The sequence below is a fragment of the Nicotiana tomentosiformis genome, chromosome 2 (assembly GCF_000390325.3).
Source record: "Nicotiana tomentosiformis chromosome 2, ASM39032v3, whole genome shotgun sequence".
Taxonomy (NCBI): Eukaryota; Viridiplantae; Streptophyta; class Magnoliopsida; order Solanales; family Solanaceae; genus Nicotiana; species Nicotiana tomentosiformis.
Window position 1 is genome coordinate 130,729,678 of NC_090813.1, and position 72,089 is coordinate 130,801,766.

Consider the following 72,089-nt stretch of genomic DNA (forward strand, 5'->3'; position numbering starts at 1 on the left):
TAAAGTCAATCAACGTGCTACATGTGAAATATGTAAGCAAAACTTTGCACACACCAAAGTGGTGGGACGGGGGGTTTAACTAGGCACTTAGGTAGGGAGCACAAAGCTTTATGGATACAAGCTAAAATAGAAGCCCGACTAATAGCGGATCCTAGCACCGGTACTGGCACTCGGATCTGGCGGGGGTTCTAACTTTTTACAATAATAACTTGACCATGCTTCTGGTACTATTTTGCAACAACAACTTGACTATCCTACTGTTACACAAATATTATGGTATATTTGTGTAATTTCTGTTGTATTTGGTAAGTATAAAACTAATCCAATTTATGCACCGACCATTAATAAAATGATTATAAAATTTAAAAAGTATTTTTTTCCTATTCCCCAAATTTATTTAATTTCTAATATACTTAACCCATCTTTAAAATTAAGAGGTGCAAAGGGACTTGTTCGTAAAATTTATGAGAATTTAGCAATTCAAGAAAATGAACAACCATCTCTCGAAGACTACCAAGCTAACATATATTCTTATGTTTGATCAATATTTGATAAATATAAATCTATGGAAACAACAGGTGGTGAAACTGCTCCTTCTACTTTCTAAGCCTAGACTAGAAGTTCTATGGGAAGATGTGGATGATATAACAGGTTTTGATTCCTCTATTGATGATGAACTTGATTCTTATCTTAATCAAGGATTGGAAAGTATTAAAGATGAAAAAGGCAACGAGCAACTTTTGGCATATTGGAGGGAGCGTGGCAAGACTTTTTCAACACTTTCAATAATGGCCTGAGATATCCTTGCTATTCAAGCATCATCAGTAGCATCAGAGAGTGCTTTTAGCTCAGCAAGATTTCAAATCGGAGATCATAGACATTCATTAGCGGAGGACAGCCTAGAGATTTCTATATTATCCATAGAATGGATTAATTCAGAAAGAAGAAATCTTGGTTTTGAAAAATTAACCACTAGGGAAGAAGAAGAATACAATGAGATACTTAGCACTGGGAGAGATGACGACATGGAACTCATGGAACATCAATCAACATTGCCAATTCCAAAACAATGTCCGAGAGAAATTATATATAAGTTACAACGAAGTTATATAGGAGCTTACAAATATTAGAATAATAATTTATAATTAGCTACTAAGAGGCCTAGTCAAACAGAACCCTTCCTAGAAGGTGGCTACGTAGATTAGGTGCTCTTCAAAATAATTATATTTGTATGTGAGATTTAAAAATTATATTAATAAATTAAAAGACTCTAAGCGTTGAATTGCTTTTATGAATTGTCTTACACTCTTACTTAGTTACTTAATGGCTTGAAATTATATTAAATAAATTATAACTCTATTATAAATTTATAATTACTAGAATATTTTATTACAAGTCTTTTGTTTTAATATTTTATAGTTCTTTACTTAGTTTTCTAATTTCCGTTTAAATTTTAAGTTTATTAAATAAGTCAAAAAATTAGTCGTTGCAAACTTTATAAACTTAGTCATTGTCAAAAAAATAGTCGTTGACAAACTTAATACTTAAATATATTTTTTTAAAACGGCACTTAAGGCTCGCGAACCCGTCTCGTCCCATCCTGTCCCATCCCGTTTGTTAGAGGGACGGGATGGGCCTACCGTTTCGTCCCGTCCCATCCCGTCCATCCAGTTTGTTAGCGGGACGGGATGGGCCTACCGTTTCGTCACGTTTGTCTCGCCCCAGCTAAATATTATCCTGTCCCGTTCCGCTGGACATCCATACAATGGAGTGGTGCCAAGGATGTTGTGATCGGTGATGATGGTGTTATACGGCTCCAAGGCCGGATTTGTGGTCCAAATGTCGACGGGTTGAGAGATTTGATCCTTGAGGAGGCGCAAAGTTCACACTATTCTATTCACCCAGGTGCCATGAAGATGTACTGTGACTTGAAACATCACTACTGGTGGTGGAGAATGAAGAAAGACAGTGTTGCTTATGTATCGTGGTGCTTGAATTGTCAACAAGTGAAGTATGAACGTCAAAAATCGAGTGGACTGACTCAGAGATATGAGATACCAGAGTGGAAGTGGGAGTGCATCAATATAGATTTTGTTGTAGGATTACCACGAACCTTGAAAAAATATGATGCATTTTGGGTTATTGTGGACCGATGGACTAAGTTCGCGCACTTCATTCCTGTGACAACTACCTATTCTTCATAGAGGTTAGCTCAGATTTACATCCAGGAGATTATCTGCCTGCACGACTTTCCTATTTCTATCATTTCTGATTGAGGCACGAAGTTCTAATCGCATTTTTAAGAGCCGTGCAGTGTGAGCTGGGCACGCGGGTTGCATTGAGCACAACATTTCATCCTCAGACGGACGGACAATCTGAGCGCACCATTCTGATCTTGCCTACAGACCTGTATTGACTCCTAGCCTATCAGGAGTACATCCGATTTTCCATGTTTCCATGCTTAGGAATTCCCATTAGGATAACTCGCATGTTTTGGATTTCAGTATGGTTCAACTTGATGAGAATTTAGCCTACGAGGAAGATTCGGTGGCTATTCTAGCCCGGCAGGTTCATAAGTTGAGGTCTAAGAGTTTTTCTTCTGTGAAAGTGTAATAGAGAGGTCAACCGATCGAGGCAGCTATATGGGAGTTCGAGTCTGATATACAGAGTAGATACCCACACTTTTTTACCACTCCAGGTACTTTTCTATGTCCGTTCGAGGACGAACAGTTTTTTTAGAGGTGGAGAATGTGACAACATGATAGGTCGTTTTGAGTACTAGCCTTTATTTCTTTGTTTCGAGATCTCTAATAGCTCTATTTAATGTTTCTCGATTTTCGTGCACAGTCCGTGTCTCTTTCCGAAGCATTTTACGTAAAAAATTAAAGAAAATATTATTTTTGGCTTTAAAAATAATTTAAGTTGACTACAGTCAACATTTTATGTAAATAACACCGGATCAGTATTTTGACAATCCCAATGGGTATGTATCGTGATTATGGATGCCCAGAATTAAATTCGGAGGTCCCTAGGTTTGGAAATTTCCTAGGTTTGACCGTAGGTTGGCTTTAGAGTTACCGGGTTTGTATTTTAGTTCCAGGACTTGGTATAGGTCCGTTTTTCTATTTGAAACTTTTCTGCATAATTTACAGCAAATTGGAGTTGGTTTGATAGGATTTAGACACTTGGTTGTGATTTTAGAGATTCTTGAGTTTTCTTTAAAATTTCATGCATTTTGATGTCTGATTCGTAGTTAGAGATGTTATTTTGGTGTTTTGATCATGCGAGCGAGTTTGTATGATGTTATTACACTTGTGTTCATGTTTGGTTTGGAACCCGAGGGGCTCGAGTGAGTTTACAATAGGCTACAGACCATTTCAGACTTAAGAGATTGCTGGTTTCAGCAGCTTCTGGTGTGATGTGCTTCGCGATCGCGAAGCTACTCTCGCGATCGCGAAGGGGAAATTTGGGCTGGGACGGAATTGTTCTTCGCGAATACGGGGATGGGGTCACGAACACGAAGTAGTGGATGTGCTTATCGTTCGCAAACGCGAAGCTTTGTGAGGACCTAGGGGAAGGCTGGACTATTACTCTTCGCGAACGCGATCGTTGGCTCGCGAACGCGAAGACATGGGGGGATAAGCCTCCGCAAACGTGAAGGGTACCTCACAATCGTGATGGCCATTTGGTGAGTGATTCCTCGTGAACGTGTCAGGTGCTTCGCCAACGCGAAGAACACCTGGCGCCCAGGTATTAAAGCATCTGAAAATCGAGATTTTCACCATTTTCAAGTTTGATCTCGGCCAAGAGGCAATTTTGAAGAGATATTTCATCCCAACTTCATTGGTTAGTAAATTTTAACTTGTTTTATTATATTTTCATAAACATCCATTGATTTTAACCTTTAATCTAGAATTTTTCATGGTAGAAATTAGGGATTTGGGTAGAAATTGGAGATTTTATAAAATTGAGATTTAGACCTCGAATTGAGGTCGGATTTCAAAATAAAATACATAACCGCACTCGGGGGTAAATGAGTAATTGTGTTTTGGCCCGAATATCAAGTTTGACCAAGCGAGCCCTGGTTTGACTTTTTCCAACATCATTAATAAATGAATATTTTTTACTCGTGGGTGGTTTCTAAAGCCTAATTTGAATTGTTTGAATTATTTGAACTATAATTGGCTAGATTTGATTGGTTTGGAGGCTAATTCTAGAGGAAAAGCCACGGTTGAGCATTGATTTAGTTGCGGAGTAAGGTAAGTGTCGTGGTTAACTTTGACTTGATGGATTATGACTTGTTGGTCTATTTGCTACGTGTATTATGTGTGTGGGATGATGTATATGTGAGGTGACGAGTACATATGCATTGTCATTGGGTTAAATCATGCAGGTGGAAATTATTTCTTTGTACTAGGTTATTTCATTGACTATGTTTTCCATGCTTAGGTTAGATTATTACTTCTTTAATTATTCGCCTCGTATTTATTGTTTATTTTAAAGATGTTGGGAATTTTAAAAGTTGAGTTAGTTATCATGGCACTATAATTGAAGTGAAATTGCTTCCTGCCTTGCATTGCTAACTCGTATTTGTATTGTTGCTTGGTGAGAAAGAGTTAAAAAATACGAATGGTGTTGTCGTGCCTTATTTGCATTCATTATCATCTATTGAGAGGTTGTGAGGATTAAAGCATGAATGGTGATGCCGTGCATATGATTGCTTATCATCATTCTTCATATTATGTGAGGTTGAGAGTAAAAGCACGAAGGGTGATGCCGTGCCATTTTCTTTCATGATATTACATGGTGAGGACAAAGTAAAAGTACGAAAGGTGATGCCGTGCCATTATTGATTTCATTGCTTTAGTTGCTTTTGGTTGATTATTTAATTGGTTGCGTTACTATTATTTTCCAGAGAAAGGTTAGTTGGTGGTTTTCTACTTGCCGTTCTTATCGTCCCCTTTCTACATGTCCCCTCCTAGTTAATATTTTAATTATCCTACTTTTTTTATTACTTTATGTATATATATATATCTGTACAGGATTTTATGTAGTGTCTTGTCAAAGTCTCATTACTACCTCGTCGAGGTTAGGCTCGACACTTACAGAGTATATTGGATCGATTGTACTCATGCTACATTTTGCACTTCTTATGCAGATACTGGTGTTGATTCCAACGACGTCTAGTGGTGTCTGCTCGAATTCAGCCACATTTGGAGACTTGAAGTATAGCTGCACGGCTTCCGCAGCCCTAGAGTCTCCTTCTTTCTCCATTTTACTGTTTATCTAGTCTCAAATAGTTGTACTTTATTTCAAACCATATATGTAGTATTCTAGTTGCTCAAGTACTTGTGACTTCGAATTTCTGGGAGTAGTTAGCATCGCGTTACTTCTATTAACACTGTGTTAAAATTCTAAGTTTATTTATCGTTAAATATCATTGCTCTGTGTTAATTGTTAAAAAATGGAGAATTATTTTAATAAAGTCGGCTTGCCTAGCAAGTAGATGTTAGGCGCCATCACGATCTCGAGGTTGAAAATTCCGGGTCGTGACACTGGGAGACTAGACAACACTGAACATGAAACATTTAGATTGTTGCTAGAATTATTCTCAATGTCATTCCATTAAGAAGTTTTGAAGCTTTGAATTTGATATTCAGATTTTGTGATTTGTTTGGATTGGGTATTCTTGCAAATGATTGAAAATATCCTTTGGAATTTATATCTCAATTTTGAGGGAGATTAGTCGAGTATAGAGTTAGTTTTAGGTGAAATTTCATATTGAAACTCGGAAAAGAAGAAGGTGCACGAATTGTACGATAATTGTATCATTATTGTATTTGAGTTGTATCTAATACATCAATATCTAAAACTTAATTGTATCATACTTGTACACAACTGTACCTAACTTGTATCTGGTACATTAATGCCCAAAATAATACCCGATACAATACTAATAAATTAATATACAATTATCATATATTTGTGATACAAACTGTGAAATTGGTCTCAAACTCACAACTGCTCGTAATAATATACGATGAATATATAATTATCATACATTTGTAATACAATTCATGTAACAATTATGATACAAATACAATTATAATACAACCGCGATGCATTTCTAAAATATTATGATACAATTATGATCTTCATCTTCTTCAAGTTTCAATCATAACTATAAACTAAAAATCTAATATAACACTTTATTATAATTGTATTAGTATTGTATCAAGTATTGTTTTGGTTATTGATATATCATCTACAAGTCACATAAAATTTTGATACAATCGTGATACAATTCTGAAATAAATCTGATACAATTATCATATAATTCAGATTTTTTACCTATCAGTGAAGAGAGCAGCTGCAAATCGAAGTTCAAATCCATAAGATTTTAGTGAAGAGATAGCAATTTGGGAAGATTTCTATAATTAAAAAGAAAACCATATAAATCAATAATACAGAGAAGGATGGGGTTGGGCGAGTTATATAAGAAGAAGGATCAAAAAGAAAGAGAGATTTTAGGTGATTAGTAAGAAAGAGAAAGATTGGGCTTGAAATTCTTTGGAAAAGGAAAAGAATCGGAAATGTAGGAGGGGTTATTTGAAATGGGGGGCGGGTATCGTGGATAATAACCGATAATGGCTAAAATTTAAGGGATTTTTAATTTTTTTCTTCTTTTTTATGATTTTGTACATAAATTGTAAATATAGATATACAATATATTAAGAAGGAACCTAAATAAAGGAGGTAAATAGGTTTCTATTATAATATATCTAAGTAAATTTCCCAATTTTGTTTTTTGGTGGAATAATCTTTTTTTTCATCATTAGAACAAAGTACAATGAGGAAAAAATACTCTATCATCTAGCTATATAAAGAAAGTCCTGTACTTACTCAGGTATGTCCAAGTAAGTCTATTTGTTATCTTATTTCTATACAAGTATTTGTCTTGCCTATCTCCTATCTATCTATATACTTCTTCCAGCCATCTCCTATCCTTGTCCCTTTTTTCCGCTTGCTGATTATCTCCACCACTCAAACTCTACATTCTTCTTTGATTTGATCACATACTCTATGTGGTCTAGGAACTGAAATCTGCTATAGTGCTTCATTCCTCCCCTTCCATATGTGATAATTCATTGATGCTAATACTCCATATGAGAACTCCCTGCTCAATTTACCTCCTATATTCCTGGCTACTCTTTTTCAGAGGTGCTATTCTTCAAAGTTCGTGATCCTTATCTTTAGCCATTAGAGTACTTCAGTGATGCATAACTTGGAGAAGTGACACTCATAGAATAAATGTTCAATAGATTCTGGTGCATTTCCACATAGTACACATAGGCCATCCCTGCTGATTCCTCTGAGAGCTAGCCTATCCTTTGTGAGAAGCTTCTTATGCATAGTCAACCAGCAAATGAAGCAGTATTTTGAAATGTTTTGTTTGTTCCAGACCCATCTTCCCCATTGGCATGTGTCGAGGTTCCCCTTCAACTAGGGGTAACCTTTTTGGATTGTATATTTCCCTGTTTGTGATTACCATCCTCCATGAGTATAACCCCCTGCAAATTTATCTCTTGTGTGGCATATTTTCTTCCAATACCAACTGTTGTCTTGTGGTACATTGTATTGCCATCAATCTATATTTTTAAGGTAGATGTGGTTGATCCATTTGACCCACAAAGATTCAATCTTTTAAGTTATGTCCCATATATACTTCCCTATGGCTGCCTCATTCCATACCACACAATCCTTTATCCTAATCCCCTCTTGTTTTGGTCGACAAACGAGGTCCCAGGCCACTAGTGGTACCCTGTTTGTTTTCACCTTACCAACCCAGAGATAATTGCGACAAATTGCTGTAATACTTTTGAGTACTGCTTTGGGGAGTACGAAAATCGATGCCCAATATGTGTGGATATGCGTCAACGCTGCATCGATCATTTGCACTCTCCCAGCATAGGTTAAGTTCTTTGAACCCAACTCCTTATTCTGGTAGTTAATTTTTCCACTAGCACTTGACAGTCCATTTTTGATAGTTTCTTAGATGATATTGGAACACCTAAGTACTTGAATGGGAGTCTGCCTCTGCTGTATCCCGTTACTTCACACAAATCCTCTATCTCATATGCCACCATATTCACAGCAAATATGTTAGACTTTCCTGCATTGGTTGTTAGCCCCCGAAGAGCTGAAAAATGACTGAAGACCTCTCAACATCAGCATCACAGAGTGGAACTCTCCTTTACAAAAAAGGAGCACATCATCTGCAAAACATAAATGATTAAGCTGTAAACTTTTACATTTGGTATGATAACCAAATCTCTCATGTAGTGCCACTAGCTTCATTATTCTGGTGAAATATTCCATATATATTACAAACAGTAGAGGGGATATGGGGTCCCCTTGTCTCAGGCCTCTCTTTCTTTTTATGCTCCAATATAACCCTCTATTTATAGCCACAGTATACTGAGGAGTTGATATGCATTCCATAATCCACCTTATGAACTTCATAGGAAAATTGAGTGCATGTAACATCTCTTCCACAAAACCCCATTCTATAGAGTCATAGGCCTTCTTAAGGTCTATTTTAATCAAGTAGCTCTTGGTTGCTACTTTCCTATTTTATAACCTAACTAGGTCTTGTCAAATCAATATGTTCTGCATGATTATTCTTCTAGCTACAAAGGCACTCTGATTTTCAGAAATTATATCTGGCAGGATGATTTTAAGCCTATTACAAAGTATTTTGTATATCGACTTATACACTGTGTTGCAGCAAGAAATGGGTCTATAGTCCCCAACTACTTCTGCATGGCTGCACTTAGGAATTACTGTGATTACTGTGTTGTTTATTACCTTTAGCATCTTCCATGATGTGAAGAATTCTAGTACTTCCTCTTTAAGGTCTTTACTGATTATATTCCAGCTATCTTTAAAGAATTTACTACCATATCCATCAGGACTTGGAGCTTTTTCTCCCTCGATTTGCCACAATGCTTGCTTTACCTCCTTCTCAGTGAATTCTTCAATTAACATGTTCCTCTGTCACTATTGTGCCTTTTCTCACCAGATTGCTGCATATATGTGTTCTATCTTCTTTAGTAGACCCTAGTAGCTCTGTATAAAAGTCCACAAATGCCCCTGCTATCCCCTCCATGTTAGTAACCATATTGCCTTTAGAGTCCTTTATTGAGAGAATTTTGTTGGCATTCCGTTAAGCCTTCATATACATGTGAAAGTATCTGTTGTTCTGATCCCCTTGTTTCAACCACTTTACTTTACTTTTTTGTCTTAAGAACTGGTCACTTGCTTTCTTTAATCTACTATACTTATTTGCCAATTCCTTCTCCTTATCAATGAGATTATAATTGATGGGATTTTGTTGAATCTGCTTTTGACACTCCTCTAGTTCTTCCTTAACTTGTTCTACTTTCAATTCGATGTCACTAAATTTATTTATGTTCAGGTGTTTGAGAACTCTCTTCAGCCTATTCAGTTTCCCCACTAGTTTATACATTTTGGTTCCTCTGATTTTAATAATCCATCTATCCCCCACTTTATTTTTAAATTCAGGATCCATACTCCATATGTTGAAGTACTTGAATGGCCTATTGATCCTCTGGTTTTCATTCTCCCAATTAATCATAGCTGGGCTGTGGTCAAACAAGCCCTCAGTCATATAGTTAACTATAGAAGTTGGCAGTTGTGATAACCAACCCATGTTTACCAATATTCTGTCTATTTTTCTAAGTACTCTATCTACTCCACTTTGCTTGTTGTTCCAGGTATAATAGGCACCAGCTGATTTCAGCTCTTGGAAGTAGCATACATCATAGCATTGCCTGGAATCTCTTATTTCAGCCACTGTCACTGGACTGCCTACCCTGTCTTCCTTGTGCAGGACACTATTGAAATCACCCTTCACAGCCCATGGACCTCGAGTGTGGTTGTAGATGTCCATTATCTCCTTCCATAGGTTCCTTCTAAGTGCCATATCATTGTAAGCATATACCATTGTTACATGGAATTTCTTCCCATTTCCTTTATGTCTGACCTCACTATGTATTAGTTGATCAGTGGTTCTTAGTATGCATACATCAAATATCATTGGCTTCCACAATAATTATATTCTTCCCCTCAGGTGTTGTGCCAGATTAGTTGTAAACGACCATCCATCACACAGATTAAGAGAAGCTCTATAAGCTTTGTCTCTCTTAATCTTAGTTTCGAGGAGACCAAACAAGCCAGCACCACTATTATGCATAAACATATGAATATCTCTCTGTTTATCTTGCTTGTTGAGTCCCCTCACATTCCAAAAACCTATCTTATCCATTAGGTAGGGGATTACGCCCCCCTCCCCCCCAACCCCTCACATGTCCTGGTCCAGCCACACCTAATTATCCCTTAGGGTAGGAAGTACTAGTTTTACCTTGTCTTGGATCCTCTACATTCACACCTTTGTCAAGTGCAACAAATGCATTCCTTGTAGGGATTGCATTGTCTTCATTTTGTTGTTTCCTTGTCACCTAGTAACTGGATATGTTTTCTCTCCTTTTGTTCCCCTTTGCTTGGCTAGGTTCCTCTACTGCTTGTTTCTCCTTCTCAATTTGTTTCCCTCTCATTTCTGCTTCTTCCTTGTGAAGCTTCCTACAATCTTGCAGCTCATGTCCAAAATTCTTACATTTTGGACACAATGTAGGCTTCCATTCATAGTACACCTCTTTCTTCACTATTTTTGCCAATTCATTTTTGAAAACAAACTTTTAAAAATACTTCTGAAAAGACCTTTATTCGTGGTTGTCAGCGTGGGTTGCTCAAGGCCCAAGCAGGCAAAAGCTTCTTAAGGGCCCTATTTCAGGCCCCCAAAGTTGTTAACACTAGTTTCTTTTAGCAAGATATTAATACTAGATAGTATATGGTTTTAAGTTGTTTTTTTTTGTTGACAATATTGAAGTTTGTAAAGAAAAAAAATAACCAATAATTGTAAGAACAATAAAGAAGTTGTGAGTGAAAAGGGCAGATTAAAAGGAGACATGAGCATAATGCGCCTTATGTGTTAGAAAATACTATATGATGTGCTGGCATACCACATTTCATTTTATAAATCATGTCTTCCAAATTTTTCTCTGTGCTTATGCTCTCTGTTTTTTTAAACTGCTTTGCATGCATCTATATATTCTATCAAACAAAAAGGCATTGCGTAATTTTAATTGCACGTTGTTTTTCATTCTTTCGCAGGCTTTCAAAAATACAAGTAAGTAAATAGAAGGATTGAAATTGATATATTTTGATATCCATGATCAAATTATTAATTAACTCCCGGAATCATGTTTTATTGTTTTAACTTTCTATTTCTTTCTTTTTATCTAAAATTGTTTGTTTTTGTAATTTTAATTTCTTAGGTACATATTACTACTATTGTTGTTTCTTATGTCTACAATTTAAATACTTTTTTTCAGCTAGAAATAATTAGATTGCTCAAAGCTTGGGGGGGGGCATGTGCAGGGGCGGAGCCACAATACGTGTTACGGGTTCGGCCGAACCCAATAACTTTGGTCCAAATCCTATATTTGCCATAAGAAATCTATTGAATATGTACAAATTCTTAATTTAGCACCCAGTAACTTAAAAGAACTAGAATTTCGAACCCAATAACTTTAAATTCTGGCTCCGCCTCTGGTTGAAACATTAAAATACAATCTAAAAGGATATTTGATAGATCAATTACTAAATATTTAAAAGATTATAGATCAAGATATATGGGAGTGTTCTTTAAAAGAACAAATTCTCAGTTACTATTAATAGCTAAAAACTGAAGTTCAAAGTGAAACATAATATAAATGAAAATGAATTTGATAACTCTTTAGGTCACCAATTTTATTAAGCACCGTCTAATCGTCGGAGCTTCCTTTCCTCTGAAAGCAATTTAGCAAATCGAATAAGAGCTTGTTCATTGGTGCCTTCCCCATGAACTGCTTCAAAGCGGCCCGTGTCCAAGTTGACCCTTGACACTGGCTTCTTCAGTAGATCTTTACCAACCTGCACTAGCGTCTGCATATTTTTCATGGTCGAAATATCTGTTGATGCTGCCTCTCCGGTCAAAGTATCGTTCTGTACAAATTTATTATGTCATTATCATGAAACCGTATATATATGTGTGTGTGTGTTAATTAGATGATTAATGCTTAATACTTCAAGCTGATATCAAACCTGAATTCTGAGGTAGTTCTTCTCGTTGTGAAGGGACTGAAACATGGTTGAAACATGTATATCTACAACATCTGTACTTGCATCACTGAAAATATCTAGCAATGGACTGGCACCATTGTTGTACATCCAACCAAGTACGCCCCATCTTGAAGCCGAGCGGGCATTATACTTTTCTTTATTCGTGCCTGTACCCGTGCCTAGTGACAGAACCAACATTTTCTTGCAGTCCGCGGTTTTCATATCCTCATATTCCATTTTTCTCGTCTTAATTTCTCTTGAAACGTGAGTAATTGCCATTAGAGTCTGCCAATAGATTTAAAGAAAAGTGTTACTCAAATATCTGAATTCATAAAAAGATCTTATCTATTCCGTTACTTTTCAAAAAAAAAATACAACATTCTAAATTTGAAAATAATTTAACTTTAACCACACGAACATTATGACATATATCATAATAAAAAAAAGAAAAAATCTTTAGTTCTATATTGAATTTCGTATCCGGTCAAAGTATGTCATATATGAAATGGCTACTTACTGGATTATTTGCAGCTACACCTCCATCAATAAGATCAAATGTACGTATTTTACCTTCAGCATCCTTGGTCTCAAAATAATACGGAGGGAAATAGGTGGGTGCTGCAGAGGTACCAAGACAGACGTCCGATAGTAGAGCATCCTTAGACACAGTTGTTCTTGCCTGCAGTTCAGTGTACACAAATATGATATCAGCCATCATTTTTGTCAAGTAGAAGATAGAGTTGCAGTCGTAGTAAGACACAAATTAACTTTATTGGGTGAAGAGGACTGTACATACGTCAGAAGTTGTGAAGATGATGGGTTGGAGGCGCTTGATATCAAAAGTTGGGATAACTGTGTGAGTTAACGTTTGCTTCATCGTAAGATTGCCTAATTTCGACCTAACCAATGATCTCAGGTACCTGCCATCGTACTTTGGCCCCCCAAATATATTAAAGATCTTCTTCACATCGTTGCGGCTATATCAAATATAAATTTTTGCCATCAGTAAAGCGTTCACTGAGACACATCAATCTTCAATTTAATGAGTTAGAACTGAAACCCAGTGTTTTCAACATGAAATATATATATATATGAAAATTTACTAAAATATCGACAAATATTAAATTCAATGTGAATTTACAATTATAAAAGTACAATGAATAAGAACCTTAAGGCTGGTTGAACCCATCAATCTGAAATGCTCGACTCGCCTATCAGTGTTCAACAATTAAACTATGAAAATTAAGAAACACTAGCTAGATATATATTGTCAATTGTTCTAACCTGCTAGCAGGAAAGATTTTAGGGCCGTGCTCAAAGTAGAAACTGGTAATGTCATTTGCTGCATATAAAGGGCGATTATCCTTGTTTGGAGCTGTGAGCATTGAGGTCACTAGTCCACCTGTACTTGTTCCAGCTACCACATCGAAATAGTCTGCAATTCTTGCATTAGGTCCATCAAGTTCCTATCACATATAGCGTTTTGAGCTAGGATCATTGCATGCGCGCAATATATGAACAGTTTCGAATGTAACTATTTATGGTACTGGTTCATTTATTTTTGACGCGAAATATAAATTTAGGTGTCAAAACTCACTAAAATTGACCCATAACTCAAAAATATAGAACTTTAATACTAAATCCACCTTGTGTATGAATACCTAGTTATATACTCCGTAGATAAAGTAATTGATCTATGAGTGCTTACCTGAAGTTTAGATTCAAGGAAAGCAAGAATAGTGCCAGGAATAATGCCTCTGATGCCACCTCCATCTATGCTTAAAACGGTCACCCTCGTCTTTCCTTTTGTAGCAGCAGATGCTATAGGAGTTTCCAAGACTAGAAAGGTCACAACCAGAGCTAGTGCAGCTACAAAAGTCTTAATCATATTGTATCAAATGCTACCTTAATTTAGACCTTAATGTTTCTGATAGTTGAAAGAGTAGTGGGGCAAGAAATTAAAGCAACTATAATCGGCTTGGCATCACCTATGTATAGTTGATGGCATATTTATAACTGGATTTAAGTTTTATGCACAAGATTTACACGTACAGTTAAGTCACTTAATTCCATGTGTCAATTTTTTAATAAAATTAATTGATAATCCAGAATAAATTAATAGTAAATAACATTTTATAACCAGATTAAATTACATTGTTAATGGTATAAAAAATTATATAGCAGCAGATATAATTTTAATCCAATTATTAACTAGCATTTCCTCTGTTCGTTGTACACTTTTTCGTGACTTAAAAAAGAGTATCAACTCTTTTTCGGATTTCGAATGGTAAAGAATTTAAATTCTTTTTCTTTACGTTCGAGGTAATTCACATGTGATTTGATCCCCTTTTTCCGTCGTCGTTGACTCTACAAATTTAAATATGCATGTATTCCGTCAAGGCGCCACATGACAAAAATTTTCTTTCTTTCTTTGTAGAGCCTGATCCCATTTTGTGGGGAATTTATAAGTGATTTTGAGGTGTAATTGAAGCTTTTATTTATTTATATCAGTCCTTAATTGGCCTCGATCACTTCTTTAGCAATTCCTATGATTAAAATTTTACGACTCCTAATCGCCAAGCAAACGATTTAAATGGACAGTATTGGACTTACCCTACTTTAAGGAGGTCAATAAAGAATATAAATAATTTATCTCCCAATCACGTTTGCAAGAATTATTAATGTGGTAATATTATCTTTCCTCCGGGAAAAAGAGACCGTGCTGCACATTGAAGAACACGATTGCTGTTGTTTACTGAAACAAAGTACAACTTGGTGAAAAAAGTATTCTCAATCTTTCTTGAAAACTAGGTTATTTTTTAAAATACATTCGTTTCTTAGACGTGCAAAAAAAAAAAAAAAACAATTAACACCAAAAGGAAGGTAATGGGATGAATGAGATATGATCACTGCACTCTTAATCGGTGTTCAGGTTCGAACCCCTTATGTCACGACCCAAAATCTATAAAGGTCGTGATGGAGCCGGACATCACTGTTACGCAAACCAATAATGAATACTTAAATGAGTTTTTATTTTTGTTACTTTTGAAATCATATTTCCTTCAATTTAAATCGTAAAAGATGAAGCTTACAAAATAAATAATAATATCTTTAAAAATTTCAATACAGCACAACTCATAATCATCCCAAAACCCGGTGTCACAAGTGTATGAGCATCAACTAGGAAGACAAAATAAAATACAATAGCTGTCCGGGATACAAGTTTGGACAGAAAAGAAAATACAATACTCTGAGGGAGACTCAGTTGGCTGCGGATCGTCGTAAAGAATGCAGCTCACCTAAGTCTCTGCCATAATCGCGCCTCTGCGCCGAGAAGGCCGCTAAACATATGTGTACCTGCACAAAAATGTGCAGCAAATGTAGCATGAGTACGTAAATCAACGCGTAGCCAGTAAGTATCCCGCCTAACCCCGAAGAAGTAGTAACGGAAGTCGACTTCGATACTTACTAGTGGTCCAATAATATCAGGTACAGTAAAGAAGTGAATAAATATGAGACAAAGTAAATATATGAAACAAACAAGTATAAAATACGTGTTACAATTTTCCTCTTTACAATTTACTCAAGATCTCAACTGGCAAGTTCCCTCCGTAATCGGAGCATACACACACATAGATATATATATATATATATATATATATATATATATATATATATATATATATATATATATATATTGGATTTTATCAAAGAGGTTCTTGCCAATCAAATCAGGGAAAAACCCTCAGATACACTGGCTTCTTGCCAAATATTACGCACGATTCCATAAGGATATATATATATATATATATATATATATATATATATATATATATATATATATATATATATATATAGAAGTGACGAGGCGTACGACCCGATCCAAGATAAAAGTAAACTGTACACTGCCGAGGCGAATGGCCCGCTTCCATGAGAGTGGTAAATAAATCCTGCCGAGGCGAACGCCCAGATCCCATAAGAGTGGTAGAAAAAAATACCCCGCTCGCAAATCATACGTGCGACGCGGTCAAATATAAATTTAAGGAAGCTCCTCGCTCGCAGATCATACTTGCGACGCGGTCAAATATAAATTTAACATTAAGATGATATCTCTTTCTTGATTCTTTTCAAAATAAGGGAAATTCAGCTTGTAGTTTTTTAAGAAAATTACCCCGCTCGCGAAATATACATGCGACACGGTTACACATAGATTTCTTAAGCTATTACAACATTACTCAATCATTTTCGAAATTACGAAGTTCAAATGAAACCTTTTAAATCTTAAGTTCTTCAATTTCAACTCCTTTCAAAACATTTAATAAGCAAACTCAATCTCGCTCCCTCTCAAGGTAGACAATAAGCGTAATCCACAACAATATCAACAAGGTTTGATGTGAGCCTAAAACTACCCGGACATAGGCATAGCTAGTAACTACGTACGGGCTCTCGTCACCTCGTGCGTACGTAGCCCCCAAAAATAAAAGCACATAATAATTTAGTTCACCTATGGGGTTAATTCCCTCTTACAAGGTTAGAAAGGAGACTTACCTCGCTCCGAAATTCCATAACCGGCTCCAAAGCCTCCCTAACACCTCAAACCGATGCCCGTCGCTCCAAAGCTAGTCCAATAAGTTGCAACCCAATCAAAATATACTCTAATATTCATAATTAATCAATTTATAAAAATTTCTAACTCCGCTCGAAAAATCGATAAAGCAACCATCATGCCCACGTGCCCAGATTCCGAAAATATTCGAAGATAACCACTACCCATAGCCTTACGAACTCAAATATATAATTCATTTTCAATTCCTTACCCAAATTCGTTGTTAAATTCCAAAAAATACTAATTTCTAGGTTTTCTACTAAACCCCCACAATTTCTACTAATTTCCATGTCTAAATCCACATATAAACCATGTATTTAACTAGTAATAGGTGGGAATCACTTACCTTGACATAGGTGATGAAGATGGAGCTCCAAAATCGGCCCAAGACCGGGTCCCATGGAGGAAATGAAGTGAAAATGGATACAAATCCCGTTTTAAAACATCTCACTACCTAGTCCGACTCCTTCTTCGCGAACGCGGAAATGCCCTCGCATTCGCGAAGGCCAAACTTGCACGACCTTCAATTTCCTCTTCGTGTTCGCGTTCGCGGTCAAGTCTCGCGTTCGCGAAGGTTCCTGGCTCCACTGCTTTGCGTTCGTGGTTGGAGCTCCACGTTCACGAAGGCTAAATATCTCCAGGCCCAGCTCCTCCATTTCCTTCAACGCGTTCGCGACTGGCCCTCGCGTTTGCATAAGTTCCTTTGGCACCTCTTCGCGTTCGCGTAGGCCAAATCCAGCACCCCCAGAATTTCTTCTTCGCGAACGCGGGACTTCCTTCACGTTCGCGAAGAAGGAAACCAAACACCAGAATCAACAGTTTCAAAACAACACGAAAAGATCCGAAACCACCCCGAAACACACCCGAGGCCTCTCGGACCCCGTCCAATCATACCAACCAGTCCCATAACATAACACAAACTTGCTTGAGACCTCAAATCACATCAAACAATATCAAAATCATGAATCGCACCCCAATTCAAACTTAATGAACTTTGAAACTTCAACTTCTAAAATTGATGCCGAAACCTATCAAACCACGTCTGATTGTCCTCAAATGTTGTACACAAGTCATAATTGACATTACGGACCTACTCTAACTTCTGGAATCAGATTTCGACCCCGATATCAAAAAGTCCACTTCCGGTCAAACTTCTCAAAAACCTTCAAATTTCTAACCTTAGCCAAATGACTCCAAAATGAACTACGAACCTCCGAATACACTTCTGGACGTGCTCCCAATTCCAGAATCACCATACGGATCTATTCCCAGACTCGGAATCTCAAACAGACATGGATAACATTGAAATGCACTTCAACCCAAATTTATAAAATTCTTCCAAAATGTCAACTTCCACAATAGGCTCTGAAACGCTTCTAGGTCATCCAAAACCCGATCCGGACATACGTCCAAGTATGAAATTATCATACGAACCTGTTGGAATCTTCAAATCCCGATTCCGAGATCGTTTACTCAAAAATCCAACCTTAGTCAATTCTTCCAACTTAAAGCTTCCGAAATGAGAATTTTCTTTCCAAATCAACTCTGAACTCCTTGAATCTCAATTCCGACTACGCGTACAAGTCATAATACTTGAAATGAAGTTGCTCATGGCCTCAAACTATTGAACGACACGCTAGATCTCAAAATGATATGCCGGGTCATTACATTCTCTCCCACTTAAACATACGTTCGTCCACGAATATGCTAAAAACTGCGCTAGAGTTGTCCAAAATCACTGTTTAACACCTCGTGCACCTACCCGTGCTACCATAACTCAGTTGAGCACATTAGCTCGATCAAATTTGAAGATATTCTCTTTTATTTAGGCAAATAAGCCTTAGAGCCCAGTTCCAACATCCGGAATTCTCTGCCAGGTCGACTTCCCGCATACGAACACCGTATCAATCACCACACGATGTACTAGAACATGACTGCATACCTTTGCTGAATTCACACCATGTACCGTAACATTCACATGACCATAATAACATTATCTGATCATAATAGACGAAATCTCACGAATCCGATGCTCACAATACACCTCATGACATATATGTCTTGTTTCAACTCTGGCAATACCGCCATGACGGAAGAGATGTGTAGAAATTCATAACCAACTGCCAAGTCAACAAACCATTGAACCTCTCCTCTTGACTAGAATCATCACCTCATTATGAACCAAATAATGATATTTTCTCTTTACTATACTTCATATAATTCGATCACACTGATCCCGGATCCAATAATCTCGCCTCACCCAGTATAAGTTGTTCAGGCAATAAGCCACCTCAGACGCTACCAAAAGTCTCATGTGATGCCACAATGAGCCAATAGGCTACAAACTCGACGTGATACATAAGAAAAATAAACTCTGGGAGGGACTAATCAACCCACGTAACTCATTAGACAACCAAAAATGTGTCATGAACCTTCCTCAGAAAATGGAAAACAAAACACACGAAAATAGATAGAGGGGACTGTACTCAACATCACACTGTTGCGGCGTGCAAACCGATCCAAACAATATACCCGTGGCGGCGTGCCACCCAATCCGCACAAAAAAAATCTATAAGGAAATACTTACCGAGTTAGAATGCTCATTACTATAAAATATCCGAATATCGGACACAAGCACACTAAATGCATAATACCATCCCTGGGAGGACCGAAAGTGCCATACGCTACAAAACTCAAGCACAACTAAGGTGCGATATATGATCTGAATCTCGAGAGCCATCCTGCTCACATAACACCATCGCTACGTGGAACCTCAACACATAAGAAATTTATCAATCCGTTTCACAACTCACACGGCACAATATAGTATTACATGAAATAGCCGACGATGAAACGACATCCAACATCCGAATACTCTTCCATAAGGAGCGCTATGCTGAAATGAACACATCCGGTCTGATATAGAGCCCATATTCATATTTAAATCCATCCACGGACCTCAAGCCAATTCTCATCGCACCGTACTAGGTTAATAACCTTTTAAGGGTCCATAAATAACCCCTTTCTCCCATAACACACAAGAACAACCATCATAACTGGAATAAACTTCCATAGTCCACGGCCAAATGAACCGAGCGCTCCAGGTATAAGTTCTCAAATTAGCGATATTACCATAATCTTCATACTTGGTTTCAATTCTTCAATCAATCAAGTGACTACACGTCACACTTATACAAACTTCCCATGGGATACGCTCCCACGACCTTCCGCACCAGGTAACAAGTCTGCACATCTATACCACCGACCACACTAAAGCTGTAAAGCAAATCAAGAATCCACAAATCAATACACAAGGCCTCTTACACATGACATTGACCTTAGGCAATGCTGAAAACAATACCATCTTACTTTAAACATCTAAATCATTTTCCTGCTCATCTGAGCTCATGGCATCCTTGTCAACATCAAACCGCAATCTTGAATCCTCAACTTTCGAATCCTATGCTACTTGATGCACTTAATCACGCCAATGCGCAAGAGTACAAGAATTTCATTATAACTCCTGAACCACTAATAGGGTAAACACTTCATCATATAGAAATCTTCTACTTAACTCATTTCAATATAGCCATTGCAACACGTGACTGAATTCTCATATCCGCAGAAAATACTAATCTCAAGTAGTGGTCTAAACCACCATAACTCTTCCGGGATCCATCTACACATAACATGCCATAATACTTGAATTCCTCCAAATAAAATCAATTACGGCGGCCGTCAAGCCTCGCACGTACCGCTAAAAATTCACATGCATAACTCAATGCGCTGAAGGAACTGATCATTGCCACCATCATGCCAATTCAACCATTGTTAGCCGACCTGTCTTTTCCCAATTTATTCTTAACTTGCCTTAGAAATAATAATAGCTCCATTCATTCACTACATCACGAACCTAATTCCGCACTCATCCCGAGTGACCTTATTTTATGAGACCACGCTGTCTCAAACCTATGAACTATCTCATACCCTCCTTGTGCGCATATTCGCATCTTTAACTCGCACACCATTCTAATAATTCCTCTATGAGTCCGAAGTTATTTTCTCTCATTCCTCCAATACTACACCGCAGACCGAAGATAACATAGAACACTCCAAGCCCCTTTTCATAATCTGCAAAAGATCAATACTCAACCATACTACTGGCTCAAAATCCTTAGGCACCGCACTTTGAATTTTTAAACCCACTAGAACCATTACTGCGAGTCACCCACTCTGACTTGGTCCCGAATGTAATCAACTCCACGGCTCTGCTAGCACGTGTACACCCTCTCAAAGAAGCAACCGACTGAATTTCTTTCCTTATACATCGCATCCACACGAAGCATAGACTCCAAGTCTTTCCAAAAAACTGAACATGAACCGATAAGGCCAAAGACAACACACATTCCTCAAATCCTTTGCTCAAACTACCACTGATGTTTTCTTTCCTTAGTCGCAATAACCCACCAATACACCGATAACCAGAAGCCACACAAGTTGACAACTACGTAATCCAATCATAGACGGTGGGGCTCTCCCAATTTGGTTGAAGCTACCATTGCATAACCCTGGAACCCGCCAAGATTCCTTATGTTAAATATCTCATGAACATTCTGAATCACTAGCCACATTCACATATTCGACCTCTTACTGGATAAATAGTAAAATTTTTCATAGAAGCTTCATCAACACCACGCAACCGCTAACCTGCTCACAGGAGATATCCCACCTGTGGAAATTCCATGTCGACATCCTCCAACAACACTGCCCCGAATACAATTACCACTAAGCCAATAAACCATCATGAGCCTATGCTCATTCACCAGCTGTACAAGTCCGTTCACTCCTCATGGACATCAACTAAGGGTGCGACAATACATTCCAATCCAGAGTCGTGTTGCATTCCTCTTCATATTAAGCAACTCCCTCCTGTCACACACAATCTTCCTCAATATAGCAGCCAATATTCCAAATTTAGACCGTAGACCTGGTCATTGACCACCGTGAATCTCAAATCACTCAAAACTTTCCTCAAAGAGTTCAACTATCCTACCACGGAACCCATATGCTACTTTGCCACTCTCCCACTTTGGTCAAACTCTCTCCTTTAAGCAACTACCCGATTTCTGCTTCACAATTAGCTTTCTGGAAACTTAACCACCGCAAGACACCGTCTCACTTGCCCTTCCTCATCCTTCGCTACCCAGTTGTTGCCTCAAATCATTATCTATATCCAGAGCACTTGAACGAATAGATTGCTACTAACTTTAAACCTTTCCGAAGATCATCTTTCTCGATCCCAATATTAAAAATATCCATCTGATTCCGAAATTGTTACACTCTGCTACCTCTGACAACCGCTTCTCTAGAACCATCTCCTATATCATATTATACGACGCTCGAAAATACCAATTCTCATTTCTCCATCAACCCAATCCTGAACCTTCATAGGCCAATTGCCTTTTCTCCGCCAAAAATAAATACTGAACCTCTGAGTCATGCACTGAGTAAACCCCTTTCCAAGTCATTCATTGTTCCGACGCATATACAAGCATCCTACCATTACACAAACATTTTGTGATAGCAACGCATGAATCGTCATAATAATCAAAGCCAAATCTCGAACCTTAGGTAATACTGATACTAAGCTGAAATGACAGAACATCCTTCCATAAGGCGACGACAATCGTCCAAAGAGATTACGCAGGGAGGAACATCCTGCACCACATCTGTAGTACCATTACAATTCCTCAAATTCCTGATTTATAACAAGCGCTTGAATGGGAAGGAAATGAAGGCATAAGCCTCAAAGGAATCAAATCGCACGATGAGGAATCAAGAAGGGAAGTGCTCCTAACAACCCTGCAACCTCTCGAAGATAAGTACAGATGTTTCTGTACCGATCCGCGAAACTCTACTAGAGTTGCTCATGACTCGTGAGACCTAAGTGAACCTAGTGCTCTGATGCCATATTGTCATGACCAAAAATCCATAAAGATAGTGATGGCACCGGACACCACTGTCAAGCAAGCCAACAATGAATACTTGAATGGGTTCTCATTTTTGTTACTTTTGAAATCATATTTTCCTTCAATTTAAATCGTAAAAGATAAAGCTTACAAAATAAATAATAATATCTTTAAAAATTCCAAAACAGCACAACTCATAATCATCCCAAAACCCGGTGTCACAAGTGCATGAGCATCAACTAGGAAGATAAAATAAAATACAATAACTGTCCGGGATACAAATTTGGACAGAAAAGAAAATACAATACACTGAGGGAGACTCCGTTGACTGCGGATCATCATAAAGAATGCAGCTCACCTAAGTCCCTACCTTAATCGCGCCTATGCGCCCACAAGGCCGCTAAGCATATGTGTAGCTGCACAAAAATGTGCAGCAAGTGTAGCATGAGTACGTAAATTAACGCTTACCCAGTAAGTATCCCGCCTAACCCAAAAGAAGTAGTGACGAGGGGTCGGCTTTGACACTTACTAGTGGTCCAATAATATCAGGAATAGTAAAGAAATGAATAAATATGAGACAATAAATATATGAAACAAAAGGAATAAAATACGTGGTATAATTTTCCTCTTTACAATTTACTCAAGTTCTCAACTGGCAAGTTCCCTCCGTAATCGGAGTGTGTGTGTGTATATATATATATATATATATATATATATATAGATATAGTGGATTTCATCAAAGAGGTTGTCATAATTCAAATCAGGAAAAAACCCTCAGATACACTGGTTTCTTGCCAAATATTATGCACGATTCCATGAGGATAATATATATATATATATATAGGAAGTGCCGAGGCGAACGGCCCGCTTCCATGAGAGTGTGGTACATAAATCCTGCCGAGGCGAACGCCCCGATCTCATAAGAGTGGTAGAAGGAAATACACCGCTCGCGAATCATACGTGCGATGCGGTCAAATTTAAATTTAAGGAATCTCCTCGCTCGCGGATCATACTGGTTTCTTGCCAAATATTATGCACGATTCCATGAGGATTATATATATATATATATATATATATATATATATATATATATAGGAAGTGCCGAGGTGAACGGCCCGCTCCCATGAGAGTGTGGTACATAAATCCTGCCGAGGCGAACGCCCCGATCCCATAAGAGTGGTAGAAGGAAATACCCCGCTCACGAATCATACGTGCGATGCGGTCAAATATAAATTTAAGGAATCTCCTCGCTCGTGGATCATACTTGTGAAGCGGTCAAATATAAATTTAACATTAAGATGATATTTCTTTCTTGATTCTTTTCAAAATAAGGGAAATTCAGCTTGTAGCCTTTAAAGGAAATTACCCCGAACGCGAAACATACATGCGACGCGGTTACACATATATTTCTTAAGCTATTATAGCATTACTCAATCCTTTTCGAAATTACGAAGTTCAAATGAAACCTTTTAAATCTTAAGTTCTTCAATTTCAAATCCTTTCAAAATATTTAATAAGCAAACTCAATCTCGCTCCCTCTCTAGGCAGACAATAAGCACAATCAATAACAATATCAACAAGGCGTAATGTGAGCCAAAAACTACCCGGACATAGGCATAGCTAGTAACTACGTACAGGCTCTCGTCACCTCGTGCGTACGTAGCCTCCACAAATAGAATCACACAATAATTTAGTTCACCTATGGGGTTAATTTCCTCTTAAAAGGTTAGAAAGGAGACTTACCTCGCTCCGAAATTCCATAACCAGCTCCAAATCCTCCCTAACACCTCAAACCGATGCCCGTCACTCCAAAGCTAGTCAAATAAGTTGCAACCCAATCAAAATATACTCTAATATTCATAATTAATCAATTTATAAAAATTTCTAACTCCGCTCGAAAAATTGATATAGCAACCCTCAGGCCCACGTGCCCGGATTCCGAAATTTTTTGAAGATAACCATTACCCATAGCCTCACAAACTCAAATATATAATTCATTTCCAATTCCTTACCCAAATTCGTGGTTAAATTCCAAAAAATACCAATTTCAAGGTTTTCTACCAAAATCCCACAATTTCTACTAATTTCCATGTCTAAATCCATATATAAACCATGTATTTAACTTGTAATATGTGAGAATCACTTACCTTGACATAGATGATGAAGATGGAGCTCCAAAAGCGCCCCAAGACTGGCTCCCATGGAGGAAATGAAGTGAAAATGGCCAAAAATCCCGTTTTAAAACATCTCACTGCCCAGTCCGACTCCTTCTTCGCGAATGCTGAAATGCCCTCGCGTTCGCGAAGGCCAAACTTGCACGACCTTCAATTTCCTCTTCGCGTTCGCGTTCTAGCCTCGCATTCGCGAAGGTTCCTGGCTCCACTGTTTCATGTTCGCAGTTGGAGCTCCTCATTCGCGAAGGCTAAATGGCTCCAGGCCCAGCTCCTCCATTTCCTTCAATGCGCTCGCGACTGGCCCCTCGCGTTCGCGTAGGTTCCTCAAGCACCTCTTCGCGTTCGCGAGCCCTCCTACACGTTCACGAAGCCAAATCCAGCACCCCCAAAAATTCTTCTTCGCGAATACGGGACTTCCTTCTCGTTCGCGAAGAAGGAAACCAGACACCAGAATCAACAGTTCCAAAACAGCCCGAAAATGATCCGAAATTACCCCGAAACACACCCGAGGCCTCCCAGACCCATCCAATCATACCAACCAATCCCATAACATAACACAAACTTGCTTGAGACCTCAAATCACATCAAATAACATCAAAATAATGAATCGCACCCCAATTCAAACTTAATGAACTTTGAAACTTCAACTTCTAAAATCGATGCCGAAACCTATTAAATCACGTCCTATTGTACTCAAATTTTGCACACAAGTCATAATTGACATTATAGACCTACTCCAACTTTCGAAATCGAATTCTGACCCCGATATCAAAAGGTCCACTTTCGGTCAAATTTCTCAAAAATCTTCAAATTTTCAGCTTTAGCCAAATGATTCCAAAATGACCTATGGACCTCCGAATCCACTTACGGATGCGCTCCCAATTTTAGAATCACCATACAGAGCTATTCCCAGACTCGGAATCCTAAACAGACATTGATAACATTGAAATACACTTCAACCCAAATTTATGAAATTCTTCCAAAATGTCAACTTCCATAATAGGCGTTGAAACACTCCGGAGTCATCCAAAACCTGATCCGGACATACGCCCAAGTCTGAAATCATCATACGAATCTGTTTGGAACCTTCAAATCCTGATTCCAAGATCGTTTACTCAAAAATCCAACCTTAGTTAATTCTTCCAACTTAAAGCTTCCAAAAAGAGAATTTTCTTTCCAGATCTACTCTGAACTCCCTGAATCTCAATTCAGACTACGCGTACAAGTCATAATATCTGAAGTGAAGTTACTCATGGCCTCAAACTGCTAAACGACGCGCTAGAACTCAAAACGACCAGTCGGATCGTTACACCTTAGAACCTGGATATTTTTGGGTAGGGAACATTTTCACCTTAAATGGGCTCTATGTGTGATGAATCTGAATTACTCGGATCAGCGAATTCCGGAGACCAAATTAATGATTTAATCATGGCTCTTCAAGTGGGAGACCTACCTACACTCAATATTTACATCAAATTATACCAGTTTGTTATAGTTAAACAATGATAAATTAATTAATACGAGAAAACATAGTTATTCAATCATGATTTAGTGATAAACATTTATATTCATAGTTGGTTTGGTGCAAACATAGCGAGAGAAAATTTTATCTTACAAATAATATGATCCTTAAAGACCGGAAACATCAATAAACCGAGGAAATCTCCGGGAAATTGAATTTCGATCACTACTAGAAATTCGGCAAAAACCGACCAAGGTCGACCGACCAACTTTGGTCGGTAAAAAAACCGATCAAAGTTGGTCGGTTTTTCAAAATATTTTTTATTTTTTTTATTTTTTTACGAAACCGACCAACTTTGGTCGGTTTTCTTTGGCGCAAAAATGCGGGAAACTATTTTTGAGTCCAGCGAAATTTATGTTTCAAGAAACCGACCAACTTTGGTCAGTTTTTTAATTAATATAAATAAAAATTAATATTAAAAAAACCGACCAAAATTGGTCGGTTAATTCGGCGGGTCATTTAAAAAAACCGACCAACTTTGGTCGGTAATTTTACTTTTTAATAAAACCGACCAACTTTGGTCGGTTATTTTCGTGCGAAAATACAATTAAAGAGTATAAATCAAATAAAAGACAGTCTTAAAACAAAATGTACAAATGGTCTAGTGGTAGAATAGTATCCTGCCACAGTACAGACCCCGGTTCGATTCCCAGATGGTAAATTTTTTTTTACATAATTAAAATACCGACCAACTTTGGTCGAAAAAAGCCGACCAACTTTGGTCGGTTTTTTTTGCAATATTGTTTTTTTGAATTTAATTGACCGACCAAAGTTGGTCGGTAATTTCCGACCAACTTTGGTCGGTATTCCTTTCCGACCACAAAAATACCGTCCACACGTAAATGGTCGCGTTTTGGTCGGTTTTTTGCCATTACCAACCAACGTTGGTCGGTTTTTTTGGTCGGTTTTTACCGAATTTCTAGTAGTGGATAGCTCCAAGAGTCCAACTAAAAGAAGGAAGAAAGAGGAGCAATAAATTGGATTTATGTTGAAACTCCGATCAAGTGACAATAGATGGATTGGAATTAAACTGGACATGTGCCGTATAAATCTTTAATGCCAGTAATTAAGATAATAATTTATAGTAAAAAATGATAATTTAAAATTATCATTTTTGTTTATAATTTGGTTCCCTGAATTTCTTCATGTACTGAAGGAGATGCATCAGTTGTGAAAGAAGCAATCGGTTGAGGCTTGTAACAACCAACAATTAGAGAAACACGGAGAATTTCATTCTTCTTTTTTCCAATTTTACATAAAACTGCCTACAGCTTATGAAAATTCAAAGAAAAAAGATAAACATGTAAGACTTTTCCCTTATTGGTGTTTGACAGATTCTTGGAGTATTTTCCTAGTGGAGGTGAACTCCTCCGCTGGCTGTCGAAGTTTTCTTTGCTCTGAAAGCAACTTAGCAAAGCGAATAAGAGCTTCTTCATTGGTCCCCTCACCAGAAACTTGTTCATAGCGACCGGTGTCTAAGTTAACTCTTGACACAGGCTTCTTTAATAGATCATTACCAATTTGCACAAGTGTTTTCATGTTCTTTGTGGTTGAAATATCCATAGATGCAGCCTCCCCGGTCAAACTATCATCCTGCACAAATACATAAAATCAACATGAAGTGTGTGTATATATGTGTGTGTGCTGGCCTGGAATTTATGTTATATACATCAACTTAATAATTTTGGAACTCAATTGTTATACTAGATCATTTACCATGCATAAACTATAACATGTTATTAATTTATTTCCGGATTAATTTTATGCATGGTAAATGATCTACTATAACAATTGAGTTACAAAATTATTAATTTTTTTATCAGGTTTAAGTAATTGAATTACCCGCTATAATAGTAAAATCCCGGGGACTATTATTTGCTACATTCAAATAAATGAATTTTTATCCTGTTTCAACAGTAACATCAGAAATTTTACCTACTCTAACACTAACATCACCTTGATGAACATGTTTTGTTGTTATAGATTGTAAACTTTAGTGACTTTACCGTTATAGTAGACAAAGTGTATATAGTTACTTTAACGTGACACAAGATATAGTTTTATGATTTTAATTACTACTATTATAGCGGGTAAAGTTTAGTAACCTTAATATTAAAGTTGGTAAAATCGATTATTTTAGTGTTATAAAAATAATTTTGTAACTTAATGTTAGTGACAACACACGAAATTAACTCCGGACACCCTTATAAAAAAAAAAAAACAATACTATAAAGTGTACATGAAGGGAGAAAAATACTAGTAATACTAATCTTGGTACCTGAATTCGAAGATAGTTCTTTTCGTTTTGAAGGGACTGAAACATGGTGGAAAGGTGTATATCCACAATATCAGCACTTGCATCACCAAAAACGTCTAGCAATGGACTTGCACCATTGTTGTACAACCAACCAAGTACACCCCACGAGGAAGCCACGGCTGCGCTATACTTCTTTTCCTCCTTGCCTATACCAGTCCCCAATGACAGAACCATCATTTTCTTACAGTCCATTGGTTCCATGCCCTCGTATTGGGATTTCCCTAACATGATTTCTTTCGAAATGTGACTAATTGCCACTAGAGTCTGCGAGTAAATTTATCGACAAGTCTGATCAAATATGGGAATTTTGACAAAGAAATTTATAAGTAGTCTGTTTCTTTATCTAATGGCTACTCACTGGATTATTTGCAGCTACACCTCCATCAATGAGATCAAATGTACGTGTTTTCCCTTGAGCATCCTTGGTCTCAAAATAATGTACAGGGAAATAGGTGGGTGCTGCAGAGGTACTAAGGCAGATGTCAGATAGTAGAGCATCCCTAGAGACGTGAGTTTTGGCCTGTACAACGTACATAAATATGAATGAGTTTAAGTTTTGCATATATACTTACAATGTATAAGTTAACATAATTTTTTATAGCAAATAGCCAAATATGATACGCTAACTTAGAAAATAGAGCAATAATCTGTTATAATCGATTAAATTGTACTAATACCAATATTTACAACAATATATATAATTTAATCTAATATGAACAAGGCTATAAACCGGCTATCATGTACATTAAGCAGGAAATATAGTGAAATTTATTTAGGTGAAGAGGACTGTACATCAGCAGTTGTGAAGACGATAGGTTGAAGGCGCTTGATATCAAAAGCTGGGATGACTGTTTGAGTCAATGTTTGCTTCATAGTAAGATTGCCTAATATTGACTTAACCAATGTTTTTAGATATTTTCCGTCATACTTTGGGCCCCCAAATAAATTTGTGATTCTCTTGACAAACCCGCTGCGGCTGCATTTACATATAAACATTTTTTTCATCGATACTGTGTCCAGCAAACTAGTATATAATTGAAAAATAAAACACTCGATTATATATCAACTGTTCTAACCTGCTCTCAGGAAAGATTTTAGAGCCGTGCTCCATATAGAAATTGGTAATATTTTTCGCTGCATATAAAGGGCGATTATCCTTGTTTGGAGCTGTGAGCATGGTGCTTATTAGTCCACCTGTGCTCGTTCCAGCTACAACATCAAAATAGTCTGCAATTCTTGCATCCGGTCCATCTATGTCCTAAAATAGCAACACAAGTTGAGGATCATTACATGCTACAAATTTTCGAAGTTAAATATATGAGGTCGAATCCTATATATATACAGAGGCATGCACAGAATTTTACACAAGCAATATTAGTTGATTGTCACAATTCGGCTTGTAAGTGGATTTGAGTGCAAAATTATGAAAGTTTAAAGGTTTTACTTTCTATTACAAATTAAATTAAGTTTTGTATTAGTTTTCATCGTTAATAATGGTTTTAAAAAAATACACACGACTTAATAAAGATGTCTCCGCCCTACCAATATACAAGTATAGATAGAAATAAATAAATATTTTTAAAATTATACTATTTAAAAGTAGCTAGGCATGTAGATAAAGTGGTTAATGGATACCTGAAGCTTGGATTCAAGGAAAGCAAGAAGGGTGCCAGGAATAATGCCTCTGATGCCACCTCCATCTATGCTCAAAACTGTTACTATCTTTCCTTTTGTAGCAGCAGAAACCATAACAGGTAGTAGAACATGAAGAGTCACTAATAAAGTTAGTGCAGCTACAAAAGTTCTACCCATACTTGCCAAGTTCTATACTAGAGGAAGAATTAACACACTGTCTCTAGTATTTGACAGAGAATATATAGCAACTTAATGGCTTGGATTCACCAGTTTTCGTAAATCCTTTATTTATACACTCAAATTTCATCGAACACTTTTGATCATGACATCATCACAGTGGCTGCTAACACATTTTAAATGGGTTGTTGACAAAGACTTTTTAAAACGTACAGGGCAAATGGCCAAATAATTAAACTTATCCAATTGCCATTTGAATGCATTCTTGTTTACTATTTCTAACTTTTTTTCTATATATAGTACTGTAGTCATACCTTTGAACCGTCTTGACGAAATCCTGGTGATCTAGTGGGGCATTACGTCAATACAATAATTAATAGAACAAACCATATTGTTTCTGAATATTTAATTTTCTCGGGAATTCTTTAAAATTCACGTACCACCCTAATTATTTACTTTTTATTTGTAAGGTCAAATGAGGCAATGAATATCTAAGCACCCAATCAACTAGACGAGTATTAGACGTTCCAATATCATAGTTTCTCAACAAGAAAATAACAAAAGAGATCTTATTGTAACTGAGAAATCTGCAATTAGCTATTATATAAACAAATCACAAGTAGGTAAACGGCTCGTGGGATCAGTCTATTTTGAGAATTAGTAGGTTGGTGTTGAAATTTAGTTCCCATGACTTTCAATAATGAAAAGGTACAAGCAGTGTTAAACATCATGATGGATAAATTAATATAATTGATGAATTAGATGAGTATGAGTAATTTATACAAAGCTGTTGACTGCACGTCTGCACCAGCTTCGGTCTCTTAAGTACAACAGCTTTTGGTCTTTAACTCTTATCCACTGGTTCTCCTATTTGATGTATTTGAATAGTACTGCACTAGATAGCGCTGTGGTCAATGAGAGAAAGTTAGAAGCAATTGCAAAGCGTTTAAAAGAGTATATCTATGTAAAATGAAGAGATCATTGGACCAAATTGTATGATACCGTAGCGGATTAGAATTTAGATCACTTGCGACTTAGGATATAGCCTATAATAAGAGTATATCCAATGCCAGCTAGTGAGACTCCACTTGCTAGATTCAATACTTAAAATATGCTTGTAACTTGTAAGAAGAATATACTACATTCATCCTAAAAACAATGGCTAAGTGCAGAATAAGAGAGTCAAACCTTATAATTTTAATGAGTCAACTTGAAAATTGATTTTTAGAATTTCAAAAATTTATACGTGAAAATTACATAAAAGAACTCTAAATAAATATTTATTATAACTAAGATTATTTATAAAATATTTGAAATAGTCGAAAAAAAGCTATCTGATTTCTCAAATAATGATAGTAACAAATGAAATAGAATTGACAGAATCCGTTACAAATATTATTTTCGTTATATGACAATTTCACATGAAACCGGTAAAAAATACATACCAGTTCTATGTAACGATCCGACCAGTCGTTTTGAGTCCTAGCACGTCGTTCTGCGGTTTGAGGCCTTAAGAAGTTTCACTTCATGTTTTATGACTTGCGCATAGTCGGAATCGAATTTCGGAAAGTTCAAAGTTGATTTGGATGGGAAATTCTAATTTCGAAAGCTTTAAGTCGTGGGAATTCACCGTAGGTTTAATTGTGTGAAGACGACTCCATAATGAAGTATCGATGGTTCCAATAGCGTTGTAGGGTGATTTTCATCTTAGAAGCGTGTCCGGATATTGATTAGGAGGTCCGTAGATCATTTCAGCGTTAATTGACGAAAGTTGGAAATTGGATGATTTTTAGAAAGTTTGACCCGGAGTGGACTTTTTGATATCGGGGTCGGATTTCAGTTTCGGAAGTTGGAGCAGGTCCGTAATATCAATTATGACTTATGTGCTAGATTTGAGGTCAATCGGACTTGATTTGATAGGTTTGGCGTTGAATGTAGAAGTTTGAAGTTTTAAAGTTCATTAGGCTTGAATCGATGTGTAATTCATATTTTTAGCATTGTTTGATTTGATTTAAAGGATCGACTAAGTTCGTATGATATTTTAGGACTTGTTGGTATATTCGGACGGGGTTCCGGAGGTCCCGGGTGTGATTCGGATTGAATCTGGAACAAATTTGGACTTGTGTGAATGACTAAAGTGCACCACTTCTGGTGCAATGGCACCTGCGCAAGTTTGACTGCAGGTGCGAGCTCGCAGAAGCGAGCGGCTGGGCGCAGATGCGGGGCTGGAGAAAGTGGCTAGTGGTTGCAGGTGTGATGTGAGGGCCGCAAAAACGGAGTCGCTTCTGCGCAAGGATGATCGCAGAAGCAGACGAGAGCTTGGGAGGTCGGTCCGCAGAAGCCGGATTTGGACCGCAGAAATGGTTGGCCAGCGTCAGTGACCTTCCACAGTTGGTCGACCGCTAAAGCGGCGCCGCTGAATTGAACCGCAAAAGCGGAAGTTCTGGGCAGGATGATTTAAAAATCGAGGGTTTGCCATTTTCTTTATATATTTAGAGATAGAGCTCGGATTTAGGCGAAATTTTGAGAGATTTTCATAGGAAATATTTGGGTAAGGATTCTACACTCATTTTTTATTAATATCCACTAATCTATCAATTATTCCTTCATTCAATTAAGGATTAGGGGTGAGAAATTTGGGGGAAAATGGTGGAAGTTCTTAGACCGAATTTTGGGAATTTAAAAGCGATTTGAGGTAGGATTTGAGTAATTTTGGTATGGTTGAACTCGATATCGAATGTGTATTCGTATTTTGTGACTTTTAAATGATTCAAAGACGTGTTCCCGGGTCGACCTTTTGGGAAGATTATTCAATTCATTTTTAAAGTCCTAGTTTCATTATTTAAATTAGTTTCTTATAGTTGTATTTATAGTATGTAATTGCTTTTGGCTAGATTTGGGTCGTTCAGAATCGGAAATTCGAGGGAAATGCATTCTTGTCGGCTGATTGAGCTTGGTTTGAGGTAAGTGACTTGTCTAACATTGTGTGAGGGAAACGCCCCTTAGGTTTTGGTATTGTTATGGTATTTGAAATACGTGAAGGCTGCGTACGCGAGGTGACGAGTGCATAATCGGGATATATGTTGAAAAATACGGTTCTTGCTGAGTAGTTTTCTTTTAATTTCTTAACTGAATTTCTCTAGCCTGTGTAGTCATCATGTTTAGTCTAATGTCGCATGCCTACGTGTCTTAACTCTTACTTGGAATTTGTGCAACATGCTTAGTTAAGTTACCTGCTTCCTTGATCTTGCATTCAGTCTTTAACTGTAGGATTCCTTGCTGTAAATTTGTTGTTCCATAGGTTATGAATTGTGTATTTACTTTTGGACTACGAGGAGGAACCTCGGGAGCTCCCCCTATTGCATATTTACTTTTGGGACTACGAGGCGGTATCTCGGGAGCTCCCCCTGTTATGTATTTACTTTTTTGGACTACCAAACGGTACCTCGAGAGCGTCCCTATTGCATATTTACTTTGGGACTACAAGACAGTACCTCGAGCTCCCCCTGTTGCATATTTATTTTTGGGATTACTAGGCGGTACCTCACGAGCTTCCCCTATTGCGTATTTACATTTGGGACTACGAGGCGGTACCTCGGGAGTGCCCCTACTATTTACCTCTATTTGCTGTGTTGTTACCTTTATGAAATTTCTCATTGTTAAATTGTTAGTCATTTCATTATATTATTATATCTTCTGCCTTGTTTCCTTTTTATTCCAGTAAGGCCCTAACTTAACCTCATCACTACTCTACCGTGGTTAGACTTGGCACTTACTAGGTACCGTTGTGGTGTACTCATACTGCACTTCTGCATATTTTTTGTGCACATCCACGTTCTTCCTACCAGGCCAGATACCAGTGAGCTAGACCGTACGTGAAAACTTCAAGGTATATCTATTAGTTACAAGAAGGTTTAGTAGAGTCTCGCGGAACGGTACGGAGAAGTATGTACTTATTATCAGGAGGCTATGTAACTGTTAGGAAAAGCTTCACTTCCTTGATTCCTCATCGTGCGATTTGATTCCTTTGGGGGCTTATGCCTTTATTTCCTTCCCACTCAATCTCATGCGACGTGAAGCGCTTGTTATCAATTGGGCATCAAAGAGTTGTAGTGGTACTGCAGATATGGTGCAAGATGTTTTCATTATGTGTTCGAGTGGTCTATTATCGTCGCCTTGCAGAAGGATGTCTTGTCATTTCAGTTCAGTATTTGTACTTCCTATGGTTTTGATGCTATGCACGAATTATTGTGATATTCATGAGTTGTGATCGCACGGTGTTGGTATAATGGTTGGGTGCTTTTTTATGTGTCGAGGCAGTGGATGACTTGAAATGGGTATTTCTCGGTGCATGATTTAGAAGTTCGGCATTTAATTCCAGTGGAGAAAAGGCAATCAGACTATGGATTTGATTTGAGGCAATATTTTGGGGCAGCAAAGTATGGGGAAGGACATGGCGGGAGATGTCTCACGGTGGTTGAATTACCAGCAGGTCAAGTATGAAAAGCAGAGGTAGAGCAGTTACTTAAAGAAGATGGTTTTGATCGAATTAAGAAAGGCAGAGTAACATGCAGATTCTGTGGTAGGATAATCACATGCCTTGAGAAAGTTTAAAACGATTTGTGAGTCATGGTGGAAAGTGACTAGGTCTACAGACCTTATTTGAAATAGTGGTTACTGTACTGAGAAATATTGAATATGGCAGAAAGAAGTTTGTTTGAAATGAAGAGCGGTGTGGAAACTTGATTGTCGTGGGATGCAACATGACTTCTAGTTTGGAATGTATTGTCGGACTTTCAGTTGATGTCAATGGGGAATGAACAGACTTGTACAGTTGGTGGATGAGCATGGGCTCAAGAGGTTTACTAATTTTGTGGTAGTTGTACCCAGTGCAACGTCGTTAGGAGATGTCGATATGTAATTCCACAGGTGGGCTATCTCCGGTGGACAGGTCAGCGGTTGTGTGATTTTGATGAAGTTTCTACAGAGAGTTCTACTTACTACGAAATAGAAGGTCAAATATGCGATTATGGCTGATAATTCGGAATGTTCATGAAAAGTTTAGTAAGAAACTACAAGAAATTTGGAGGGTTGACGGTGCGGGAGCATGGTAACTGAGAAGGGAAAATATTTGTGGGTTCTAGGTTTATAAATTGTAGCTTAAAACTAAGTGGGGGAGCCCTACCATCTACGATGGGATCGCATGGTTGTCTACTGGTGCGGGTTCTGGTTATCGGTGCATTGGTGGGGTATTATGACTAACAAAATAAAGACATCAGGATTAATCCGGGCAAGGAATTTGATTGATGTGTTCTCCATTTGGCCTTATTGATTCATGTTTAGGTTTTTGGGAAGACTCATAGTTTATGCTTCTTGTGGAGGTGATGTACAAGGAAAATAATTCAGCTCGTTGCTTCCTTGAGAGGGTGTTCATGTGCTAGCAGTGCATCGGATTTTGATTATATTCGGGACGAGGTTACAGTGGGTGACTCCCAACAACGATCCTAGTGGGTTCAAGAATCTAATTCCAATGCCTAAGGATTTTGGGTCCATTTTGTGGTTAAGGATCGAGTTTTCACAGTGGATTACGAACGAGACTTAGAATGTTCTATGTTATCATTGAATATGCGTGCAGTAGTGGAGGAAAGGAAGAAACAATTTCGGATTCGCGAAAGGTCCTTCAGAATGGGTGTACCAATTGGACATGTTATTGTGTGCATGAGGAGGATATGAGATGGTTCATGGGTATCAAGACGATGTGGTCTCATGATTTGGGTCACTCTGGGCGAGTGCTAATTGAGTTCGTTATATTTTTGAATGGTGCTATTATTGTTTCTAAGGCAAGTCAAGAGTAAATCAGAATAAGTTAGGTCGGTTAGTAATGGTTTAATCAGCACGATTGTGGCAATGATCAGTTCCTTCAGCGTGTTAGTTATACATGTGGTTGGTGGTTGTATGTGAGGGCTTGGCAGCCACCATAATTTGATTGATTTGGGAGGTACTTAATTCTAATGGCCTTGTTCTGTTTAAATGGATCCATGAAGAGTTATGACGGTTTGGACCACGATTTGAGGTTTGTATTTTCTGCGGTTATGTGAATTCAGTTGCGTGGTGCAATCGTTCTTCTGAGATGAGTTGAGTGAAAGGGATTCTAGCCAATGAAGTGTTTATTCTACTAGTAGTTCGGGGATTATGGTGAATTCTTGTACTCTCGCGTAGCAGCGCGATATATGTAGTGAGCGGCATGGGAATTGGAAGTTGAGGATCAAGGTTGCGGTTCGGTGTTGACAAGAATGTCACAAGCTCGGATGAGCAGGGAAGAATTCAGATGTTCAGAGTAAGCTGGCATTTTCTTTAGTGGCACCTGAGAACGGTGTCCGGTGTAAGAGGCTTTGTGTATTGATTTGCGGACCCTTGGTTAGCTTTATAGAATTAAACAGTTGGTGGTGTGGAAGTGCTGACTTTTCTACCTGGTGCGGAAGGTCGTGGGAGCGTATCCTACTGGAAAATTATACGAGTGTGACATATTAGTTACTTGATGGTTAAAGATTGAAACTAAGCATGGCGATTATGGTGCTATCGTTAATGTGAGAGTTTATGCCGGGAAGGCACTCTATTCCTTTTGTGATGAGTTGTGGAAATTTGTTTCGGGTTGGTACGACTACTTGTGTGTGTCATGAATAGGGCCATTGGGGATCCTTGAAAGGTTGTTGGCCCAGTATGGGATGACCGAAATTGGCATGGGGTCCGTTAGTGGGTCTAATGTGAATGTGTGCTCTACATTAGGCCGGATGTGTTCGTTTCGCATAGCATTGCTTGCGGAGGAGTCTACGGGCGTTGGATGTTATTCTCGTCATCAGCTATTCCATGTAATACTATATTGTGCCATGTGGGTTATGAGACGACTTGATTATTCGCACATGTGTTGTGATCTCATGTAGCTTGTGGTGTTATATGAGCAGTATGTCTCTCGAGATACAGGTCATTTATCGCACCTTAGTTATGCTTGGGTTTTGTAGCGTATGGCACTATCCGCCTCCCCAGGGTTGTATTTTTGCACTTGACGTGTTTGTGGTCGATATTCGGGTATTTTGTAAGAATAAGCATAATGGATCAATGAGCACTTCCGTACTTATTATTATGTGTGGATTGGGTGGCACGCCGCCACGGGTATGTTGTTTGGATCGGGTTGCACGCCGCAATAATGTCATTCTTGGATCGGGTTGCACATCGCAACAATGAGATGTTAAGTACAGTTCCCTATACTTATTTCTGTATATTTTGTTTCTCATTCTCGGAGAAAGGTTCATAGCATCTTTTTGGTTATTTTATTTATTACGCGGGCTGAATAGTTCTTTTCCAGAGTTCGTTCTTCCTTAAGTGTCACATTCGAGTTTGTAGCTTGTTGGCACAATGTGGGTGTAATATGAGATTTTTGGCAGTGTTTGAGATGGCTTATTGCCTGAGCAGCTTATACTGGGTGAGACGAGATTATTGGACCTGAGATCAGTGCGATCGGAGTTAAGTAGGCTATATTAAAGAAAAAAATATTGTTATTCGATTCTGAATGAGGTAATGATTCTTGTCAGGTGGAGCAACCCTCGTGATTTATTTATTTGGCATGTGGTAATGAGTTTCTATACATCTCTTTCGTCGTGGAAGCATTGCGAGAGTTTGAACAGAGCTTATATGTGTCATGCGGTGTATTGCGGGCATCAGATTTGTAGAATTTCAGCTATTGTGGTCGGAGGATGTTATTATGGGCAGACGACATATGTGGTGCATGGTGTGATTTCAGCATAGGTGCATGATCAGGTTTTGGTATAGTGTGTAGGGATTGATGCGGTGTTCGTATGTTAGAGTTAGGTCTCGTGGCGAATTCCAAATGTTGGAATTTGGTTCTAACGCTTGTTAACTAAGGTTACAAGGAGGATCTTTGGCTCGAGCTAATGTTCTCATATGGGTTTTGGTGGCACAAGTAGGTGCACGAGGTATTAAACAGTGATTTTAGACAACCCCGGACCAGTCCTCAGCACGTTCGAGGACGAACGTATGTTTAAGTGGGGGAGAATGTAACGATCCGGTCGGTCATTTTGAACCCTAGTGCGTCGTTTGGTGGTTTGAGGCCTTGAGTAGCTTCACTTCATGCTTTATAACTTGTACGCATAGTCATAATCGAATTTCGGGAAGTTCAAAGTTGATTCAGATGGGAACTTCTAATTTCGGAAGCTTTAAGTTATGGGAATTGACCGTAGGTTGAATTGTGTGACGACGACTGCGGAATGGAGTTTTGATGGTTCCAATAGCTCCATAGGGTGATTTTGGTCTCAATAGTGTATCGGAAGCTTTAAGTTGTGGGAATTGACCATAGGTTGAATTGTGTGACGACGACTGCGGAATGGAGTTTTGGTGGTTCCAATAGCTCCATAGGGTGATTTTGGTCTCAATAGTGTATCCAGATACTGCTTTGGAGGTCTATAGGTCATTTCAGCGTTAATTGGCAAAAGTTAGAAATTGGATGATTTTTGAAAAGTTTAACCGGGAGTGGACTTTTTTGATATCGGGGTCGGATTCTATTTCGGAAGTTGGAATAGGTCCGTAATGTTAATTATTACTTGTGTGCAAAATTTGAGGTCAATCAGACTTGATTTGATAGGTTTCGGCATCGAACGTAGAAGTTTGAAGTTTTAAAGTTCATTAGGCTTGAATCGATGTGTAATTCTTATTTTTAGCGTTGTTTGATGTGATTTAAAGGCTCGGCTATGTTCATATGATATTTTAGGACTTGTTGGTATATTCGGATGGGGTCACGGAGGTCCCAGGTGTGATTCGGATTGAATCCAGAACAAATTTAGACTTGTCTGAATGGCTGAAGTGCACCAGTTCTGGTGCAATCGCATCTGCGCAAGTTTGACCGCAGGTGCGAGCTCGCAGAAGCGAGCGGCTGGGCGGAGATGTAGGGCTCGATAAAATGGCCAGTGGTCGCAGGTGCGACGTGAGGGCCACAGAAGCAGAGTCGCTTCTGCGGAAGGATGATCGCAGAAGCGGACGAGAACTTGGGAGGCCGGTCCACAGAAGCGGACGAGTTTACGCAGATGCACACCCACAGAAGCGAAATAGGGACCACATAAGCGGTTGGCCAGCATCAGTGACCTTCCGCATATGCGGTTGGTCGACCGCAGAAGCAACTAATTGAACCGCAAAAGCAGAAGTTCTAGGCATGATGGTTTAAAAATCAAGGGTTTGCCATTTTCTTCATATTTTTAGAGATAAAACTCGTGTTGAGGCAAAATTTTGAGAGCTTTTGAGAGGAAACATTTGGGCAAGGATTCTACACTCATTTTTATTAGTATCCACTAATATATCAATTATTCCTACATTCAATTAAGGTTTTGGTGTGAGAAATTTGGGGAAAATGGTGGAAGTTTTTAAACCGAAATTTCGGGTATTTAAAGCGATTTGAGGTCGGATTTGAGTAATTTTGGTATGGGTGAACTCGATATCGAATGGATGTTCGTATTTTGTGACTTTTACCCAATTCTGAGACGTGTGCTCAGGTCAACCTTTTGGGACAATTTTTCAATTCTTTGCTAAAGTAGTAGTTTAATTATTTAAATTAGTTTCTTATAGTTGTATTTATAGTATGTAATTGCTTTTGGCTAGATTTGGGCCGTTTAGAGTCGGAAAATCGAGGGAAAGGCATTCTTATTGACTGATTGAGCTTGGTTTGAGGTTAGTGACTTGTCTAACCTATTGTGGGGGAATCTCCCCTTAGGTTTTGGTACTGTTATAGTATTTGACATACGTAAAGGCTGCGTACGCGAGGTGATGAGTGCGTACTCCGGTTATATGTTGAAAAATCTGGTTCTTGTTGAGTAGTTTTCTTTTAATTCCTTAACTGAGTTGTTGTAGCATGTGTAGTCATTATGTTTAGCCTAATGTCACATGCCTACGTGTCTTAACTCTTACTTGCAATTTGTGCAACATGCTTAGTTGAGTTATCTGCTTCCTTGATTCTGCATTCAGTCTTTAACTGTAGAACTCCTTGTTATAAATTCATTGTTCCATAGGTTATGAGTTGCGTATTTACTTTTGGGACTGCGAGGTGGTACCTCCGGAGCTCCCCGTGTTGCATATTTACTTTTGGGACTACGAGACGGTAACTCCGGAGGCCCCCTGTTGTGTATTTACTTTTGGGACTACGAGGCGGTACCTCAAGACCGCCCCTGCTGCATATTTACTTTTAGGACTACGAAGCGGTACCTCGGGAGCTCCCTCTGTTACATATTTACTTTTGGGACTAGGAGGCGATACCTCTGGAGCGTCCATGTTACATATTTACTTTTGGGACTACGAGGCGGTACCTCTGGAGCTCCCCTTATTGCATATTTAATTTTGGGACTACGAGGCGGTACCTCGGGAGCTCCCCCTGTTATGTATTTACATTTGGGACTACGAGGCGGTACATCGGGAGTGCCCTTGCTGTTTATCTCTAATTGTTGTGTTGTTACCTTTCTGAAATTTCTCATTGTTAAATTCTCAATCATTTCATTATATTATTAAATCTTCTGTCTTGTTTCCTTTTTTATTCTAGTAGGGCCCTGACCTGACCTCGTCACTACTCTACCCAAGTTAGACTTGGCACTTACTAGGTACCGTTGTGGTGTACTCATACTACACTTCTGCACATTTTTTGTGCAGATCCACGTTCTTCCTACCAGGCCAGATACCAGTGAGCTAGACCGTACGTGGAGACTTCAAGATATATCTGCCAGCTTCCGCAGACCTCGGAGTCCCTCTCTATCTCCATGATGTTGCTTTTCTCTATTTTACTAGACTCTGATGTGTGCAGACACTTAACATTTTCTCTTTAGAGCTTGTGACTTATTTCTACCGATTTTTGGAAGTTATAATTATTTGAATCACAGTTTTATATATATATATATATATATATATATATATATATATATATATATATATATATATATATATATATATATATATATATATATATATATATATATTTCATATGTTGAGGCTTGAGTTCAGTTTATATTCAGTTATTTCGCAAATTTTTAGGCTTACCTAGTTTTAGAGACTAGGTGCCCGTCACGACATCCTACAGAGGAAAATTTGGGTCGTGACATTCTATGAACAAAATACAACATTTATATTTAGTCATTTTTTTCTACTAGTCTTAGGGTACGCACATTGTGCATGTACTTTATCTCAATGAATATAGAACTTTAAAAATTAAATAAATATTATATTAAATATTTTATTTGAGTTATAAAAATAAATGTTAACAAAAGTGTAATATTCAGAAAATAGTGACTGCTAAACTTATTTAGCTAATTCAATTAAATAAGAAATTCCTCCTTATAAGTCTTTAATCATCTCATTCAAATGATAAAAGACAGTCTTTTTTTTCTTCTAAAGTTCAAAATGCAATTGTTCTATTTCCTAAATTTATGAGAAGTACAATTGAAATTATTTTAAACGGATTAGAAATGAATAAATTGCTATTGCAAATGTTACGCCCCGAACCTGGGCCTAGACATAACATGACACCCGTTGCCTGACTACATGTGACCGAGCGAACCAACTGGTTGGCTGAATCAACATGTGATAGCATAACACACTGAATGCGGAAGATAAAAAAAACACATGCTGAATTGAGAATTATTCTTGGTCAACTGTTGGATCCGAGGTCGTTTACCCAAGAGTCAAACCTTGGTCAACTCTTCCAACTTAAAGCTTCTAAATTGAGAATTATTCTTCCAAACCAAATTTGATCTTCCCGAAAATCTAATCTGACTACACGTGTAAGTCATAATACATGAAGTGAAGCTACTCAAGGTCTCGAACCGCCAAACCACATGCTATATCTCAAAACGACCGGTCGGGTCGTTACATTCTCCCGCACTTAAACATACGTTCGTCCTCGAATGTGCCAAGAACCGTTCCAGAGTTGCCCAAAATTACTGATTAGCACCTCGTGCACCTACCCGTTCCACCACAACACATATGAGCACATTAGCGCAAGCCAGACCGAAGCTCTTTCCTACTACCTTATCCTACAAGCCTTAAAACCAAATACCAACATCCAGAATTCTCTACTAGATCTGATTCTAACATACGCACGCCGTATCAATCCCAACACGCTATACCAAAATATGATCATGCACCGATGCTGAATTCACGCAATGCACTACATAATGTGCATGCTCATAATAACTTCCTCGAACCATAATAACTGCAAATTCACGAAGTCGATGCCCGTAATATACCTCATAATGCATATAAGCCATGTTCTAACCCTCGCAATATTACAATGATGAAAGAGATGTGTAGAAACTTATAACTACCTGCCAAATCAAAAACTCATTAGTGACATTTTTCCTCTTATATACATTATATAAATCTGATTGCATTAATTCGTCTCACCCAGTACAAGCTGCTCGGGAAATAAGGCACCTCAAACACCATCTAAAAACTCATACGACGCCACCAATGCGCCAACAAGCTACAACTCGAATTGACCAATAAGGAATAACAAACCCGAATACAAGACTATCCGGTTTGCGCAACAAACAGAGCCAACCAAAGCAATACTATGAATCTATCTCAGAGATGAAAAACAAAACACACAAAATAAGTATAAAGATTTGTACTCTACATCTCTTTGTTGCGACATGCATCCTAATCTAAACATCACACGGCATGCCACCCGATCCGCATATAACAATCAATAAGGAAATACCCATCGAACCAAAATGCTCATACCTACGAAATGCCTGAATATCGACCACAAGTACGCCAAGTGCATAAACACAACCCTGGGAAGACAGGTAGTGCGTTGCCATATGAAATACCAAGCACGACTAAGGTGCAATAAACGACCTGCATCTCGAGACCCATCTTGCTCACATAACACCACAAGCTACACAGAATCATAACACACGTGTGAATAATCAAGCCGTCTCACATCCCATATGGCAAAAAAGAGTAGCACCTGAAATAGATGAAGGCAGGAATATCATCCACCATGCCCAAATACCTATCTATAAGAGATGCTATGCCGAATAAGCATATTTGATCTAGTATAAAAATATGCATTCACATTAGGCCTACCAACGGACTTCAAGTTGCTTCCAATCATCCCAAAATGGGATAATAACCTTTCAAAGATCCACAATGAACCTATTCATGGCAAATACGATCTACCTTCCAATCCAGAACAAACTCCCATAGTCCGGAACCAAAGAAATAGAGCGCCTCTGAGACATAAACTCTCCCATCAATGATAGTACTAAAATCTCCATACATGATTTCAATCTCTACCACATAAATGGCTGACACGTCACACTTATACAGTCATCTCGCGGGAGATACTCCCACGGCCTTCCGCACCAGGTAGCAAAATCTGCACATCCATGGTTGCCAACCATACTATTACTGAAATGCAAATCTAGAATCCATAAATCGATACACAATGCCTATTCCACATAACGCCATTCCCAGGTGGCACAAAAATAATGCCAACATACTCTAAACATCTAAAATCTCTCCCCCAGCTCTTCCGAGCTTGTGACATTTCTGTCAAAACTGGATTGGAACCTTGATCCTCAAATTCAAATTCCATATCGCTAATTGCACCTATTATGCTTCTACATGAGGGTGCAAGAATTTCATCATAACTCCTGAACCACCAGTAGAATAAATATTTCATCATCTAGAACCTTTCACTTAACTTATTTTAGAAGAAGAACTGCAACACACAACTAATTTCCCATAGCTGCAAAAGACATAGAACTCAAGTCGTGTTCTAAACCTCCATAACTCTTCCGGGACCCATTTACACATAATCAAAACCATCAGAATCAAATACCTCCAAATAAATCAAATTATGGAGGCTTTCAAGCTTGCACATACAGCCACAAAACACTTGTAAATCACATTCATAAAATTCCATGCTCAAATTACCCCCGATGTTTTCTTCCCTTAGTAATAACTAATCCACCAACGTACCGATAACCCAAAACTTCAAAGGCACATCACCACATGACCCAATCATAAATGGTAGGCTCCCTCACTAAGCTTTAAGCCACAATCACATAAATCCAGAACCCGCAATGACTCCTCCTCTTCAGTTACCATGATCTCGCACTATTGCTTAGCCAAATTTCTCATAAGTTATTGTTGCACTGATCATAACACATCCCGAATTATCAGCCATAATCAAACACTCGGCCTCCTGATAGTCGTACCAACTTCTTCAATCGATCCAAGCTCACATCGTAGGACATGCATCCTATTGGATAGAAGGCAAAACTTTTTATAGGAACTTCATCAGGAGTCATGCAACCCCTAACCTTCTCATAGGAGATATCCCACCTGTGTAAGCATACCGACATCCTCGAATGACATAGTCATAACCACATCCATTATGAAATCAGTTGATTCTCCTAGGTCCACGCTCATCCGCCAGATACAAGAGTCTGTTCATCCCATTAGCATCAATTGAAGGTCCAACAATACGTTCCAAAACTCGAAGTCATGTTACATCCCAAAACGATAATCAAGCTTTCACGTTCCTATAAGTTCCCAGCAAACGCTTCCCATCATATTCAAACTTCCTAAGCAAACTACTCGATTTCTGCTGCTCGTACTTGACCTGCTAACAACTCATCTATTGAGAGACATAACCCTCCATGTTATTCCTCATCCTTCGCTACTAAAATACTGTCTTAAATAATAATCCATCTATGTAGCATCCAAACTAATGAATTGCCACCAACTCTAAGCCTCCATAAGGATCATTTTTATCGAGACATCAACACTAGAAATATCAATTCGACCCTAAAGCTGCCACACACCGCCATCTCTGATACCCGCTTCTTAGGTACAATTTCACAACACCATTCCCCTAAGGCAAACCAGTGAAGACCATCACACATAAGAGCCTAAATACGTTCAAACAAGGATGACGATACCACATCACAAACAAAAATTCCACCAAGTTCAAAAATGTCCAATCTCGCTACTCCGACAACCAAAGCCTGAACATCCATAGTCTGACTGCCTCTCCTCCGCTGTAAGTAAATGCCGAATCTCTAATCCATGAATCGAGAAATCCTACTCTTGGGACATTCACTACCGCGACACATAAATATGCACCATATCATTCACACCAGCACTACGCGATAACAATGCATGAACATCACAATACACTATGCATATCCTCAAAACTATAGGCAACACTAACACTAGGATGAAATGATAGAACACCCCTCCACAAGGTGTTGATAATAGTCCGCCCAAATACGCAGGGAAAAATATCATGCAGTATATATGTAGCACCACCTTGATGCCCAATTGATAACAAGCTCTCAACATCGTATAAGAATGAGTAGGAAGGAAATGAAGACATACGCTTCAATAAAATCAAATTGCACGATGAGGAAATCAAGAAGAGAAGTTCTCCTAACAGCCCTGTAGGCTCTCGAAGATAAGAACAGACGTCTTTGTACCGATCCGCAAGACTCTACTCGACTTGCTCATGACTCGTGAGACCTAAGTGAACCTAGCACTTTGATACTAAGTTGTCATGACCCAAATCCCATAACAGGTCGTGATGGCACCCAACTATGCTGTTAGGCAAGCCAAAGCGGGAACTTCCACTTAACTACTCATTTTAAAATTTTAAAATCAGGATTTTCATTAAATAAATAGAATAAAATCTAGCACTCATAGAAACTTGCATTTTATTTACCAAATTTCTGAATATAAATAAATTATAAAAGTGAAGTAATAATAATAATGTGAAATAAAATAATGAACATCCATTAAGAACCCGCAAAATCCGGTGTTATAAGAGCATGAGAATCTACTAGAACAATACAATACTACTACAACATCTGTCTGGAATATAAAATATACTAACTGAATAAGATGGAGACTCTGTGTGCTACGAATAGTAGCGTAGAATGCAACTCACCATAAAGTCCTTTCAGCAGTTGCGCCAAGATGACCACCTATAAACGCGTACCCATTAAGTATCTAGCCTAACTCCGAAGTGATAGTGACAAGGGGTCAACATTAACACTTACTAGTGGTCCAATAAATCAAATATAATAAGGTAGACAAGTATGAAACATGGTAAGTAAACAATGAGAACAAATATAGGCAAATAATATGGTCTACAACTGAATAGTGAACACAAAGTCCTCAATTATTGAATACCTCCTCAAATGGAATACGCAATGTTCAATACCAAATCAACAATCACATCTCAAGTCAGGAAACTCATGAGTACGCGGACTCCTTATCAAGTATTTCGCACGATTCTGTCGAGGTGAGCGGCCCTATCCCATAAGAGTGTTTCATAGAATTAGTTAGGCGAACGACTGGATCGCATAAGAGTGTGATACATAATCCTGCCGAGGTGAATGACCCGATCCCATAGTAAGATATTACTCTGCCGAGGCAAACGACCTGATCCCATAAGAGTGTGTTACATGATATTGTCGAGGCGAACGACCCGATTCCATAAGAGTGTGTTACATGATACCACCGAGGCGTTCAGCCTGATCCCTTTAGAATATAAAACTTTGATGGGTCACTGACCCCACTCACGAATATATGTGTGAATTATAAAATTCAAGAAAAATCTATCGTAAGAATATACACAACGCGGGAGAAATATTTAAAGAAAAGTAAATTTTTTACGGCTAATCAAGTAGCTCTTCAAGTACCTAAAATAGCAAGTTCTATACTTTACGTGAGTCTAGTCTTAGGCTAAATAGAAATTAAAGCATTTAGATAGGAAAGAATAACTCAAATAGTACAATTAAAGCATGGCGTGAGTCTAAGTCTACCCGAACATAATCAGGAATTCTAGCATACGCATGGACACTTATCATCTCATACGTGAGTAGCTCCCACAACATGTAACACATAATAAATATAACACGTACGGGGTAAATTCCCCCTCAAAAGGTTAGAAAGGAGACTTACCTCGCTCCGAAATTTGATAACCGGCTCCAACACCTCTCTAACTCCTCAAATCGATGTCAAACAATCCGAAACTAATCAAACAATGTGCAAACCAATCAAAATATACTCCAATACTCATAATTTAACAATTTGTAACAATTCCCAACTCTAGTTGAAAAGTCAACAAGGTCAACTCCCGGGCCCACTTACCCAGATTCTAAATATTATCGAAGATAAGTATTACACTTAACTTATATAGTATATATCTAGAAAATTATCTAATTTTATCCACAAATTCACCCTCAAATCAAGGATTTATCATTTCTCAACTTTGGGGCTCAAAACCCCAATTTCTATAATCCAAAGACGGATAAAAATAATAATCAACAAACCTAATCATGGAAATAATCAAAATAAAGGTCATATATTTACCCCCTTGTTGAGAGGAGAACAACACCGTAAACATCACCTAAATCGGAGCTCTATAACTCAAGATATGCTCAAAATACTAAACTTCTCTACTTAAAACATTGTAGAGATGATCTTTGTTCATTGCCTTTGCGGGACACCTTTGCGTTCCCGAAGAGAAATTTTTCGTGTTGGCCGATCAAACCAGAAATCATTCCTCGTGTTCGTGGTAACTCTCTCGCGTTCACGAAGAACAAAAGTTCGCACCAAAAACTAGCAATCTTTCCCAACACGAAAATGGGCATAACTCTCTCATACGACCTCGGAATTCAATGATTCTTGTTGCTATGGTTTTATAATTATGATACAGATCTAATGGTTTAATATAATAACAAATAAATGGTCGTTTTATCAATATAGTACCCTTTATACCCAAAAAACAACGCTAAAATATCAAATAAGAGCACGACACAACCCAAACACATTTGAAACACACCTGAGGCCCCCCCAGGACCCCCCTCCAAATCACACAAACCAGTCCCAAAACATAACACGAACCTACTCGAGGCCTCAAATCACATCAAACAAAATCAAAATCATGAATCACACCTTAATTCAAGCCTAATGAACTAATGAACTTTTAAACTTCTAATGAACTAATGAACTTTTAAACTTCTAAAACTCAGATCGAACCATACCAAATCAACTCGGAATGACCTCAAAATTTGCATGCAAGTCCCAAATGATACAACAGGCCTATACCAACTCCTAGAACCATAATCCAAATATGATATCAATAAAGTCAACTCTCGGTCAAACCTATGAACTTTCTAAACCTTCAATCTTCTAACTTTTTCCAAAAAGCATCAAATTAACCTATGGACTTTCAAATACAAATCCAGACATATGACTAAGTCCAAAATCATCATCCTAATGGAAACGTCAAATCTCTGATCCGAGGTCATTTATGCAAAATGCAAACCTTGGTCAACTCATCCAACTTAAAGCTTCCGAATTTGAGACTTATTCTTCCAAACCAACTCTGATCTTCCCAAAAATATAATCCGACTACACATACAAGTCATAATACATGAAGTGAAGCTACTCAAGGTCTCAAACCGCCAAATAACATGCTAGATCTCAAAATGACTGGTCGGGTCGTTGACGTTACATTCGGTCGGCTTATTACAAACATGAGTATCTGAGTATTGAACTGACATGAGTATCTAAGTACTTAACTGAGATGAGTATATGAGTATTGAACTTACATGAATATCTAAATACTGAAAACTTGAATGTTATAACATGATACGTGAAATACTAGGTGTACAACCGCTAATTCTGGTGGCAACTCTAAATCATACGATAATGATATGATCCTTCGTAGGATCTGATATGGCCCTATGTATCGAGGACTGAGCTTTCCTTTCTTTTCAAATATTATAACACCTTTCAAAGGCCAAACTTTCAAAAATACCCAATCATCAACTTGAAACTCTAGGTCTCTACGCCGCATATTTGAATAGGACTTTTGGCGACTTAGAGCCGTCTTCAAGCTCTCTAGAATCAACTTGACTTTATTCATAGCCTGATAGACCAAATTTGGTCCCAACAACTCCGCTTCATCAACTTTGAACCAACCAATTGGCAATCTACACCTTTGCCCATACATAGCTTCGTACAGTGCCATCTTGATATTAGAATGGTAGCTGTTATTATAAGAAAACTCAATGAGAGGTTTGTGATCATCTACCTTTAAAATCAAGGACATATCCTTAAGTGTCTGAAGAATGCACTCTGCCTGGCTATCTGTCACGTCCTAAAATCCACTAAAGGTCGTGATGGTACCTAACATCGCCGTCAGGCAAGCCAATGGTGATTGATCAACTTAATTACCCTTTCTTTTTATATTTTGAAATAAATTTGTTTCCTTAATTAAATCGTATGAAATAGAATTTACATAACCAAAATAATGAACAACTCGTAGGAACCCCCAAAACCCGGTGTCACAAGTGCATGAGCATTTTCTAAGGAGCACAATACTAATACAACATATGTCTCGAATGTAATAAGACAGAATAAAATAAATAGTACAATGGAAACTCGGAGGAATGCGATGCGTAGCCCCTAAATACAGCTCACATAAAGTCTCATCAACAGATGAGCCTACGTGCCAAGGTGATCATCATATGAACCTGTCAGATCCTGTACATTTAGTGCAGAAGTGCAGCATGAGTACGTAAATCAACGCGTATCTAGTAAGTATCTAGCCTAACCCTGGAGAAGTAGTGACGAGGGGTCGACATCGACACTTACTAAAGATCCAACAAAACAACATAATAAAACATGAACAGATATGAAGCATAAGGCAAAGATGGAGTAAATATGTAAGTTACATAATCTTCCAATTACTTCTTTTAAAGAAAGAATTTCTAAGTCTTGTGATCTACCTTAACAACTCAGAAAATGTCAAGTGTCATTATCAAATAAATAAGGAATACCATATAAATGCCACACATCAGTGGAAATATTAGCTCGTGAATATTCAGACTACTAGCGATATAACGCATGATTCTACCGAGGTCGTTTGGCCCGATCTAGAATAATATATACACTGTCAAGGGTCAAGCTGTACGAACCATAGATGCATCTATATATTGCCGAGGCATTCGGCCCGCTCCACAAGAAAAGGAACGAGGTTACCGAATCGCGAGACACGTATTTACAATACAACACATGAGCACAAAATGAATATAATCTTTACCGTTCCTCAAATAGCTCGCCCACAACTCAAAGTGTTAAGACTTGGCCTAGTGTACATATATTTATTTCTAAATAAATTTTAATTATAACTTCAATTAATTAAGCCAGCAGAATGAGTTCACATAATTCAAATATTACATGATAAGATCCTAAGTCTACCCGGACATAAACATGTTCTCATCACTTCGTGCGTACATAGCACCCACAATTAGTTGCACATAACAAAAAATATCACCTAATGGGTAGTTTCCGCCTCACAAGGTTAGACATGAGACTTACCTAGCTTCGAAGTTCCATAACCGACTCCAAAGCCTCTCTAAGGACTTGTTGAAGTGTCAGATCTTTCTAGATTTTGCAATACTCGTTCAAGCATGTTTTCCAACTTGGACTCACTTGAAGAACTTTCCTTTCAATGTGGAGAGTTAGAATATTTTCCCTTTGGTGGAACATAGGGGTTTGAACTCCGATTTGAAGAGTTGTTGTTGTTGTTACTCATATTACCCTATTTGACCTACCTTGATCATTTCGCCACTGTTGATGGCCTTGCCCTTGCGGGTTAGACCTCCATTGGTTTTATTATCCTAAACCTTGGTAGGGTTTTCTTTGATAACCACCTTTATAGTTGTTGACATAATTTGCATCTTCATAATCCTCATTTGACAAGGGTTGCACATCTTCCATAATATTCACCTTTTTTGTTTGGCTTTCAGTGAACATCTTCATCAGCACATTGATGTTGGTTGCAAGCCCTGCAATTACTTGATCTCTTTCATGGTTCTACTTAATCATGTTGTTCAAGGAAGGAGTACCATATTCAATTCCATCTGTGGTGTCTTCCGAGTGCCAAGCTTGGTTATGTTCTGCCATCTTGTCAAGGGTTTGTGTGACCCTTGCAAATGTTTTATCCATAAAGGATCCATCAGCTGCATTTTTGGCTATGGATTGATTCATAGGATCCAAGCCCATATAAAACTTCTCCAATAAGATGTTGTCCGGAAAACCATGATTCAGTGACCTCACTAGATATAGCTTGAATCAATCCCATGCCTCATGTAAATGCTCTCCTGGTAATTGCTTGAAGAAGAAAATTTTATCCCAGAGCTCAGACTTCTTGCATTGCGGGAACCATTTTGCTAAGAAAGCTCGGACAAGTTCGGGCCAAGTATGAATGGAATTAGGCAGTAGATTTTGGATCCATTGTATTGCCTCTCCAGTTAGAGAGTACTTAAACACCCTCAGCCTTAGGTCATCATCTGAAACGTGATTCTGCTTGTACATTGCACACACACCCAAGAGGTTTATGAGACATTGTGTCGGATCATCATTTGTGGAATTTTGGAAAAAACCCTCTGCCTTGAGCATTATGATTAGACTGTGTTCCGCCTTGAAGGTGGCAGCATCAACTCTTGGAGGGACAATGGCATTTGTGTCCTCAATATACCCATCTATATCCGCACAAATATTTTCTTCTTCAGGCTCGCCCATGTTTACCTAGTGACACCAAGCAAAGTGTGATGGAAAAGAATAAGACGTAAGTTAAAGCACACACTAATTAGTAATTTCAAAACTGTATTCCCCGGCAATGGCGCCAAAATTTGATACGCTCAAATTACACCTAAATAAATGGTGTAAGGCGGTCGATGCTAAATATAATAACCCAACTATATTGGGGTCGAATCCCACAGGGAATAGTGTGAAAAGGTTACTTGAATAGTGTGAAACTTGACTTAAGTCGTAATCCTACTCCGTTAGCTTAAAAGAGAGTGTTCTAATTATGAGTTGTCGAGAAAACTATTTTGTTATGAGAATTTAATTAATTTGATTAAGGAAACCAAGGTTATGTCCCCATCAATGGAATATAATGCTATCAGTGTTAATATGATATATTCCTAATGGAAGGTCCTTTGATATGCAAATAGTTTCTAAATGACTACCCAATATTTTTCAATAGTTAGGTAGTATTTTCTCTTTATGATTTTTTCAAATATAAAAGAGTTATAATTAAGAACAACCAAATTATGCCAAATAGAACCCACTTATTCCTAAGTGATTCTATTAAATAAGGTTTAAAGCCTTGAGTTTTTTCTATTCAATTCTACCAAACCCTAACCCACTTTTCCAAGTAAAGATAGAATGAAATGGTATTAGTAAATGTTTGCAACCACGAACATTAAATGAAGCATGAGAAATGAATAAATATCAATCAACCATTATATATATATATATATATATATATATATATATATATATATATATATATATATATATATATATATATATATATATATATATATTCAATGGTAAACACCCATTAACATTACATCCATTTTGGGCCCACAACCTTAGTATTTAAAACTTGCTACTCATACTAGAATCCAAGAACAAAGTAATAAATAAAGTCATAAAGCTTACAAATATACAAGATTCTCTCTTCAAAAGCTTCAAAAATAATAGTGTATTCAATGCTCTAAAAGTATCCTCTTTTTCAGACAAGATATCCCACAAAAATCCTAGTTATTCTTTTTATAATGGCTAAAAGTCGGGGTCAAAATATGGAACAAATACCCCTACAGATCGCATCTGCAATCGCAGAACGGGTCGCAGAATCACTTTGCGGCCCGCATAATTACAGCTCCGTCGCATAATTGAGTGTCCAGTTGCCCAGTTGTTCATCGCAGATCTGTTATGTGGTTTGCACATTGATTTTGCGATCGCAAATGATGCAGCAAAATTTCTCTTGCAGAATTCTTGCACTTATAAGGTCATTATGCGGTCCGCACAAGCGTTACCGCACATTCCTCTTTTCTGAGTTCTTGGTTCTTCAAGTCTGGTATGCTGCAAAACACCAAAACTACATAAGAAATAACTTAAAATACTTTAAAAGACGAGTGAAAGTCTATGTAATTAGTATCAAAAGTACCGCAATTCTATGGCACATCAACACCCCCAACTTAGACTCTTGCTTGTCCTCAAGCAACTAAATCAAAGGCATCCTATCATATACTAGTCTATTTCCTACAGATCACTAAACAATAGTGACTGTAGATGATGCTGGCTGTTAGCTAACAAGCATGTAACTTCTTTTATTCACCCATCGTGGAATACAACGATCATTTAGCAATTCGAATAATCAATTTGTAAACTTCGAGCCTCAAGCACAATGACAAAGTACTACCCACAGCTAGGTGTGCATTTGTATCCTACTTCAAGAACCTAACTTCTGCTAAATCTTGCAATTCATGAGTGCTCACAACAAAGAAAATCCCCAACTCAACAAATATGTACAGGGGATACAATCAAACACTGTTGCACTCAGAAAGAAGGATAAATGCTACAAGTATCAGTCCATATGCTTACCTTTATTTTAACTCATTGCTATCTCAAGAATAATTGGTTGTAGATCACAAAGGACTTTTCACGGGTTGTAGTGTAGGCTTTGGGATGGGTTGGACAAATATTTGGGAATGTAGTGGTTGTACCCTCCTTGAACTCTACATACAGTTTGCTTCTTTACCACATAGCACTTATTGACCTCGAGTTATCGATATAGAACCACCTCAAGGTATTTCTTTAGTTTTCACAAGACTCCACACCATTTTTAATTTTTTTTATATACAAATGTTTTTCTTTTGCTTTTCCTTTGGAGCTTGAATATCTTCATATACACAAGTTTGAGGTTATTTTGCTTCTACACGCAATGAGCAACCTTACCAATTTCCAATTAACAATGACACCCCCAACTTAGGCTTTTAGCCTCATTCTTAATCATTCAAGGAAGGATGGGTTCAAAAGAGGAATTATTTCACAAAGGAGTAAAGGTTTGTAATGTAGTGGCCAAGTAAAAGGTTGAAGGCTCAACGAGGGTAACTAGGATAATCGATGTACCAGGGAGGTCAATTTGGTCAAAAATTAGTTAGCAATCACAAAGAGAGCGTAAGATCATTTCAACGCCCAATCATCAACTTGATAATTGCATTAAGAAACCAACTGAGCAAGTTCTAGACATCACAAGTTAAGCACATGCCTTATTTATACAAATTCTCACTCACTCACAATGCATGAACTGTTCGACTCGGCATAATTTCAGCCCTCAAATGAAAACAAGGCAACTCACAAAGTTAAAGAGCGAGCCTCGATTTCACAAGAATGACTAACCGTTTATTCACAAAATTAGAAGGGTGCAATTTATTCAAAAAAAAACTTATCACATGCTTGAAGCTAGAACAAAAACACCAAACAAGTCAAAACATTTTGTGCTACCGCCATGGTTCTACTATTATAACCTTGGAAAAGAACCCGGCGAAGAAAAACCAAGGGGAATTCATTGTTATATACAAATCTACACTATTAAGGTAAATTATTTATATACAAGTTTCAAGACTTTTGACTACCCCACCCCCAACCAAAGAGAATGCATTGTCCCCAATGTATTGAGAAAGTAAGAGCAAAGTTTAAGGGCTTCCTGGGGCGCACTAGGCACTTGGAGGGGATGGAACATACGACGTAGCTGTGGGGTCGGAGGCTGACACTATGGAAGCAATGAGTAGAACCTCTGACTGTGTAGTGGTGTCTGAGACAAGAATAAGAAGCAACGCCTGCTGTGAAGCTGGGTCTTGGACCTGGGAGCTACTAGCCTCACCCAGTGTTGGTTGTGTGGTCGTGGGAGTGGCTTTGGCTACCATGTTTGCAAGGGAATATACAATGGCTGCCTGCACATCTGCTTCCTCCTCACCCAGTGTATCTGTAGAGACAACAATTTTTTTGCCTCTGTTATCCTGCTGATCATCCTCCTCCTCAAGCAATCCCTCTTCATTAGTTTTCTCCTCATCAGTTTCCCCCTAATCAATTTCCCCCTCAGATCCTCCGGATTCCTCTTTTGAATGAGTATCAATGTGCATAACGGAGTTCAGATCTTGTGAAACCGTAGTACCATGGGCCACCGGAGCTGACATGAGGTTTGTGAAATCAAGGTAAAGGCTCGGAATGTGGGAGGTACCAGTGCCCTGCTCCCCTTCCTCTGGAAGAAGGGAGGTCAAATCAAACTCCAGGTTTTTCACCTTGTGCAGCTCTGACTTCAGCTCGGCTACATACTTTTTGAGTTGAGACATATCTCCAGCTTCACCTCACTCGACCCTCTCAAGGCGCACTTCAAAGTGCTTGAGTCGATCGTCATAATATTGATGTTGTTTTTGAAGAACACTCACTGAGGTTTGGATAGGGGCCAGTGCTTGCTAGATTAGAGCTGGAAGTTCTTTCGTCAATATGTCTACTTTGGCATTGGCATGTTGTGCCACTAGACCAAGCTTTGAGAGTGCATACAATGAGGTAGGTGATTGTGGAGTGGCTAGTCGGGGAGTGGATGTGGAGGTAGCTGGTGCGGAAGGAGTGTTAGGCACTAATGAAGCAGCAGGTGCTGCTGAGGCTGGAGGAGGAGTGAGTGAAGGCTCTAGTGGATTTTCTATCACTTTTTCTGCAGCATCATTGATCTGGGTGATGTTAATATTTTGAACAGCTTTTTCGATGTGGTCATGTTTGGGGATATGAGGAACTTTACCAACTTTACACAAAGTATGGATCAATCATGGGAAGGGAAGTAATGTTTTTTTCTGGTTTTCCCGGATCCCAATCTCACGGGATGTAATCTCTCCCACACCAACTTTGATACCCGACATGATGCATGCATTGAGGATTGCCTTCTCGATACTTATGTAGGTTTCATTTCTTGAGGGCATTAGACGATAGCAGACTAAACTGAGCCAATACCAGCCTTTTTGTGTGAGATCCCTCTTGAGAATCTTTTGGCGCGAAGCGATCTAGGATGGAGTTCTCTTGGCTATGACTGAGGCAACCCAAGCATGCTCAAATTCCTTATTAGCAACCTTTGCATCATATTCAACCGTGCCTGGCTCCCAATCCTCAAAATATATATCATTTATCAACGAGGCATCACAGAGTAATTTAACCCCTCAATTAGGACATATCGCAAGAATCTACAGTTTCGCTTATGTTCAGCGTTCCTGGAGGCAGCATATGCAGCATAGAATTCCCGAGCGAGCGTCTCGTTGTACTCCCCCTGAACCTGAGTGAAGAACTCCCATTTCCTCTTGTTAATATTTTCTAGCACATGAGAGTAGTGTTCTTTTAAACCGTTCAAGCCTAGCTGCTTCTTTTCAAGGATTTTTCTCTTTGCTAAGCCATCTCCGTACAAGTTCCAAGAGCTGTAAACCCCAAACTTGAGATCTTCACCACTTTTACGGCGGGCTTCAGCATGGAGGTCAACGGGTGGCACACGATCAGTTTGTACCTCCTCCTCTTCAGACTGGGAGGAATGCTCAAATATACTTCTGGCTGTGTCAGGCTGTGTCAGGCCATGTGCGTTTGGATTGTTGTACTTGTTAGCTCAGAGCAGTATCCCTTTTCTTTCCTCGAGCGGGAGGTTGTCGCGATGCTAGGAATTTCTTTGGTGTCATTCCTGTTAATTAATCAATGAGTAAGTATGTGATACGGCATGGGAAACATATTGAGAACAAATAAAAGTATCAAGAAGTTTCTGCGATCAGTTATATGATCGCATAACAACTCTGCGAGCCGCAAAACATGTCGCATAATACATCCCTCAAAATCAAAGCAAGTTATGCGGTCCGCAGAAGTGGCTGCAGAACAACTTATGCGACCGCAGATTGGTCGCATTTTGTTCTTCAGATTTAGCATTTTATCTGCCTCAGTCTTCGGTCCGTGAACGTTTCTGCTGTCACAAATCCAACCGCACAAGTCCTTTTTAGAAAACTACCTAGGGCACAAAATGCGATGACTTTGCGGACCGTAAGTTATGCGGACCGCAAAGATCATCGTCCTTAGTCAAAAAACAGTCTTCCCACTCAGTCTCAAATACAGAATTGTCTAGTAGCTACACTCAGTCATTGCACACCTATTAAAATGAAATGTAAGCAAAATGCTACAACTTTCCAACCCATGTTCTTCTACTCCTACTCTGTAGATTAAATCCCCGAATTCCAATTTACCCACAGCATAAATATTTTCCCCTAGCGATGATTTTCAGCTCAATCACGCACACATGAACACCCATAGCAAGGGATTGAGAAGAAGGGGGAGGGGAATGAAAGCACATGGTATTCTTCAATTTGATCAAGCAAGAGAAAGTGTGGAAATGTATATACCAGATAGCAGAGGATTTGAAGATTTCGGTCTAATGTGAGAACTAGGTGACCTCTTCCTTTTCAATTCCTTTTTCTTTTTGTGATTTTGTGTTGTTTTTTCAATATTTTTGGTCTCTTTTTTTTTCTTTGCTTTTGTGTTATGCGGTGCTCGTGTGTGTGAGAGTGTAAATGAATGATGGAAATGCGAAGTGAGGGATTTAGGGCTTTAATACCTAGAAGGTTCTCGATGAGAAAGTGCATCGCATAACACATTATGTGGTCGCATATGTGTTATGCGATGTGTTAGTGACTGAGTGAGGCAAATCAGCTTTGCGATCGGTTCTGCGGTCACATAATCGTTATGCGGGCCGTAGAAAGAAAAATCTCACTGCATTTTTGAAGGCCCAGATTGCATTTTCTTTTGATTGTGTCTGCGATCATTATGCTATCCGCATATCCATTATGTGACCGCATATGTTGCCGCAGACCATAGGGCTTGCTTTCCTTCATTTTCCTCTGCACTTGCACCCTGTTTCATTATATTTTGGGTTACCTGCATTCTAACACACACGTCAAACAGCTCAACACTAACAACTAAATCTACAGAAATTAAAATCTAACCAAAAAGTGTTACCACACATGGGTTGCCTTCCAAGAAGCATTTAATGTCGCGGCACGACGATGTTGTCCCCATTTTGGCTAATCAGTGGTGGGGGCTAGTGTAGGACTATCCTTGAGTGCGAATTGTTCTACCAAGTGCCTTTCTCCTTTAGTTCTAAGGTAATGCTTGTCCCTTTGGCCATTTACTTTGAAAGTTCGAGTCCCGTCCTCAGACTCCAATTAAATAACGCCATAAGGAGACACATTCACAACTTTGAACGGGCCAGACCATTTGGATTTGAGTTTGCCCGGAAATAACTTGAGTCTTGAGTTGAAGAGTAAGACCAAGTCACCAAATTTGAATTCCCGCTTCAAAATCTCCTTGTCACGAACAAACTTCTTTCTTTCCTTATACATGGCTGCACTCTCATAAGCATGAAGACAGAATTCTTCCATCTCATTGAGTTGTGTCATCCTTAGATTAGCAGCTTCGGCCCAGTCAAGATTTAACTTTTTCAATGCCTACATAACTTTGTGTTCAAGCTCCACTGGCAAGTGACACGCCTTACCAAAAACCAATCGGTATGGTGAGGTGCCAATGGGAGTCTTAAATGATGTGCGATATGCCCACAATGCGTCATCTAGATTCCTTGATCAGTCGGTCCTGTTTGCATTAACATTTTTTGATAGGATGTTTTTGATCTCCCTGTTGGAGACTTCAACCTGACTGCTTGACTGAGGATGATAAGGGGTGGCCACCTTGTGTTTAACTCAATATTTTTCGTGCTGCCCGGTGAAAGCCTTGTTGTAAAAGTGAAAACCACCATCACTAAGGATGACCCTTGGGGTTCCAAATTGTGTGAATATGTTCTTCTTCAAGAAAGCGGTTACACTCCTTGCCTCATTGTTAGGCAATGCGATTGCCTCGACCCATTTGGATACATAATCTACTACCACCAAGATATATGTCATGCCGTAAGAGCTTACGAAGGGACCCATGAAATCTAATCCCCCACACATCGAAGATCTCGACCTCCATCACAAAGTTCATAGGCATCTCATGTCTTATAGATATTGACCTATGTCTTTGACATTGATCACATGCCTTGACCATTTGGTTTGCATCTTGGTATATCGATGGCCAATAATAGCCACATTCAAGCACTTTTTCCGCAGTACGGTTTCCACCATAATGGCCCCCAACTTGGGAGTCATGACATACTTTGAGAATTTGCATTACCTCATCTTCTGAAACACAATGCCGAATGATGTTGTTGGCGCAAATCCGAAACAAAAAGGGTTCCTCCCAATAGTATTGCCTACAATCCCGCAAGAACCTTTTCTTTTGATAAGCTTCCAATCCGTCGGGGATAAGTGTAACGACCCGGCCAGTCGTTTTGAATATTATAACCATGTTCCCCCATTTACTGCTTAATTTATGTCTTGTAATTGATTTATGACTTATCGGGTTAGTTGGTTCGGGTCCGGAAGGAACTCAGAGTGAAATGAGACACTTAGTCTCATAATTGAAAGTTTAAGTTAGAAAAGTGGACCGGATATGGATCTATGTATAAACGACCTCGAATTTGAATTTGGATGGTTCCGTTAGCTCCGTATGGTGATTTTGGGTTTAGGAGCGTGTCCGAAATATTATTTGGAGGTCCGTAGAGGAATTAGGCTTGAAATGCCGAAAGTTTAATTTTGAGAAGTTTGACCGAGGGGTTGACATTTTGATATCGGGGTCGGAATCTAATTCTGAAAATTGGAATACCTTTGTTATGTCATTTATGACTTGTGCGCAAAATTTGAGGTCAATCAGACGTGATTTGATAGGTTCCAGAGTCGTTTGTAGAAATTAGAAATTTCAAAGTTCATTAGGCTTGAATTGGGGTGTAATTCATGGTTTTAGCGTTGTTTGAGGTGGTTGTACTCACGCTACACCCTGCACTTTATGTACAGATTCAAGTGAGTTAGAGCGCGGCGATCATTGAGTTCAGGCCGGCTATCTGTAGAGATTGCAAGGTAGCTGCTAGCGTCCGCAGGACCTTGTTACTCCTTTTATCATTTCCTCTTTTGGATTGTATTGACAGTTAGACAGTTTCATTTCTTAGTTCATAGATTTAGATGCTCATGACTTAGTGACACCCCGATGTTTGGGGCTTGTTTCTGTATTTTAAAAGTTATATTTAAAGTTGATTTAGTTTATGATAAATTCAAATGTTGAAATATTTTATTAAATTCTTATAACCGATTTAGTAGTAATATTTGGGAAATAGGCTTGCCTTGTAACACGATAGGCGCCATCACGACCATGGTTAGATTTTGGGTCATGACAAGTTGGTATCAGAGCCTAGGTTACATATGTCTCACGAGTCATGAGCGGGTTTTGTAGAATCTTGCGGATCGGTACGGAGACGTCTGTACTTATCTTCGAGAGGCTGAAGATCCTTTAGGAAAATTTCACATTCTTGGATTCTTATCGTGCGTTCTGTGTATTCAATTAACTAAACATCTGTATTTCATTCTCTCACAGATGGTGAGGACTCATGCTACCGGTCAAGAGGGTCAGCCACCAGTTCGGGTCGCAAGAGGCCGAGGCCGCGGTAGAGGTCGTGGTAGGGGCAGAGGTGCAGCCCGTACAACAGTTGGGGCAGTACCTGCAGATCCACCGATTGTCCCAGAACAGGACCAGATTCCAGTTGTTGATGCACCAGCTCAGGCACCACTTGTGCATATTGTGATTCCTGGCCTTCAGGAGGCCTTAACTCAAATTCTGACAGCGTGTACCGGCCTTGCTCAGGCGGTCTCTATTTCGACGGCCGCAACCACTTCTCAAGCTGGGGGAGGCATTCAGACTCCCATAGCTCGCACACTCGAGCAGGTTGTTCAGGGACTTCAGACACCGGAGGCACCACCAGCCCAGCCAGTTATTGCTGCACAGGATTATGTGATTCCTGCTATGCCTGAGGATGATCAACGTAGGTTGGAGAGATTTGGGAGACTCCAGCTGCCACCTATCAGTGGCACAGAGAGAGAGGACGCTCAGGATTTCTTGGACAAGTATCAGAGGATACTCCGTACTGCTGGTATTTTGGAGACTTGTGGGGTCTTATTCACTACCTTTTAGTTTTTTGGGGCTGCACTCAGATGGTGGGAGACCTACGAGAGGCGTAGGCCTATTGGCGCAGCACCCCTTACTTGGCAGCAGTTCTCCGTTCTTTTTCTGGAGAAGTTTGTACCTGAGTCCCGCAGAGAGGAGCTGTGCAGGTAGTTTGAGCAGCTTCACCAGAGTGAGATGTCTCTTACAAAGTATGAGATGCGGTTTTTCGAGTTAGCTCGTCATGCGGTCTGGTTGGTTCCCACAGACCGAGAGAGGATCAGGAGGTTTATAGATGGCCTCGGTTTTTAACTTCGATTGCTTATGACCAAGGAGAGAGTATCTGGGGTTACCTTTGATGAGGTTGTCAACATTGCTCGACAGATTGAGATGGTTCGAGGCCAGGAGAGGACTGAGAGGGAGGTTAAGAGGCCTCGTGGTCAGGGTGGTTTCAGTGGTTCTCCTCAAGGAGGTCAGTTTTAGCAGGACCAATTTCAGCAGAGTCAGTCATCATTCAGTGCATTGCTAGCACAGGGTTCCCATTATGCCTCGCCCGCTCAGGTATCATCGGGTAATTCTTTTGGGCATCAGGAGCAACAGTTTTGTCAGAGGAGGGGTTGTTTCAAGTGCGGGGATTTTGGGCACATTGCGAGATATTGCCCTAGGTTGTTGGATGGGACTCTGCAGCGGAGTACTCGGCCAATGGCACCAACGCCAGTTCCTCCACCACCCGCCCAGCCAGCTAGGGGTGGAGCCCAGTCAGCTATGGGTCGCCCGAGAGGGGGATGGAGATAAGGGGGTATTCAGGCCCGTTTCTATGCCCTCCCAGACAGGCCAGGCGTTATTGCTTCAGATGCTGTGATTTCAGGTATGTTCTTCTGTTAGACTCGTTCAAGGACGAATGTTTGTTTAAGAGGGGGAGAATGTAACGACCCGGCCAGTCGTTTTGAATATTATAACCATATTCCCCTATTTACTGCTTAATTTATGTCTTGCAATTGATTTATGACTTATCGGGTTAGTTGGTTCGGGTCCGAAAGGAACTCGGAGTGAAATGAGACACTTAGTCTCATAATTGAAAATTTAAGTTAGAAAAGTGGACCAGATATGGATCTATGTGTAAACGACCTCGAATTTGAATTTTGATGGTTCCGTTAGCTCCGTATGGTGAATTTGGGTTTAGGAGCGTGCCCGAAATATTATTTAGAGGTCCGTAGAGGAATTAAGCTTGAAATGCCGAAAGTTTAATTTTGAGAAGTTTGACCGATAAATGTGCTTGGTAAGGAAGAGTGTAAAGCACGAAGGGTGATGCAGTGTCATTGAGAGTGTAAAGCACGAAGGGTGATGTCGTGCCATTTTATTATATTATCAGGCGAGGATGAGAGTAAAAGCACGAAGGGTGATGTGGTGCCATTATTTTTATATTATCATATGTTCATGGCGCGAAAAGTGTTTCCGTATAGGCGAGGATAAGAGACATACATTATATTGTGATATCTTTTTGTTATGTGTTCATTCAGGCCTTTATCTTGAGATGTTATTGTGCACCTATGTTTTCTATGTGACATGTAGTCGTTGTTGCTTCTTGTGTGCCTCCCACTTTATTTCTTTTATTGTTATTGGCATTTCTCCCACCTAGTTAGTATTGTTATTTGTATGCACAGTGAGAAAGAGATAAATGCACGAAGGGTATTGCCGTGCCAATTGATTTGATCTACATATATACATTTGGTGAGAATGAGACAAGTGCACGAAGGTATTGACGTGCCATTTGATGTGATATATTGAATGTATTTCTCACACCAGGAAAGTTAAATGAGGTGTCACATGGTGCTATTTATTTGAAGGAATTATATTTGAAGATATTTATTTGAAGGAATTATATTTGAAAGAGATTTATTTGAAAGAATTATATTTGAAGATATTTATTTGAAGGAATTATATTTGAAAGAGATTTATTTGAAAGAATTATATTTGAAGATATTTATTTGAAGGAATTATATTTGAAAGAGATTTATTTGAAAGATATTTACTTGAAAGGAGTATATTCGAAATATATTTATTGGAAAGTATTATATCCCGAGGATTATTATTTGAAAAGCATATAGGCAAAATATTTATATTTAAAGGACTTGATTAATTGGTTGTACTTGTATTCATTATTTGTTGAGCAATATTAATGGTGTTCTTGTTTCCCTGCTATGTATACCATTGGTTGATTAGTGTTGCCATCATTGTTATTTGTTTCCTATTATTTTTGTATACTTTATTGTACAGGTTATTAGACTAGTGAGTGTCTTGACTGTACCTCGTCACTACTTCACTGAGGTTAGTCTTGATACTTACTGAGTACCGACTGTGGTGTACTCATACTACACTTCTGCAAATATTTTTGTGTAGAGCCAGGTATATGAGATATCAGACTCGGACAGAGTTAAAGTGTGATCGCAAGTATTCAAGGTAGAGTTGCTTGGTCGTCGCAGTCCCTTGGAGTCTTTCCATTTTTATTGTATAGTTAATTTTTTATCCGGACAGTATTATACATTCGGTCCTTGAGATCATTTCATGTATTCAGTTAGAGTTCGTGACTTAGTATTACCAGTCTTGGGAGGTTGTTTGTTGAATATTTTCGTTGTTAGTGTTGACACTTGTATTGAATAAAAAAAGGCTTGGATTGTTATTATAATCGGCTTACTTAGTCTTAGAGACTAAGTGCCATCACGACGCTTGTGGTGGAATTTTGGGTCGTGACAATAACGAATCTTAAAATTTTCTTTGTTTAATCATTTATTGATCGTCATTTGTAGGTGCAGCGATTGTAGATGAAAGCAGTGACGAAGACCTTACTTGAGTGTTTTTGATCGTTTCTAGGCTTTTTCATTATGTTCCAAGATATTTTAGTTTAGAAATTTTTTGTATGCAAACGCATCTATTTTAACTTTGAATTATTGATCAAACAATGTATTCATATTTTATTTTTGTCTATGGATAATGCTAGTTGGATAATTTAGTGTTATTTTATAATTTATATAAGTAATGGTGTATAAAATTTTGTTGCATGAGAAATATTCCTTATTCTGGAACTATAAATATAACAGTTGCAATAGACAATATAACCGTTGTAATAGACCTAACAAAGAATAATAGCATCCCCTAATAAATATTGTAATAGATCACCAAATTGTTACAATATATCATACCAACCGTTGCTATAGCCTTAAAATAGCGTTGGGACAAATATATCAGAACGGTTTATAATCGTCCCAACAGAACTAAAAACCGTTCCACATATTGATGCAACGGTTTCATAACAATATCCCTATATGGGAACGATTTTGTAACCGTTACAAATAACCATTCCAATAGATCTATGGTAACGCTGAATTACGGAACGAGTCCTAAACCGTCCTAATAGCCCTATAGGGTCGGTTAATGTATTTATTGCAAAGGTTTAGAAGGGTTGCCATAGGCCTTATTTCTAGTAGTATCATTTCGTACATCATATCTTCTTAGTCATATGCATGAGTCGTGCAAAAAATACATCTTTGGTAATATCAAACATTTCTGCCTCCTAGATATTTTTCCCTTAGACTCTTATCTGTTCAAGCTTATAGTGATCAATTTTATTCCCGTTGCAATTGAATTCTTAACTTCTATATGGGGTCTAACATTTAAACTATCATCATCCCACCTGTGGCTCCATTTCCAAGAATTAAAAAAAATTATTCTATGAGGTAAAACACATACGACTACCATACACAAACTTATCCTTCAGAGTATACTATCATCTGATAAATCACTTCCTGCTCCATCCGGCGAGTCTTGGATTTTAATCCGGACCTAAAATATGTGAAGATTTCGCTATAATCACTGTTACTTATATTTTCTTTTAGCACCCATATGCATCACTGTATACTCACAAGTCACCTTTATTTGGATATATTGAAAATTGGTGATCTGACAACTAAATAACTGAATGCTAGCATACTAAATAACCATAAACTTGCTAACTAAAAGCCTGTACAACTGGTAACTAAGGTAAATTGATAACTATAAAATATGATATATGCTTTTGTACTTTCTGATAAGGTTATGCTCTAATATGTACTACTATCCATTATATTGTAATGACCCGGCCGATCGTTTTGAGTATTACAGCCCCATTTTCCCATTTAATGCTCAATTGTTTCTTTACAGTCGTTTTAAGACTTACCGGGTTAGTTGGTTCGGGTCCGGAGGGAATTCAGAGTGAAATAAGATACTTAGTCTCATAATTAAAAATGTTTAGTTAAAAAAGCTGACCGGATGTGGACTTATGTGTAAACGACCTCGTATTTTAATTTTGATAATTCCAATAGCCCCGTATGGTGATTTTGGACTTAGGAGCATGTCCGGAAAATTATTTGGAGGTCGGTAGAGGAATTAGGCTTGAAATGGCGAAAGTTAAATTTTTGGAAAGTTTGAGTGGGGGGTTGACTTTTTGATATCAGGGTCGAAATCCGATTCTGAAAATTTTAATAGGTCTGTTATGTCATTTATGACTTGTGTGCAAAATTTGAAGTCAATCGGACTTGATTTGGTAGGTTCCAGCGTCATTTGTGAAAACTTGAAATTTCAAAGTTCATTAAGCTCGAATTGGGGCATGATTCATGGTTTTAGCATTGTTTGATGTGATTTGAGGTTTCGACTAAGTTCGTATGATGTTTTAAGACTTATTGGTATATTTGGTTGAGGTCCCAAGGGGCTCGGGGTGAGTTTTGGGGTGGTTTCGGACCATTACTAGGCCATTCTTAGTGTTGGTTTTTTACCACAGATGTATGCATCGTGATTGGAGACAAATGGTCACGATCGCGAAGAGAAATTTTGTTGTTTGGGCACTGTAAATCGCGATCGTGGAAGCCTTTTCGCGATCGCATAGAGGAAAATCTTGCAACACTGACCCGACTTTGGAAGCTTATATCTCGCAATCTATAAGGAATTTGGAGATGATCCAAAAATAAAAGTTGTAGCCCTTTGTGTTTAGTTTTCAGAGAGGTAAATCATTTGTCATTTGGAGTTGTGTACAAAGGGTTATGGTGGATACACTATAGGCTGTCTGGGAAGAGTTTGGAAATCTCGGTTGCACAGGGCTGACTTTGGGAGCTTATATCTCTCAATCTATAAAGAATTGGGAGGTGAGCAATAAATGAAAGTTATAGCTCTTGGTGTCTAGTTTTCAGAAAGTTAAACCATTTTAATTTGGAGTTTTGTACAAAAAGTTATGATTATTATATTAGAGGTTGTCTGGAAGAGCTGGGCACTTGTTCTTCGCAATCGTGAAAGGCAAATTTTGGGCTGGAAATTTTTGTGCTTCGCGATCGTGAAGAGTAAATGACTAGACAGAAGATAAAATCGCGGGTTTTGGTTTCTTTCTTCATTTTCGGATTTTGGAGCTTGGATTAGGGGACTTTGGAGAGAAAATTTTCCACACAACTTGTGGTAAGTGTTCTTGACTCCCTTGTTATTACATTCCATGAATTAATCTTCGTTTTCGGCGTTAGATTATTGATTTTTCAAGAGAAATCGGAGGAATTTCTACAATTTCATAAAATAAATTTTTGAGATTTGAACACTGATTCGGAGTCGGATTTGAGTGAAATTAGTATGGTTGAACTTGTAATTGGATGGGTTCTCAGATTTTGTGAGTTTCGCCGAATTTCGAGATGTGGGCCCCACGAGCGATTTTTGAGCTAAATTTCAGATTTTTATGGAAAATTAGTATTTTCTTATGGAATTAATTCCAATAAATTTTATTGACTGAATCGAATTAATTATGGCTAGATTCGAGGCGTTTGGAGACAAATTCACAAGGCAAAGGCATAACGGAGTAAAAAGTTACACGGTTTGAGGTAAGTAACACTTCTAAACTTCGTTTTGAGGGTAGGAATCCCCGAAATTTGGTATGATATAAATTGTTTGGAGGTGACATACATGATAGGTGACGAGCATGTAGACGTGCACCACAAAAATTGTGTCTTGAATAAATCTTGTGCAGTTGTAAAATTAATGAATCATGTTATTATCTGAACATGTTCCACGTGTTAGAGAAATTGAGCTGAGTCTCTTATTAAATATCGTGTTAAGGCTATGTGCAAATATTTTGGGACCCATGGGGTCGTGCTGCTGTTGAATTAATTATTTTAAAAATATATATTTCACACCCAGTCATATTCGTCTATTGTGAGGATATATATGGGATCGAGTTGCGCGCCGCAGCAGGCCATATTGGCTTAATATATGTTATCAATAAATGGATTGGGGTTGCCCGCCTACAGCAGGCCAGAATAGCTTTATACATTATTATTATTATATGGATCGGGACTGCCCGACTGCAGTCGGCCATATAGGCTTTATATCACGCTTGGGCTGAAGGAGCCTCTCCGGAGTTTGTACACACCCCCAGTGAGCGTAGATGATTATATATATTCGGGAAGGATTTCCTAGGGTATGAACTTACCTTACTTATTTATATTATAATGAATTTACCTAGACATGGATCTTGTCTGTATCATTTATATTTGGGGATAAATTACCCCAAGACTGGATTAGCCTTATACGGTACTGAGTGACTGACTGTCAGTCGATGTGTATATATATACGGGTTGGAACACCCTATGCTGGATTGGCCATAACCAGTACCAAGAGACCGAATAATTGGTGACCAGTATTTACTTAAGATCTTTCTACTGAGATGTCATATTCCTCATATCATGCAGTATTGATCTATTTTACTTATACTGAGTTTAACTGTTGAACTTAAAAGCATGCCTACATTGTTGTACCATTATTTATATTGGATTATACCTGCGGAGCTCGTCACTACTTTCAGCCCAGAGGTTAGTCTTATTACTTATTGAGTTAGTTGTACTCATACTACACTCTGTACCTTGTGTGCAGATCCAGATGCTCCCGGATATGGCAGCTGCTAGATTTTGAAGTTAATTCTATTGGGGACTATCAAAGGTAGCTGCTTGACGTCTGAAGACTTGATTCCCTTCCTGTTTAATTATTGTACTGTTCTATATTTTCATACAGTGATTTTGTCAGTCAGACTTTGTATTCATATTAGATGTTCATGTACTCAGTGACACCGGATTTTGGGAGTGTTATATTTGTATTTGTGAGATTTCTTCCGCTAAATTTAATAATTTTATTTTTAAATTTAAAAGATATGGTGGTTTATTAAGATTGTGGGCTTGCATAAGATTGAGATAGGTGCCATCACGACTGGTGAGATTTTGGGTCGTGACATATATCCTTTCATGTCTCATTTGTTACAAACCTGTAATCCATAATTATATCTAACAGGCTATCATCATCTCTAGAGCCTTGGTTTTGTTTTTGGCCATCGCTTGGGCATTCGATACGTTTGGAATTCGATAGGAAGAGAAGGCTACCTATTGCTCTAAGTTTCATGACACGATCTAGAATAGAAAGAAATGAGAAAATCCTGAATGTCTTGTAGTTAACCATTTATATGCATGGCCGACACACACATATAAAGGAAACTCCACTAGACACGGCTTCATACTCTCCCTATGACTCTTGAACCTAGTGCTCTGATACCAAATTTTATCATGTCCCGAACCTGGGCCTGAGCATAATAGGGCACCCGGTGCCTAACTACATATGACCGAGCGAACCAACTGGTTGGCTGAATCAACATGTGATATCATAAAATACTGAATGCGGAAGATAAACTAACACATGCTGATATACTGAAAGTCTGAATGATATAAATCAAGTGCGAAAATACTAACATAAGTATGAAATATATCTGTAGCCAATATTTCTTAACATGAAAATCCTATGACTCTATCTAACTGTTACTCTAGTCTATGAAGTCTCTAATAAAGTACTGAAAATATTGATTGTCTGAAAATACTGAAGATTGTAAGGTAATGATAATGCCCCAAAAGAATTGGGGATCACCAAATAACTGGTACGTGAATCATAGCACTCTGAATTGTCAACCTATAAATCATTACCTACATCGTGAGATGCAGGCCCCAGGCAAAAGGGACGTCAGTACATTTGAATTGCACTGGTGTGTAAAATAACTGAAAAAAAGAATTGTAAATGCTGAAACTAAAAAACTGAACTGATAACTGATAACTGAAAGTTGATAACTAATATTTGATAATTGAAATGATAACTAACTGAACAAAGGATGTTAGGATATGAATACTCCCTCTTCTGAATGATGAACCACATGTTTATCTGAATATTAAACTACGGTCTTAGGCCCAATATATATGTGTACAAGTTACGGCCTTGGGCCCAAATATACGTATACATAACTGCGGCCTCAGGCCCAAAGATGCATAAAGTATAAATTGCAGCCTCAGGCTCAAATACAAGTGTTCAATATTCAGGGATTTAAAATCAGGAACTGAGAATCATATTGTAATATTTGATACTAAAATACTGAATCATACTGACTTACATGATACTGGAATGCTGAATAGAACTAGACTGAGACATGTATTCATGAACTGATTATGAGAACTGGAGTTTTAACTATTTATGGCATGCTGAGTAATCTGACTGAGACTCATGGGCATCAAACACAAGTCTATATTGATTACGCACTGAGCTCACAACGTTCGAAATGAAAGTCATGAACGAATTATGAAACTAGAGAATAGAAGTTCTGCAACTATTCAAGGAACTAAGCTTAACTATATTTCAGAGGCAATTAGTAACGTTGTAAAAGAAACCTTGTGCAGGGAGAATTATTAACATTCCCAAACATAGAGAGTTAGTCTCACATACCTTAACTTCCTGCTCTTGAGCGTAATACAACATTCGCCAACCCTTTCAACTTTAATTTATATCAATACAAGTCAAAGAGATTCTATATTAGCAATAATACTCATGTTTTGGTCACTTAGGCATTTTCTCAAATACTTGGTGGGCATAAAGCTTCATAGCCCTTATTAATGGGGTTTCTACACCCAACAACCCATTCTCTTGCTCATAGATAAATTCTAAAATATCAATTTACTATAATCAATACCATTCTTGATCACCCACAAGATAAATAACACCCTTAATAAATAATCAACAATCAACAACCCAAAACTATAATAGTTCATATTTTTCTATCAAACCCATCAACTCATATCTCATGAACATAGAGTCTATAATCATTAATCCAATGTTATAATCAATTAAAGGGTGAATACATTACCTTTTTGAAGTTCAATCCTCTTGAATTCGAGTTCTAGGGTTCCTTTTTTCAACAATGAAGTCTCAATCGAATATCTAATAATTTGAAGGGTTTACCCATGTTAATAAGGTGTTGGAGAATCAGAATTAACTTAGAATCACCATTAGAACTTATCTTGGATGGTGGAGGGACCTTGGGGGAGTTAGGTTCTTGAGAGCTTCCCTTTCTAGAGCAAGTTTTTGTGTTTTAGGGTGTGGGGGACGAAGTAGGATTTTTAAAACGACCCTCCGGGTGTGATCCCGCACATCTAAAGGCCCAATTGTACACCTGAACGCGCAGCAAGGGCAGTAGCACTGCCACAAGTGCGCGGTCGAGCACGAGACCATCTGGGCGTGCATACTACGCATTGTCCAGTAAAATGAATATAACGTTTAGCAAAGGATCCGTTGGGGCATCACAATATATTATTGGAATGATATTTCAAAGGGCTACAACTTCTATATTTTAAGTTTTCCCCAATTCTCAACAGACTTTCATTAATCCTAGCTAAAGACAGACATTCCATAAACTTAGTCGAATTTATCGAATTTTATGGACCTCATTCTCCGTCTTGATACCAAAACAACTATTTTCACCCATACTCATCCCGATAGGACTTCACATGTCTAAAATATCATATTAATATTCATTTAACATGTCCACACCTAGTCCAAATTTACGGAGGGTTACAACAAACGTATTAGATTCAGCTGCTATACTTTGATTAATCTATTGTTTCTTCATTTTAAATGAAGCTTTCTTTCTTTATCCGAGCACATAACTATGCATCTGGATATTTCTTTTTATGGAAGTATATAAGAGCATAAGATCGTAATAAAATTGCTTATTGTTAATAGATTCTAAAAGGATTATGTTAAGCGAGGAGCGAAATTATGGAGTTTATATTATGGGGAAAAAAACTAATCTTGGTAAAATTGGTAAGAAGATAAAAATTACAAAATGTTTTATCATCGATTTTCATGTAGGAAAAGAAATTTACCTTATATGTGTTTGTGTTTGTTTTTAAATATGTTTGGTTCTTATTAGGAAAAAGATATTTAACACAAATTTAAAATTTTAGTTGATTTAGAACTCCTAAATATTAGGCAATAAGGAAATATAATTACTAAAATTTTACTCGAAATTAAAGTTTTAGATATTAGAAAAATAACT

General features: G+C 38.3%; 3 protein-coding genes across 3 annotated transcripts; all 3 read right to left on the bottom strand.

The window, feature by feature from the left end:
- Window positions 1-9,226: 9,226 nt before the first annotated feature.
- On the bottom strand, window positions 9,227-10,027 carry LOC104087066 (uncharacterized). Its single transcript, XM_009591459.1, has one exon. The coding sequence runs from the start codon at window positions 10,025-10,027 to the stop codon at window positions 9,227-9,229; it is 801 nt and encodes a 266-aa protein (XP_009589754.1).
- Window positions 10,028-11,795: 1,768 nt separating this feature from the next.
- LOC104087062 (patatin-like protein 1) lies at window positions 11,796-14,199 on the bottom strand. The gene is made up of 6 exons (XM_009591456.4): window positions 13,952-14,199; window positions 13,528-13,709; window positions 13,040-13,220; window positions 12,761-12,922; window positions 12,226-12,528; window positions 11,796-12,126 (listed from the first exon to the last, which is right to left on the bottom strand). The coding sequence occupies exons 1-6, from the start codon at window positions 14,129-14,131 to the stop codon at window positions 11,896-11,898; spliced, it is 1,239 nt and encodes a 412-aa protein (XP_009589751.1). The 5' UTR covers window positions 14,132-14,199; the 3' UTR covers window positions 11,796-11,895.
- A 13,525-nt stretch (window positions 14,200-27,724) lies between these two features.
- LOC104087061 (patatin-like protein 2) lies at window positions 27,725-30,732 on the bottom strand. Its single transcript, XM_009591455.4, has 6 exons — window positions 30,467-30,732; window positions 29,908-30,089; window positions 29,624-29,807; window positions 29,190-29,351; window positions 28,793-29,095; window positions 27,725-28,107 (listed from the first exon to the last, which is right to left on the bottom strand). The coding sequence occupies exons 1-6, from the start codon at window positions 30,641-30,643 to the stop codon at window positions 27,832-27,834; spliced, it is 1,284 nt and encodes a 427-aa protein (XP_009589750.1). The 5' UTR covers window positions 30,644-30,732; the 3' UTR covers window positions 27,725-27,831.
- Between the last annotated feature and the right edge of the window lie 41,357 nt (window positions 30,733-72,089).

Excerpts from the sequence above, each read along its gene's own strand:
- LOC104087066 (XM_009591459.1), bottom strand. The coding sequence starts at position 10,027 with ATGGTATATGCTTACAATGATATGGCACTTAGAAGGAACCTATGGAAG.
- LOC104087062 (XM_009591456.4), bottom strand. The coding sequence starts at position 14,131 with ATGATTAAGACTTTTGTAGCTGCACTAGCTCTGGTTGTGACCTTTCTA. Across the intron at positions 12,529-12,760 it reads GTGTAGCTGCAAATAATCCA|ACTCTAATGGCAATTACTCA; the intron begins GTAAGTAGCCAT and ends ATCTATTGGCAG. Across the intron at positions 12,127-12,225 it reads AGAACTACCTCAGAATTCAG|AACGATACTTTGACCGGAGA; the intron begins GTTTGATATCAG and ends AAATTTGTACAG.
- LOC104087061 (XM_009591455.4), bottom strand. The coding sequence starts at position 30,643 with ATGGGTAGAACTTTTGTAGCTGCACTAACTTTATTAGTGACTCTTCAT. Across the intron at positions 30,090-30,466 it reads TCCTTGAATCCAAGCTTCAG|GACATAGATGGACCGGATGC; the intron begins GTATCCATTAAC and ends TTGCTATTTTAG. Across the intron at positions 29,096-29,189 it reads GTGTAGCTGCAAATAATCCA|ACTCTAGTGGCAATTAGTCA; the intron begins GTGAGTAGCCAT and ends ATTTACTCGCAG.